This window comes from Abramis brama (genome assembly GCF_963993115.1).
Source record: "Abramis brama genome assembly, chromosome: 11".
Taxonomy (NCBI): Eukaryota; Metazoa; Chordata; class Actinopteri; order Cypriniformes; family Leuciscidae; genus Abramis; species Abramis brama.
The window spans coordinates 8,958,768-9,017,137 of record NC_139973.1 but is presented as its reverse complement, the minus strand read 5'-3'; the positions used below and the strand labels follow the sequence as shown (position 1 = coordinate 9,017,137).

The 58,370-nt window shown below is 38.0% G+C and overlaps 2 protein-coding genes across 4 annotated transcripts; one reads left to right on the top strand and one right to left on the bottom strand.

The window, feature by feature from the left end:
- Positions 1-4,743: 4,743 nt before the first annotated feature.
- gpr27 (G protein-coupled receptor 27) lies at positions 4,744-8,283 on the top strand. The gene has a single exon (XM_084129458.1). The coding sequence runs from the start codon at positions 5,313-5,315 to the stop codon at positions 6,426-6,428; it is 1,116 nt and encodes a 371-aa protein (XP_083985584.1). The 5' UTR covers positions 4,744-5,312; the 3' UTR covers positions 6,429-8,283.
- A 1,534-nt stretch (positions 8,284-9,817) lies between these two features.
- Positions 9,818-57,074, bottom strand: prok2 (prokineticin 2). 3 transcript variants are annotated; one of them, XM_084129460.1, is made up of 5 exons: positions 31,989-31,999; positions 30,982-31,050; positions 13,044-13,170; positions 10,955-11,080; positions 9,818-10,873 (listed from the first exon to the last, which is right to left on the bottom strand). In XM_084129460.1, the coding sequence occupies exons 3-5, from the start codon at positions 13,113-13,115 to the stop codon at positions 10,748-10,750; spliced, it is 324 nt and encodes a 107-aa protein (XP_083985586.1). In that variant the 5' UTR covers positions 13,116-13,170; positions 30,982-31,050; positions 31,989-31,999; the 3' UTR covers positions 9,818-10,747. The 3 variants fall into 3 exon arrangements, with proteins under 3 accessions (XP_083985586.1, XP_083985588.1, XP_083985587.1); XM_084129462.1 differs by lacking the exons at positions 30,982-31,050; positions 31,989-31,999 and adding an exon at positions 56,999-57,074; XM_084129461.1 differs by lacking the exons at positions 30,982-31,050; positions 31,989-31,999 and adding an exon at positions 13,306-13,767.
- Between the last annotated feature and the right edge of the window lie 1,296 nt (positions 57,075-58,370).

Below are 58,370 nucleotides of genomic sequence, written 5' to 3'. Positions count from 1 at the left end.
TTCTATTTGATTACTAAAATTTAATTTAACCATTAAAATGGGAGTCCAAAAAAATTAACATCACGTACCAATCTCAATCCTTGGGCTGACATGTGAGAAATGTACTTAATGGAAAGATGCACACACTCTCAAAACCTGGTTTTGTTATAGTTTTATATAGTTATATGGTTTTATATAGTTATGTTATGTTATGTTATGTTATGTTATGTTATGTTATGTTATGTTATGTTATGTTATGTTATGTTATGTTATGTTATGTTTTTTTTTTTTTTTTTTGCCAAATTGGTTTGGAACAGTTGTTGAATAAACAATTGAACTGACAAATTATGCCTGCCTATCTGTTTGACTGACAGTTTTACTGTCACTGAGATAGCATTGACATGGAATATAAAATCAATATAAAAATGATTTTTTTTTAAATAGATGTAGTAAACTACTTTTGCCATATTGCTGCTTGCTACATTTCCCAGGGTGGTAGCTTCAGTGTAGTGAAGCTACATTTAATGTAGAGTAACTGCTTGCTTAGCTCACTATAGTTTCCCAGGAGCTTGCCCAACACTGTTAACAGGACAGTTGAGTGTCATTGTTTGTCACTGGGCCCTGTACCATGATGGTGAACAAACTCAGGGTTAGGATTAGTTCCAAGTTGACAAAACCAAACCAATCCAATCAAGCTTTATTGGTACCATGATGCTGATCATCAACTTTTTCTGTCAGCTCAGGCTTGAGGCTTGAAGCTGAGTTTAGGAGTTTATAGGTGTGACATCAGTAGAGAACAGCCAATCACATGCTGTGGAACAATGAGATTCACTTCGCTCTTCAGCAGAATATTACGAGATTGAAAAATATAAAGAATTTAAACAGAGCTACGAAAGAGGACAACTACAAGAAAATATCTTGTTATACTAGTGTAAGTCATAGTTAGTTTCTAAAGTTGGTATAGAGAGAATTGAACATTTTTATAGCTTTATCTATTGATTCTAAATCTTATTTAGGCTATATTAACTTTATATATTCATTTAAACTATGTGCTTAATAATAATTGATAAACTAAAATTGTACATATACAATGGATAAGGGTATAATAATTACATAAATAATATCTAAATCATACAAAATTATTTTTATAAATAAAAAGCCAGAAGATTTTGTCTTGTAGTGACCTTTAATTTGGAGCAGAAACAGGGAGAGTGGCTTTACTGCATCAGAGATGTGTGACTTTGCTCACAGCTGATTGGTCCAGTTTCAGTTTGAGATCTCTTGCCTGGAACAAAACCTGCCCCGCAGCAGGATAGCCATGGAGAGCTTTCATGGTGCCTAAAACCCAGGGTTTGGTGTAAACTAAACTGAAACATAACTGGCTAGCCACATAAACCGGCTTCAAGGTACACAGGCCCCAAATGTGCTGCTGGCGACTAACAACAAACTCTTGCTTGTATACACGCTTGTATACTGTATGTTCTTTTTTTGTTCTTCCTTGTCGTCCGTTCATCATCTTCACTTTAAGGATTATTTTGCTTTGTTTCAGCTATGATAAAGAGACATCCACTCTTGCCTTGCGTGTTTGTGTGTTTTGGGGGCGGAGCAATGAAGGGAAGGGTGTGTTTGATTGGGTTGATTTCAGACATCAACAGTGTTTCTCAGAAATCGCTTACTGCACATTTAATTTATTTGTTCCTCTGATCTAGTCTAACTAGGCAGATATTATTGAAACTATCTGTTGATCTCAACTTTTCAGAGATTGTTAACCAGTTAAGAAGCTGTTTCTGTTTGGGATCAGTTTGAACTAAGGAAAAACACAATGCAGAAAAGGGACCCCGTTGTAACATATTACAAGGTAAAAAAAAAAAGGGTGACATCTAGTCGAGAAGACTAGTAATATATTCATGTTAATCAGATATTCGTTGTGTCCGAAATCGCCCCTATAACCTCATATCAATATCAGAGTTATTTCTAGAACACAGTTCCAGTAGTGGGATTGAATGTGAGAATGAATAAGTGCACTCAATAACGTCTACAATGGTTTCGGACACCCAAATGGCTGTTCCCTCAAATATTGTCCTATTTAAAGTCTCTAAACGTTTTTTGGATTTTAGTATGAATATTTTAGCCTTAATGTTATCTATAAGTTAGTGTGCTCCAAAACAATGACAAAATTTGCATTTAGAAGACCAAACCCAACGCTGAAAATGAAAATCAGGTTGATGTCAATCTCCAACGTTGGACAGACGTTGTATTGTGGTTGAAAATCAAAATTGGGTGTTGGTTTCTGACGTCAACCCCCTGACTTTCATTTCCAACCAAAATCATCCCCTGACTGACGTTGCTACTTTCTACTCAAGGACCTTAACAGAAATGTAGTGGAGTAAAAAGTACGATATTTGTCTTTCAAATGTAGTGAAGTTAAAGTAAAAAGTTTCCAGAAAAAATAATACTCAAGTAAAGTACAGATACCCAAAAAGTGTACTTAAGTACAGTACTCAAGTAAATGTACTTTGTTACTGTCCACCACTGCAGAGAAGTACAATGAAACAAATCAAATATTTGAGGAGAACTGTTAAAATGCTGTATTTATTCATGTTTTTTAGGCCTATACCTGCAGTCTCTGAGACTCTGATCATAGGCAATGTACCTTTTACAGTATGATGGAGGACACTTTAATCATTTCATAATGTTAAAGTATTAAGACTAGAAAATGTCATTAAGCATAAACTAAAAATGTACTTGCTTTTGACCTATTAAAATGGACAGAACATAAGTGTTAATACAAAGAGCCTATTAACTGTACTGTGAGTTCATATAATATCAAACTAAAGACACAAATCACAAAGTTGGTACACATGATCAAATCATAAAAAAAAATGTAAAAGATAATTGCGTGTTTTTATCCCACAATTCAGATTTTTTTTCACACAATTTTTTCACACAATTTTAATTCACACAATCTTTATAAACTAGTTCAACATTTGTGTTTAATAACTGCATCCAAAGAAGGCACTTTATGCTTTTACAGTGCCTCAAAATCACACTTAAGCCACAATGAATGTATGAATTTAATTTCATTATGACATTTCAGACCAAGTGGCATCTGCAATTATATTAAGTTTTTCTCATAACTGATTTCCCTTTTTGGAGTCCTTTTGTAGTTGCTTAAAAAAAAAAAAAAAGGGTACAAGTGTACAGTGAAAAAAAACTGGGCCTTCCACCTTTAAGTCACTCAAGCAGGAATCTGGACTGTACCATTTTGGTCAGGAAGAAGGGCCCCTCATTTATCTGCACACACATTTATAATAGTTATGATGTTTAATTACTGAATTGATCACATGATCAATTTGTTCAAGTGAGTATTTGTCTTTTGTTGGTTGTTTTTTCTTTGTCTGTGGTTTTGTTTTGCCTTTTCACTTCAAGGCCAGGATTAATGTTTTGTTTAGAAGCATAGATTATTTCCCCCCTTTCGTCATAAATTGCTAATTACCAGGATGCTTGTTTCTTTCATTTACTTTTTTTATTCATTAGAGTATGAAGTCATGATTTAGCCCCTAAACCCTGCTAGGTTAAACCCAGGTGTGGTTCAACTTCAATGCATGAACTGGACATTTTACATGTCTGACAACAGAAAGTGTCAAAACATTTTCCATATTAATTTAGAAAAATATGTATATTGTTTTATACATGTATTTATTGGGAAATACTTGTTTTTTTGTATTTTTTTTATCTAATGCAATGGCTTTTAAAGTGTGATTTAAGTGTCAAAATATTTTTGGGGTCACTTTCTTTACAATGAATGTCACTTGGTTAAATGTTTTGTTTTAACAGGATTGCTATTAGATATATTTTATGTAGCCTATCTATCGAAATAGTTGAAATAGTGCTTAGTTGCATGACAATATCTAAACACTAGATGACGCTATTCATCACAAAACTGACTGGTGCTGTTTCTCTCCTGGAAATGAAAGTACCATCGATTCAGGCACACACATTGCTCTGGACATTTGTTTGATATATTTCTTCTCTTGTGACTTCAAATGGTTTCTTTCTATTACTGTTCTTAGATTTAGTGACTTTATCAAGTCAACAGCGCGCTGATTGACAGTTATCAGTCATAATAACATTCAGCACCACGGACAGCGCTCCGCCCACCTTAAACGACACTGCATGAACTTCCACCACGAACTATGTGTTAAGACTGATGTAAATAGGCCTACTCTACTAGGCGTACATCCACTAAATTTGACCTTGGGACCCGTTTCTTAAAAGTAATTGCAAAAATGGCTTAAGTAGCTAAACATATAGTTCTTCTGAGAAAAGTTCTAGTTTATTAGCAGAACCACTTGGTTTAAGATTGTGGTTTTAAACCACAGCCCTTCTCAGATGGCGATGCATTTGAAATCACTATATATTTAAAGAACTGGCCGTTTCATGAGATCCAGCTGATGTGGTCTCTGCTGTAGCCTACTGGTTTGAATCAACTATTTTTCCTAACTTTTTTATGCACATGCATCTGTAGCAAACTATTTTTTAGTAAGCATTTTGCAAAAAAAATAATATATATATTAGTTTTAGAAGCCTACTGCTACAGATATGCATATAACAAAGACTTTGATGTTATATAGAAAGTAGCCTAGGCTTTATATAAAGATGTATTCATCTATTTGACTGTTGTCGAAGTCATCGAGCTAACAGCTGATTGGCCCGCGTTAGCGAACGTCCCAAGATGACGTGCAGCTTCAATGTAGACAGCCTCGAGCCGTTGCGGCGCGACGCGTCGCGAGGCGTCATCGGCTGCTTCCAGTGTAGACTGTGTCAGAATCGCACCGCTCTCCAGACGGACCCACCGTTGCTGTCATCGGAGGTTCCCATTATACTCCCCCCTTCATCACCCCCAAAACAAGAACGCACTAGACAAGACGACTACATGCTCCGCCGCGATCTCCACAATAGACTGGATGCGTGCGTACATAGGCTGTTGTTTATTCAAAAATAATATTTCGATGAAGCGTCTTGGGTTGTTTTCGGCCTACACGAGCGCGATTTTCAGATCGTCGGATCAATGGAGAGTGAGACGGATATGTGTTTATTAGGGTGTCTTTTCTTCAACAAATAATGGATTACCCAGCATCTGGTTTGAAGAATGAAGAATCGTGCGTCGCTGACATGAACAAAACGATGTCTCGAATCTCCAAACGGCTAGAGGTATGGGCATATAAAAGACTCAACTGATTGTTAACGGCTGATGTTTTGTATATCAAACTGGGGGACCAGGACTGCTTAATGTCGGATTACAAAGCCCAGGCTGGGTTGTGCTTGCACAGATGGCGAACACAAGTGATCCAGGGGGAAGCATCCCCTCGCTCCAGAATTATGCCATCACTGCGTCTGCGGTCAAACTGGCGTCTTTGGGGCTCATCACCTGCATCAGCCTGCTCGGGAACACCGTGCTCTCCGTGCTGGTGCTGAAAGACAGCTCGCTCCACAAGGCTCCATATTACTTCCTCCTCGACCTGTGCGTCGCAGACATCATCCGCTCGGCTGTGTGCTTCCCGTTCGTGATGATCTCCATCAACAGCGGCTCCCTATGGAGCTACAGCATCCTCAGCTGCAAGATCATTGCGTTCATGGCCGTCTTGTTCTGCTTCCACATCGCGTTTCTTCTGTTCTGCGTCAGCGTTACGCGCTACATGGCCATCGCGCACCACAGGTTCTACTCCAAACGCATGACGCTATGGACATGCGTCGCGGTGATATGTATGGTGTGGACGCTTTCAGTCGCCATGGCATTTCCACCTGTCTTCGACGTCGGGACCTACAAATTTATTCGCGAGGAAGAGCAGTGCGTATTCGAGCACAGATACGTGAAAGCCAACGACACGCTGGGCTTCATGCTCATGCTGGCTGTGATTGTGGCCACGACGCACGTCGTGTATGTCAAAATGCTGTGTTTTGTTTACGACCACCGTAAAATGAAACCCGCGCAGCTGGTTCCGGCTATCAGCCAGAACTGGACCTTTCACGGACCTGGCGCGACGGGCCAGGCCGCTGCCAACTGGATCGCGGGGTTTGGACGCGGTCCGACGCCGCCGACGTTAGTGGGCATCAGACAAGCGTCACACAACGCCAACCGGAGGCTGCTCGTGCTGGACGAGTTCAAGATGGAGAAACGGATAGGAAAGATGTATTACATGATAACGCTGGCGTTTCTGCTGTTCTGGGCGCCCTACATTGTCTCGTGCTACATCCGGGTGTTTGTGAAGGGAAACGCGCTTCCTCAGGTGTTCCTGACCGCGGCCGTGTGGTTGACGTTCGCCCAAGCGGGGGCGAATCCCATCATATGTTTCATATTCAATAAGGAGTTGAGAATGAGATTCAGAGCCTGTTTGCCGTGTTGCCTGACTACACAAACACCCATGGAGCCCTACTGTGTGATTTGAAGTGTTCTACTCGCTTGTTTTCACCGGCTCTGCCTGCTCGTTAACATTCAGTGGCCCCAAAAAGTAGTGAGACCGAGGAGTGTTTAAACGTCATATTTTGATTATAATATTCCCATATTTGTCTTCTTCAAATTAAAGCAGTTTATTATTCTAATACTTCTCCCTAAACAGTGTTCATGTCAAGTACAAACTTTACTTGACTATACAAGTAGGTAACTGCTTTAACAAGCCATCCTTCTACTGGGAATGGGTGTAACATTAATATAAATAATGTAGTATGTTTTAACTTTTATGCATTCATTTATTGTGGTAATCAGATTAAAATCATGATTATGCCACCCCCCATCACTAACTGCCAAATCCATTTCAATACAAAAAGGGAAACAAAGGGGAAATATTTATATTACATTATATCATATATTTTCAAAAACATAATTGTCATACAGAAAAACAATGAAATATAAAATATAATCACATTTCAAATATTAATATATACAAATACATAAAACATAAATTCATATTTTTGAATAGGTCTTATAGCTTCCAGAATCATGTATAATAGTGAGCTCATTTCTGATTGGTTAAACTCACTCTGTGTTAAAACACTCTCCAGTCTCCCCTATTTAAACCCAGTTGAAGTTTGTTGCATTAATGTGCTTTTCTTTTTATTAAATGAATGCCACTTGATATTTTGTTATCTAATGCAATGGCATAATACATATCCTGATACTTTTTTTGGGGGGGGGGGGGGGGGGGGCCACTGTAGCATGTGATCTTTTCTTTCAGTAAGAGGTGAAAAAGACCAACGTTGCATATCAGAAGATCCATATCCACATTTATGCAATCCACATATCAATGTAAATAATGTAAAAAGATTATTTATTTATATTCTGGAACTCTTTATAACTGATATGTAATATATTTGCTATGACTTTTTGTGTGAACAAAACGGCCAGTGGTTTTTTACAATCACGTGGACTAAATGTGAATAAATCAAGTCTCTCTCACAGTCACTTTAAATACCGGAAAATGGTTTTCAGTGGACACGTGCAAATTTGGCTGATGGGTCAGTGTTGAGGAGACCATGGTTTGTATTTTAATTAAAATAAATGATTATAAATGTACTGTGTTGGTGTGCTAAAGCAATACATGATTCAAATTTGAGGACAAATGCAAGCAAAAGGCCAACAAGGCATTAAGAGGGGATTTGGTTGGCATGTCAGACTAAACTGACGTACTGCAAAACATGTGCTTTTTGTACATATTGTGCTAAGCCTCCATCTCATTAGATGTTGTGAGGAAAAAACCCCAAGCCGTAATGTGATGTTTCAGACACACTCATCCAGGGAGAATTTTTTTGGCTGCGTTTCCATCCCCCCCACCCTTCCTACAGACAGTTATATAATACAGAGCCCTTTTTTCCTGAACCTCCCCTCCTTGTGTCATCTAGTGTGTTGCACTGACAGAATGAATGAAATGAATGTGAAATAAGATTATTTGTCTCAATAAATGTAAACAGTGCATCCCAGAGAGCTGCTTTATACATGAAAGTAGGAAATACCTGAAGAGGGAAAAACAAATCTGTTTAAAAAAGGGATCAGAAAGAGACAAGGCCATAAACACCACAGACATGAAGGTGACGTGTTGCCCTTAATATTTAGGTTAGAAGTCAACTATTGTTTTTTCTTAAATTATCACATTACCTCCCGCCCAATCCTGAGTATGTAGTTATTTACATAAGAATTCTAACCACTGTAAAAAAAGAAAAGTTGCTGCCTTAATTTTTTAAGGACAATCAAATTGGATGTTTAAGTCATTTCAACTTAAATTGCATTAAACTGACTTAAAAAATGAATCTTGTATAACATGTTTTGATGAGTTAAAGCAATGTAAAAACATTTGTTGTCATTTCTTATTGATCATATAATTTTATTTATTTTTTGCAGTGAGGGAAAAACATAAATTTAACAGGATAATTTAAAAGAAATCCCTGTTGTTCCAAACCTGTATGACTTTCTTCTTTGATAAACATCTCACCAATTTTAATATTCAATCAGTCAAAATTTCTTATTTTGTGTTCCACAGAAGGATAAAAGTCATACAGGTTTGGAATGACATGAAGGTGAGTAATTTTTTGGTGCACTATCCCTTTAAATTTTCCCTCTTAGAGCCTTTCTTGTCATCCTAACATGAAAATGTCATTGAGAAAGAAACACAAACCGCTCATTTCACGAAGAGAAACTGCATTATTGACTCATGTTGTGATCATTCTACATAGCGATAGAATGAAAAGCTCCATCAGCTAATTGGAGTGTTTTATTTAAACGGCCTTTGCCATCCATGGAAGACCCAGAGGAGAGATAGAAATAGGCCACAATCTGCTGAGCTGTTAACACAAACATATTATATATGAACAAACTGTTTTTAGAGCAGTTTCTGTCTTGCCATGCTGATCAGAATGGTGGCTGCATCCCAAGGGAAAACATAGACCAAGGCATTTGCTTTAATAAAAAAGCATTTCTATTTGCCCTGCATTCCCCTCTTGTGTAAGATGCACCACACATATTGCCTTCTTTTTGGACTCCTTCCATCTAGTGCATTAAAACAGCGGTTATAGTCTGATGGAAAGACATATTTACTTGAAAAGCAGGCCATGAATATTTTATCCATGCAACAGCGCAGTGTAACTTCTCTCCAATTTATGGATGCGACGCACACTTTATTTTGTTCAAGCAAATGGACCTTAGTGGACTTAAAGGGTTCTTCAAAAGAGAAAGCCTATTTAAAACTTCCAGAAGAGTTTTTTTATATATTTGTTCTTTAAGTGTCTGTTATTTAACAAAGACACAATAGCTTTACACAGCGTTCCAGCTCCAGCACTCAGTGTTCTTCAGTGCTGCAATGGAGAGTAAATAAAGTGACAGTGGCCCCATTCCCAGGACAGTTCCTTCACAATGACACACTGAAGTGAGGAATACTACAGTAAGCATTTTAAGAATAGTACTGCCCAAGCTTTGACACATCCTCTATAAGCCCAAACACTAATCTACTCAAAATGCCACGGAGTATTTGGATACTTAAACCAGCTGAATAGTTATTTTAAATAGAGTTATTTGTGATAGCAGGAATTAAATAGATATTCATTGTTATTTGATTTGCATTACATTTACTATGAAATAGCAAGATAAATGCACCAAAATAAAAAGATTACAAAACAGTACCATGATAGTAGCACATTTTCTTTCAAACATATTTTGCATATGTTCCATACTAATACCACTATTATTTGAAGTGTCATGTAAATACTATGGCAAATAAATACAGTAATCATTTAGTACCATGGTATTTATAAAAGTACAATTATAATCTGATACTACACTCTAGTGCCCCTATTATGCTATTTTAAAGGTTTCTAATTTTGTTTTGGAGGTCTCCTACAATAGGTTTACATGCATCCAAAGTCAAAAAAATACTTGATTGTTCTCATAATATACGTTGCACATCATCTAATTTCTCAAAGAGTCTGAAAACGGTTCGTTCGAAGATTCAGTTTCTCTAAACCCCTCCTTTCCAAAAGCCCACACTGCTCTGATTAGTCAGACAGTGCATGCAAAGTGGATTCACAGCGTCTTCTCGACATGCTGACGACACAAACCAAACTCTTCCAGGCCTCAGCTACAACTACAGTGTTTGAGGGCTGGTCAAAGTAGACGTTGTTCGTGGGCAGCCAATGAAGACCATAGGCTGGCATTATTACAGAGGTATGTAACATGAAGCGAGACTGGAATTACTGACGACTCATTTCGGTAGTTCAGAATCAGTTCTTTCTTTTAGGAGACAATAACTTTATTTGTTGTGCAATTTGATCTTTAAAACTTTTCTGACCTTTAACGTTCACAAACAGCTATATTACACACTGCATGAAAGGTGATATTCGAAAAAGCATAGGGGCACTTTAAAAAAAAGGTTCCAAAAGTGGATTTTCGCAGCGATGACATAGTAGAACAATTTTTGGCTCCCCAAAGAACCTTTCTGCAAACAGTTCTTAGAAGAACCATTTCATTTCCTTACTGTGAAGAACATTTTAGTAATCTACAGAACCCTTTTCCACTATAAAGAACCTTTTGTGCAATGGAAATATATTATTTAGGTCATAGTTTAACATTTTGCCAATACTGTTTGCATTTTATGACCATTTTCTTACTTTCTATTCATTTTCCATGAAGATTAAATACATTCAATAAATAGATCTAAAACACTTTTACAACTATACACTTTATACAAACATTAGCATGCTATACAGCGATCAAGCATCTTCATCACAGGTATTGATCCTGGAAAGGAAATGGCGGGAGACATTTGGACTTGCCATCGTCTGTGGTGATGCAGGCTAGGTTGGGCAGACATGGGCATGTATGATGGAGCCTCTTCCCAAAAAATGGCACCTAAATAGAAATTAAAGATTGTAAAAAACAGGAACATAAAAAAATCATAATGAATGTGAGGAGGAAAGTGAAGAAATTAACCTTGTGGCTCATTGGATGACAGTCTTCTCCCTTAAGACCCATTGGGATGCACATTCGCAGGTTCCGGATCCATAGGCTGACTGCACAACACATGGCACCTCCACACTGAGAGTCCTTCTCACATGCCTACACACACACACAGGTCTTAGGGCTCTTTCTCATTATAAATACATCAACATGTCCACTTTTCTAGTAAGCAAGCATATCAGTGATGAAATGTTCAGTGGGATTTTCTCTCATGGATCCAGGCTACTGATTTGCCCTGACAGGCTGTGTAGGATGATGGTCTCATTGTGTTTGAAAATGCCATGCCTCCATCTCCATTAGGCCTGGGGTGTTCTGACAGCACTCTCGCATATTTTGAGAGCGCTGTAGACTTTTACTGTCCTGACAGGTGTGAAGGAAATGCATTTGAGCATCCCAACACATTCATGTCAAACAGCACGGCATCTCTGCTGACCCTAGAAATGCTCTGTGAGTTTAAACTTTACAGTGGCAAGGAACGATCGATTTTATACATGCATGAATATTAGGGATGCACCGATATGAAAATTTTGGATAATTCTTTATATTTGAAAGCTAAAAACCGATAAATTGGCCGATAAATCTAAATCCAAATTTTTATGTAATTTTTATATAATCGCATAAAGTGATTCCAATCATATTTCAAGCAATTCAAAACCATTATGGCGAACAGTGCGCATCTGAAATGTCTCAGCTGAAGGAAAAAAATTCATTATTTATCAGCTTTAAAATATTGGCCAAATTTTCTTATCAAACCGATAACAATGACATTAAAAATGAACCGATATGGTGGCCGATATATCGTGCATCCCTAATTAATATGTGCAGTGCGGTATTAAATGTATTGTTTTATTATTACAGCACATTATTGAATTGTGTGTGCACTAAAAGCTGGAAACATGCCATGTTAAAAGTGAAATGCAAAGCTTTGATTTGTCTAAATGACAGTCTAATATCAGCTATTGGAGTTAATAGCCTTTAGCAAACTGATTTTGGTCAAATTTATGTTAAGAAAGGTTCTCTAGGCAGTCAAGGTGTTAACAAAAATTGTTTTGTACCTTTTATGAAATCAACTGCCATGCATTTTTTGCTTTTCTATTGATACATAATGACCAGCAAATCCTCTTTTTTCAATTAACATGGTAAAACTTTTGTAAGATTGAGGCTTGATGACAACGAATGACTTGACTTCTTTTAATAAGTTAACATAACAAAATAAAAAGAGCATTACGAAAAAAAAAATGAAAAAAAATTCAACAGTCTGTATTGTCCCTGAACCAGATACAAATCAAAAGCAAATAAATAAATAAATAAATATAAAATAATAAATAAATCATATAAATATACATAATGTATACATTTAGATGTTTACTGTTATGTGAAACTGCAGCCTGCTTATTCAGGACAGTGCTAAATAAAATAAAAAACAACATGCAATTTTTATGATCCCTTTTATTTTGTTAAAATTATCAGCATTTTCTTCCATATTCTGGGGTATGCAAACTTATAAACAGAACTTATCTATCTATCTATCTATCTATCTATCTATCTATCTATCTATCTATCTATCTATCTATCTATCTATCTATCTATCTATCTATCTATCTATCTATCTACCACTCTCTCTCTCTCTCTCTCTCTCTCTCTCTCTCCATCCATCCATCCATCCATCCATCCACTTTAATATATATATACACACATACACACACACAAACATGCATGAATAATAAACAGAAATCTCCCCTCAGTTTTACTTCAATGATAGCTCGACACTGCAGAAATTAAATATACTGTAATTTGTTCTAATGAAAAAAAATGGTCTACCTCAAAACTTACACATCAATGGCACCTAAAATGTATAGATGCAGTAAATAATTGTAAAGAAAAACCTCAAATGAAAATGAATAATTCAATCAAATTTGACACTCAAACAGTGATTTCCAAACAATGTTACTATTAGGATTGAATAAACGAAAGAAATAATTTAGTGTTTGTGTTCTATAGTGTTCTACATTGTTCAATCCACTTGACCAGACTGGCCCTGCAAGTTGTAAGGGTCACTCACCCCGGTGATGACTGCAGTCGAACCCAGAGACGCCAGCAACAGGCAGAGAAAGAAAGAAATGTTGGATGTCATGGTCTTCAAACACTGGTGTCACAGGTTTCTCTCCCCTGGGAGGGGGATCCAAGCACTACAAACGCAAAAACAGAAAAAAAAAAGAAGAAAAAAAAGTTAGACTTCAAGGTTTTGTTTTTCTTCAGGTGCCAATGTCCAACAGATACAAATGGTTGTCACGTAAAATGTGAGTATATGTATGTATGTATACTCCAAAATGTAGAGAGGCAGCTTCTCAGCCGTTCTGATGAGGGACGGATGGTTTATAAGCACTGTCCTTCATTCAGAATTATCAGTGAGTCACGTCTTTATACGCAAAAGAGATGGAGTATGAAAGAGAGGAACAAAGAAAAACCAAGGTAATACAGTCAAACCCCCACTGCCCACCTGCCTGACACACAGTACAACCCTCACATCCAAATTATAACATTCCCTTAAATCTGATAGACATCTTTTCCACTGTCGTGACACGGTCTGTTGAATTTAAATGCATGCACATAAAAAAATAAAAATAAAAAAAAATTACAATTCTGAATTAGAAAATCAATAGTCCTTGTGCATGGGATTTCGATGCGTTTCGGAATAATGTTATGTTAAATAAATAATAATAATTTGACCTGCAAAACCTACAATAATTCCCAAGGCTACTAAACCGGTTTAGACCCAAATTTCATTTCCCGCCACACAAAAGGTGTTTTTTTGGACAACATCTTTTTAAGTTTGTTTTTTTTCTTCTTCAATATTTGCTTTAATAAGATTCTGAAATGGCAATGGAAAAAAAATTACAAAGGGAAGCTATGAATGGTGTTGTTTCACCAGGCCAGGGATGGCAACGTCACATGCAAATGTCCTTGAGCATGAAGAACGGTAGTTCAAGGTGGAGAATAGGTTGAAAACATCCTTTACGCACGACAAGGAATGTGAAAGAACTGCCTATCCAAATTGTGATCACAAGAATTTATAAAGCACCCAAAAAGATAAATCAATAGCTTTTCAATCTCAGAATTTGGATATAAAACTAAAAGGGTGCTGCTAATGACAGACACAAATACTAAATTCTTTCTTTTCATACTGTAAGAATGTCCCACCTTGCTTTGCTTTTAGGTATTCAAAGTGATAAAGTATTTGTACACTTCAGACAAACGTGAAAATGTATGAATGTCAATGTATCAGAACACAAAATATCAAAACAAGCTAAAATTGTAACAAACTGGTGTCAAGTTGAGTTTTGTCATGGATATGAAGTCATTTCCACTCAAGATTACACATGTCCTGTCCGAGTAACCACAGGTATAGTTCATAATATGTTCACATTTTAGTTCAACTAAAAATGAAAATTCTGTCATTACTCACCCTCATGTCTACATTTACTCTGAACCTGCTGAATTGGTTCACAAATAACACTAAATCTGCTGTAACAGGGCAAGCTTTTTAAGCTCATTTAAATGCTTAAATATAGACATTTCCGCATTTGTGTGTATAATGCAAATTAATGCCCATCCATCTTCCCCGCTGTTTTAGCAGTTTCAAATTTCATAAAATAGTATTTTTGCATAGCGATCCTCTTAAAATGTTTATATATTTTGCCCCATGTGCTATGATTTGTCGCCACATATTTACACAAATATTGTTTTCCCCCATTTTTAAAGGTGGGGTATGTGATTCTCTTTTTTGTCCATTTTTTCAAAATCACTTGAAATCCTATTCCTAACCCACTTATAGCCACTGAGTTAGAAGCACTGAAATGAAAATTAAGCAATTTAATCATCTGTGGAATGGGCAGGACTCGAAAAACTCCAGCCAATCATTTCCAAGACCACCTAGAATCATTGGACATTAAGTTCGTCAATCAAACGGTCGTACCATATCCTCCTCCCCCCATCCCACTCCCTCCACATGAATGGGTGGAGTCAGGGCCAGCGTTGGAGGAAAGAAGGTAGGACCATTTGAGTTGTGTATTTTCAAAATCTGCCGGCCGTTTTGCAAATCCCATACCCTACCTTTAAAATACTACATGGTATATTATTTCACTTGTTTGGACACTTGAATTGTCAGTAACTTACTGATCCTTATTTCCATTACATTGCGACTTTAAAATCCATTAGTTTCAATATTGTGTTAAATGATGCATACATTTATGGCTGTTTCTTCGACTATGGACACTTCACATAATTATGTGATTGAATTTTTTTTTTAATTAAACAGCCTCTTGTTAGGGCTAATGGTTTAGCTAATATTTTATGTATGTTAAATGTCACATTTTTCATTTCACACTTAAATATTTCACACTTTCTGCATAAAAATTACAGCTTGATTGGAAATTATGCACCAAAATATTGTTCACAAGTGATATTTACCTGGATTTATCAGAAAGTTTTGACTAAACCACTCAGTTCACATGGATTAGTTTTACGATCTCTATGAACTTTTTAAAGCGTCAAAGTGGTAGTTGTGTAGCTGTCAATGGAGAGACAGAAAGCTCTCATATTTCATCAAAAAGATCTTCATTTGTGTTCCAAAGATGAAAGTCTTACGCGTTTGGAACGACATGAGGATGAGTCATTAATAACAGAATTTTTTTGGGGGGGGTGAACTAACCCTTTAATTAATTTATGATGTAATTTTAGCGTTACATATTTTATTGTTATATTACAATGCTATTATATTTTGTGCACTTAGCTTATTTTATTGTCAATAAAAAAGCCTGAAAAGGTCACTGTTAAATACCTATAATATTGTGGCATTCCGCCATGTTTCTCACTGACACGCCCTCAACTCCTAAACTCTGGGCTTAAAGAAAATCCCAAGCTTCCCACTCGTATTTACTTTATGTGAGTTCGACTCATAAATACAAACTTTTCTACCATGACCACTATAAGCACATAATTTAAAGAACATTTTTATAAGCATTTATAAACAAAAGTCAATTTAAACAGCTCAAGCATTGTACTGCTTTCGGAATAGTGGACATTGTTGCCAGCACAGTAATGTAGTTTCAGCCTCATAAAGGGCTTATTAATATCCCATTAGTGCCTCTCTCTCTCTCTTTCTATTTCTCTCAGTGTGCCAGGTGTTTGGCCTTCTTCCCCCACACTGCTTCTCTCCTGCATCATCTCAGAGTTATTAGTGCTGACATTTTTTTACTTCAGACCAAGAGTGATGTGAATGGCTAAAGAGGACCATATGAGCAGAAATCCAGTAGAACTGCAGTCTTGTATCGTAAAATTCAGCGATACGAATTTATCTAAGCCTTCTCTGTAGTATCATGGTTTGTTAACAAGACCCCCATAATCCAGTGCCATAATCCTTTATTATGCTTGAGTAAATGGAGCAGATGGTTTAGAGACGGGATTTAAGCAAACTTGCAGTAGAGATGATTACATAGCAGCTCTTTTGTAGCCTATGAAGGACTTACAAAGAATTAGTGGGGAGCATAAATGTTTAATGCTAAGCAGAAACCTAACTTAAAACAGATTGGCCAAGGTCTCTAATGAGAAATAAGGACATGTTCGTTTGACTCAAGCACTATATTTCAGACTGATCTGCTGCTTGGGAAGGCAATCTTTGAGACGGTTCTGGGAGGTAATTAAACCCAACCATTTTGATGATAGACTTTGGCTCAGACATTTCAGAATGATCGAACCAACATTTGAGATGCAGTGCAATGAAAATAGTCAATGGTTAGTCCAGGTATCCAATCACATCCTCTGTTGAGGCAAAGTGTTTTGTTGCGCATCAAGGGATTTATTCAGAAAATGTGTTTCCATCATCATTTATGCGCATGTCTTCTTATTAAATAAAAAAATGATGCACCTTCATTGATCACATACGTTTTTTTATGCACATTTTTAGAATTTAATATGCACATCTTTAACCCAAAAATTCACATATAAATTGTTGGACGGAAACATAGCTATAGACAGGTGCACTCCGCGCGATTTATAATAGTCCTTTACGATTGTTGCTTGTCAGACTGTATGAACATGATCCTCGCTGTAAGCCATGTCACACTGTAAGATCTCAGTTGTCATTAACGTCAGACTGTGCGACAGTCAAGACGCGTTAAAAACGCACGCATGCACGAGATTTACATCATCAATCAATGACGCGTTCGGTGATGTGAGCTGCATTACACGCGGGATTGAAATGGTGACTACAAAGAAATCTCTAACGTTTATTTTGGTCATGGCTTGTCTTGAAAAACGAAGACAATTTGATGGTCGTCATCGGAGAAGTCAAACTGCAGGACTGTGAGTCAAATCTTCTGACACTGCCAGAATTGGTCAATAGGTCAAATTTGATCTCAATGGTCATTAATCGGCTGTCTGTGAACATGTCAAACTAACGATCAAAGACTTCAGATTTTAGCCTAGGATCAGAGGATTATTTTAGGATTTGCAAAAATTGTCTCATACGGCCAAAATCGCAAAGTGTGCACCCGGCTTAAGACAGCATTGCAATCCCAGAATGCATTGCAAGCCCATATACAAACTCACAGAATAGAAAATAATATTAAAAGAAAATACACAAAAATATACTATTAATTAGTTCAACAATTTATAAAACTAATAAAAATTATCACTGATAACTAATAATAACACACATTGTGTAATGTCATGATTTATGTGACTGTTGTTCCTTTTTTTGGCCATGTGAGGTCCTTAGTGTTTTTGTTTGATGCCTGTCACATGTTCAGATCACATGTTCTCATTATTGATTTGTTAGTTTCACCTGAGCCTTGTTATGTTGCCTATTTAAACCCCCTGTTGTCTTGAGTTCTTTGCTCAGTCTTGAGTTAACACTGGTGCAGTCCTGTAGACTAATCCTTCTGTGAGTGTTCTCCCTGTGATTGTTTGCTTGTTACTGATCTTGCCTGCCTGCTTCTTGGATTACGAGTTTGCCTGCTGCTTTTGGATTGTTCTCTGTTCTGACTGATTTTTGGATTTTTGGACTTTGCCTGGATTGTGACTTTGGATTTTTGCCTGTTCCCTGTTGGATACCTCAGCACCGCTTTTCAAATAAAGACCTTGAACTGAGTTAACGTGTATCTCTGCATTTTGAGTCTCAACACACCACCTCGTGGCACCGAGGTAGAGCTCCCGCCTGCTACGCAGGAGACCCGGGTTCGATTCCCAGTTGAGCCTAACAGCAAGACTGAGCCATGGATAAGGACTCAGCAGAGACCCAGAAGATGCAGCCAAAGCAGCAGACACCTCCTCCCAATCCTTCAACCATGGATCAGATGTATGCAGCGGTGGTCAGTCATGACGCTACAGTGCTTCGTCACGAAGAGCTATTGCGGAATCATGACAGTGCCTTTAGCCGCCATGAACAACTTCTCCGCCAGATCCAACAGACGTTGACCACCTTAGTCAATCTTCCTTCTCCACCTCCAGCTCCTCCTGTGCCTCCAGCTCCACCGGTTCCAGTCCAACCTGCCTTCGAGCCTCGTCTGCCTACTCCCGAGAGATTTAACGGTGACCCAAGAGACTGCAGAGGTTTCCTGACCCAGTGCTCGCTTACCTTCGAGCTCCAGTCCTCCACCTTCCCTACTGATCGTGCCAGGATTGCTTATATCATCACCCTTCTGACAGGTAAGGCCCGAGCTTGGGCTACTGCCATTTGGGAGCAGCAAGGTCCTTCCTGTAACAGCTACCAGGACTTTACTGCTGAGATGCGTCGAGTGTTTGATCATCCAGTTGGAGGGAGAGAAGCTGCCAACAGGTTGTTCCAGCTGCGTCAGGGCAACTCTAGTGTGGCTGAGTATGCTGTGCACTTTCGCACCTTGGCAGCAGAAAGCAGGTGGAATATGGAAGCGCTCATTGCCGCTTTCCATCATGGCTTGTCTAATGGCATTAAAGATGAACTGGCTACAAAGGATCCGGCCACAGATCTCGAGTCCCTGATCGACCAGACTATTCGGCTTGATAACCGAATGCGAGAAAGGCGACGTGAACGACAACCAGAGCTTCAGTCCACTCATAGAGCCAGTACCCCAGCCTCAAGTTCACTGCAGGGGTTACAAGAGTTCCAGAATGTGACCCCTTGTCCAGAGGAACCAATGCAGTTAGGAGGCACCCGACTTTCTCAGGCCGAACGAAACCGCAGGATGAGGGAGAGGTGCTGTCTCTACTGTGGGAAGCCAGATCACTTTCGCTCGTCTTGCCCTGAGCTTTCGGGAAAAGTGCAGTCCCGTCCAGAAGGGGGAGTACTGTGACGGGAGAAATTCTTACTCCCACAACTACTACCACGTGCCTGCAGATTCCAGTCAAGATTTCTTGGGAACAACATCACCACACCCTGCAGGCTCTCGTGGACTCCGGTGCTGCTGGGAACTTCATGGATTCCTCCCTAGCTAGTGACCTTCATCTCCCTGTAACCAACCTGGAGGTTCCTCTCACTGTGACTGCCCTTGATGGAAGACCCTTGGGAAAAGGTACTGTTGACCGTATTACTACTCCGATTCTGTTGTCAGTGGGTGAAAGACATCATGAGAAGGTCCAGTTCAACCTCATTCAATCTCCTGAGTTCCCTGTTGTGCTTGGTTTTCCCTGGTTGTATCACCATAGTCCCCATATCAACTGGTCTTCAGGAACTGTGGTTGAGTGGGGCCCTAATTGCCAAGCTACCTGTCTTCTCTCCAGAGTCTCCCCCTGTGCTCCTAAGTCTCCTGGTCCTCTCGAGTTGTCCCGAGTCCCTTCTGAGTACCATGACCTGAGTGAGGTTTTCAGTAAGAAGAGAGCCACATCACTGCCACCTCACAGACCTTACGATTGTGCGATTGATCTCCTTCCAGGGGCCTTCCCTCCACGTGGCAGAATCTTCTCTCTCTCATCTGCTGAGACCAAATCCATGGAGGAATATATCACAGCCTCCTTAGAAGCTGGAATCATTCGTTCATCATCTTCTCCCGCTGGAGCTGGATTCTTTTTTGTTGGTAAAAAAGATGGCGGTCTCCGACCCTGCATCGATTACCGTGGGCTAAACAAGGTGACTGTGAGAAACCGTTATCCCTTACCATTAATGTCTACAGCCTTTGAGTTGCTTCAGGGGGCAACAATTTTCACCAAGCTAGACCTTCGCAATGCCTACCATTTGGTTCGGATTCGAGAGGGGGATGAGTGGAAGACAGCATTTAACACTCCAACAGGACATTATGAGTACCTGGTCATGCCCTTTGGATTAACCAATGCTCCAGCTGTCTTCCAGGGACTCATCAACGACGTCCTGAGGGATATGTTGAACAGGTCTGTCTTTGTTTATCTGGATGATATCCTCGTGTTCTCCAAGTCCCTACATGAGCATGTTCATCATGTCAGACTCGTTCTCCAGCGTCTGCTGGACAATCACCTTTTTGTGAAACCGGAGAAGTGTGAGTTTCATGTTTCCGAGGTGTCCTTTTTGGGATTCATCCTGTCCAAGGGGAATCTTTGTATGGATCCCAAGAAGACTCTAGCTGTACGTGACTGGTCTCAACCCACCTCTGTCAAGGAGGTCCAGCGCTTTCTTGGATTTCCTAATTTCTACAGGAAATTCATTAGAGGATTCAGTTCAGTGGTTGCACCACTGACCAACCTAACCAAGAAGCGATCGGGTCCTTTTGTCTGGTCTCCAGAAGCTGAGCGGGCCTTTCAAGCTCTGAAGGTGAGGGTTACTTCAGCTCCAATACTTACCTTACCTGACCCTTGTCTCCCTTTTGTTGTTTAAGTAGATGCTTCGGATGTGGCAGTGGGTGTGGTCCTCTCCCAACGTCTTGCAGATGGCAAACTCCACCCTTGTGCCTTCCTCTCCTCTCGTCTCTCTCCCGCTGAAAGGAATTATGATGTGGGTGATAGGGAGCTTCTGGCGATCAAGATGGCCTTGGAAGAGTGGCGGCATTGGCTTGAGGGGGCCCAGCACCCTTTCCTGGTTTGGACGGACCATAAAAATGTGGAATATGTGCAGAAGGCCAGGCGTCTCAACCCTCGACAGGCAAGGTGGGCCCTTTTCTTCAATCGTTTCAATTTTGTGCTATCTTATCGCCCTGGCTCCAAGAATCAGAAGCCAGATGCTCTGTCCAGACTCTTCCAGAACACTGACCATGAAAACACCCCGGCAACAATCCTTCCGGATTCCAAGATTGTGGCTCCTGTGCAATGGGGAATTGAGACGCTGGTACGACAAGCCCAGAGGATGGAGCCAGATCCTGGTAATGGTCCTTCGGGACGACTTTTTGTTCCCACCTCTGTACGCACACAAGTTCTACAATGGGGACATTCCTCCCAGTTGACTAACCATCCAGGCACAGGCAGAACGTTGGAGTTTTTGAAGAGGCAGTTCTGGTGGCCCAGGATGAATACTGACGTCAAGTCCTTTGTTGCTGCTTGTCCTGTTTGTGCCCAAAACAAGAGCCCCCACACCCGCCCCCATGGCCTGCTTCACCCCCTGCCCATACCCAAACGGCCCTGGTCCCACATTTCCATGGACTTCATTACGGGACTTCCCCCCTCCCAGGGTCACACGGTCATTTTAGTTGTTGTGGACCGTTTTTCCAAAGCCTGCCGTTTTATCCCCTTACCCAAACTCCCCTCCGCTCAAGAGACTGCTGAGCTTGTGTGCCAGCAGGTTTTCAGAACATTTGGCCTCCCTCTTGACATTGTCTCGGATCGTGGGCCCCAATTCACTTCTCGGTTCTGGAGAGCCTTTTGTAAACTGATTGGGGCTGATGTCAGTCTCTCTTCTGGCTTTCATCCAGAGTCAAATGGTCAAACGGAGAGGCTCAACCAAGACCTCGAGACCACCCTCCGATGCCTGGCCTCCACCAACCCTTCATCTTGGAGCAGGTATGTCATTTGGGCAGAATACGCTCATAACACCCTGTGTTGCTCTTCTACAGGTCTCTCGCCCTTTGAGTGCCAGTTTGGGTTTCGACCTCCACTGTTCCCAGACCAAGAGGCAGATGTTGGGGTTCCTTCAGCCCAGAACTTCGTCCGGCGGTGCAGATCTGTCTGGCGTAAGGTCCGGTCGGCTCTTCAAAGATCTACAAGACAACACCAGCTTCAGTCCAACCGCCGTCGCAGACTTGCTCCACCACTACGCCCTGGGCAAAGAGTCTGGCTGTCGACACGAGATCTTCCCCTGCGGGTGGAGTCCCGCAAGCTGGCGCCTCGGTTTTTGGGACCCTTCAAGCTCTTGAGGAGAATTAATCCAGTCTCCTACCGTCTTCTACTTCCCCGGGCCATGCGGATTAACCCTAGGTTCCACGTCTCCCGCCTTCGACCTGTTGTCACCAGCCCACTAGCGCCTGCAACAAGACCACCACCGCCCCCTAGAATCCTCGATGGTGAGCCGGTTTTCACGATTAACCGCCTCTTGGATTGCCGTCGAGTTCAACGAGGTCTTCAATATCTGGTGGACTGGGAGGGGTATGGCCCAGAAGAACGATCCTGGGTCCCAGCTCGAGATATTCTGGACCCAGACCTCATCAAAGACTTCCATCAGAGACATCCTGATCGCCCCAGAAGGAACGTCAGGAGACGTTCATAGGGAGGGGGGTCCTGTCATGATTTATGTGACTGTTGTTCCTTTTTTTGGCCATGTGAGGTCCTTAGTGTTTTTGTTTGATGCCTGTCACATGTTCAGATCACATGTTCTCATTATTGATTTGTTAGTTTCACCTGAGCCTTGTTATGTTGCCTATTTAAACCCCCTGTTGTCTTGAGTTCTTTGCTCAGTCTTGAGTTAACACTGGTGCAGTCCTGTAGACTAATCCTTCTGTGAGTGTTCTCCCTGTGATTGTTTGCTTGTTACTGATCTTGCCTGCCTGCTTCTTGGATTACGAGTTTGCCTGCTGCTTTTGGATTGTTCTCTGTTCTGACTGATTTTTGGATTTTTGGACTTTGCCTGGATTGTGACTTTGGATTTTTGCCTGTTCCCTGTTGGATACCTCAGCACCGCTTTTCAAATAAAGACCTTGAACTGAGTTAACGTGTATCTCTGCATTTTGAGTCTCAACACACCACCTCGTGGCACCGAGGTAGAGCTCCCGCCTGCTACGCAGGAGACCCGGGTTCGATTCCCAGTTGAGCCTAACAGTGTAATATTTGTGTTTGATGCATTTTTTTCAAATGTATGAGAGTATTGCATCATTAGCTCTTTGAATTAAAGGGATACTTCACCGATTAGCATTAAGCTTTGTATCAGTAGAAACCCGGTAGTATTTTCGAATGACCGTGCTTCCCTCCCTCATGTCCCCCTGAGACAGATTTCTGTATTGTGTGTCTGGGAAAAAAAAAACTCTGATGACGCAAAAATCGTCATTTAGCGTAATCGGAGGCTTTTTTGGCCAGAGGCTAGAGCAGGGGTGGGCAAACTTTTTGGCTCAAGGGCCACACTGGGTTTTAAAATTTGACAGAGGGCCGGCCCAGTAGCAGATTATGAAACACGATCTCATGAAAGTGTGTATCTATACCACGAATTTTATTTCTCGTGCCATTTATACACCAAAAATGTTTGAGGTTAATTTTTAATTAGTCATATGTTAGATAATTATAGCCTATACTTTTTAAATATTGTTTATCCTTATTATTATTTAATGGTCCTAACAGTAAATTAGAAAGTGCACACTTAGAAGAGTAAAAATGACAGAAGGTTACGTTAATTCAACTTTATTAAAACTGCATATGGCAATCAATTTGCACTTCAAAAAGTCATACATTTGTGGGAAAAAACGGAATAAACGAATATACAAATTTATTTTAAGAATAATAAAATAAAACATAAAAAGCAAAGTCAGATCAGAACATTTAATGAAAAAAAAACGGGTTGACTGTACATGGCACACAGGGGAGCGTAGCCAAAAACCGGGCGATAAAGGTCGGTAAACGGAATCACTCAGTCAGGATACATCCACAAATCCAGAGGAGCAAAGAAACTAAATAGCAGACAAATCAAAGGAAAAACTAAACAGGTGTGCAAGCGGTTACCAAACATTTTTTTTTCTCTGTGAGTTTCCAAAAAAGGAAAAAACATTAACGTGCAACAAGTCTATGCGCTTAAGTCTCTGTCTGTTTGGTTTCCATGGTGACGCGTCATTGCTTGTTACGTGACACACCGCAGCCACAACAGCGCTGAATGAATTATGCTGCTTTTATGTCATATTTTCCTTTTTTACAGCTATGGCATGCAATAGCTGATATTCCGATTGTCAAATATATGCAACGCAATATATATATTACGCAAAGTATTGCAAGAAAAAGGCTAAATGAATGCGATCTTAAGACAATTTTTTAAATACTCGACGGGCCGGATTAAACAGCCTAACGGGCCGTATGTGGCCCGCGGGCCGTAGTTTGCCCACCCCTGGGCTAGAGACTAAAGCCAGTAGTAGGAGCTAGTTCCGCATGTCCTCAACCCGCCCATAGGGGGTGGGATCTCACTCCAACCAGCCTCCCTCCATATCGGTGTCCTCTCCAAACTTTGTGTGGCTGATAGCCCGCAGCCACTGTTTGCACCACTCCAAATAATGGAAACTTACTGCTTGTCCTTTCCTGGTTTTGGCTGTACATCCCGGTACAAAGCAATTTAGCACCATTTCGATGGAAAAAACGCTAGTATTTAAATTAATTTATCAACTAACTCGTCACGGAGACTCACGATAAAATGGCGTCTTTTCAGTTTGGAGTCAACTAGTAGCCTAGTTGTATCATTTCTTCCGATACTGCCCTCTGTAACTGGTAGGCGTGGCTTTGGGAGTGGCCTCGTAGGGCAGCAAAGCAAGTGCATTCTGGGAGTTGCTCTTTCTCAGTCTAGAAGGCACCAACTTCTAAAATAATTTCACATTTCTACTACATAAATGACCCAATTTAAATACACATTCATCTTTCCAGCGGTGAAATATCCCTTTAAACCTTTTTAAAATTGCATCAAAAATGTGTGTTATGTGTGTGTCATGTATCAGATTGCGTTTAAAGTCCCCATGAAATCCAAAAGTTTTGGGCTTTTAGTATTAATATGTCAGACTTACTGTCATCTATAAGCTAGTTTGCTCCAAAACACTGACAAAATCTGCATTTAGAAGATATAAAAACTTGCAGTCTCTCACTTCCGCCAATATGGATCAATGATTTTGATGACATTACTCTGCACTTCAGCTTCTAATCAGATTTCCTGTCCAAACAAATGCTCTCTAGAAAGCATCCCGCCCCCAACATTATAAATAGACGCTGAAGCTGCGGTTGAAATCGGTAACTTGTTCACACAATTACTTATTTCTACATGGTGAGTGGCACAAACTATGAAGACAATGATTAGAATTCTGAATATAGAAACTGGCAGAGCAATTGACAGACTGAACACTGACAGACTGTTAAGGGAGAACTGAAATAGTGACTCAAACAAGACTAAGACAAACTGAGATAATATAGGGGATGGGAACGATTCAGACAAACACACTAGGTATTGAAGCAGAGCTACAGAATAAACATTTCGCTCTCCATTTAAGCTTGCATATATTTTATTTTTTTCAGTTTCCTTAATATATTCAGTTGACTTACTGTAATTCAAAAACAGACTGACAGAAAAACAAGGATTTATTTTTCCGAAATTAAAATAGAAAATTCTAGTAAAATAACCTTTACTCCCTGAAGGAAACATCTTTGTCTGGATGCAGCTGGATAGTGCCATCACGTTCTGGTACTGGCACCCTCGGTAGGTGTCAAACTGAGGGTGAAAAAAACAAGCACACAGAGCACATCAATTATTTCTTGCTGTGTTCCCCGTGCTATCAGGAGGGTTTTGTGTGGGTGTTTGGCAGTTAGGATTATGCAGAGAAAGTGTAGAAGTGTCTTTTGGTGTCATAACTGATTGCTGAGTGTCTCATAGCATGTGAAACCTCATGAATACAGAAATGTCTGATACAATGAAGACCAGCAGGCATGCGTTTACACCCAACACCAATTATTCCACCCACTCCTTAAGTGTTTTCATTTGTATGGCAGCTTTTGCCCTCTCATGTCCTTGTAACAATTTTTTTAGAAAATCTTTTTATGCTTTGCATGTCAAACAAAATGTTCTACATGGCAAATAAACAATGTTATGTCAAAAGCAAATGAATTCAGGTTTAACTGTATGTATAATGTATAACATGCATTATATGTTGGTGAATTATGAATGTATAAAACTATGTAAATGATTTGGCCTACATTTAGCTATGAATTATTGAATAAAGCATTTTACCCAAAATGGTAGCTTTGGGGTAAAGTGTGTCAAATGCATAGGGGTAAGATGTGCCATTGGCATAACCAATAGGCATTGTAAGCTTAGCCTCTAAATGCAGGAAATGAATATTCAAACCATTCATGATGAATATTACAAATATTACAAATGCAAAAAAACTAAATAGCAGACATACTGAAATATAATTATTAGTTTTCTCTCATTTCCAGAGCACAATTTAATTAAAATTGCACAGCTTAACCTATTCGCCCTCTTTTATTTTTTTGACAATAAGAAAAAAAATAATAATTCTGAACATGTAAGCTTACACATTTTGAAGTGTTGATGGATTTTTAAAGTGCTGGTGGTGTGTATGGTGCATGTAAACGAGTTCATGGCTGAAATGCCCAAACTCTGAATTGAATGGTATTTAGGGCATTAGCCAACAACAACAAAAAGTATTTCATTTTCAGCATATTTCAAATAGCACATGCATCAACATGCTCTCCGGCTGCTTGGCAACCAAGGCTAATTATTTCTCCCCATCTCAAGTTCTACGTTTGGATCGTAGGCCGGCATCATATTTTCTGCAGTTTCTTCATTCTAAAAATGGTTCTGAGGTTCAGTAATTTATTATTCTTGTAATTTAGTTAAAGTTCCAATAACCTAATTGAATGTCTGACTTTAATTAAATTTTAGCTTGCCTCTGAGACTCTGCTCATTTTAGAATGTTTCATCGCCCATTTATTTCAGAGTGTCATTGATTGTTTTTGCTTTGTTTGGACTGCAACTTCAATCTATTTGATTAATTTGGGCTGAAGTTTCAATCAAGCCATAACCAATGAACTGGGTTTTGCCACAGCTGTGAGTCTGGGACTGTGCTTTGGCAGAAGACATTAGTGCAATTTGATTAAAATCATTGTAAAATGCTATGGATATTTAAACTAATATTTGATCCACGCACAAAAATGATTTTGTGGTGAAGTAAATACTACAGAAAAAAACAATGTAATTCACATGAAAAAGTTAGTTCAGACAAGAATTTAAAAAACTAAGTAAATTCTATATTAGTACTCAATTCAAGCGTGTAGAAATGAAAGTGTAAATATCAACGTTATAAAATTAAGTAAAATTACTTACTGATTTACTGATAAACTTTTCTGATACTCGTGTTCCCGTCATGCACTGGGCCTTGAATAATTAATGAGGTTGATTTTTCACTGTTTTCCAGCTGTATTTACACTGTTTCATCATTGCTTTTGTTTTTAGGATAAGTAACTCGCCATTTTGTGACATTTAGAGTTTATTTTCCACTCAAAATGACACATTCAAACACAAAAACGATCCATCAAATGTTACCGTCATTGTGTATTGTCTACCAAGTATTGAGGTCTCTGTGTTCACATTACTTGTAATTCTTTAGATCTAGAATAACTATAGTATTAATTACTTAGATGTTTCTAAGTAAAGCATATACTTTAAAAGTGTGATTTAATTCAATGTTATATTGGTTGAGTGAAATGTATTGCAAAGGAAACTTCAACTAAATAGATATTACTCAACCTTTTACTAGCCAAGTTAAAATTACTTATTCCTTTGTTACTTTATCTTAACTTAGTTAAGTAGAGTTTACTTAATTCCGTATGTGAAATTTACATAAAAATATGCATGTGAAATTTACTTAAAAAATATTCGTGCAAAAACTTGCCAAAGAAAAATCAAGTAAATTTTACTTATTGTTTTTTTTTCGGTGTAATTATTTATCTAGTGTTTTGTGATTATATTGCAGGCATTTCATTTAGTTGTTTTCATTTAAAGGGATTGTTCACCCTAAAATGAAAATTAAGTCATCATTTACTCACCCTGGTGTTGTTCTGATGCTGTATGCCCTTTTTTCTTTTATGGACCACAAAAGGAGAATTTTTATTCATATAATGGCAGTGAAGAGCGACCAGCATTTTAAAAAAGCTTTTTAAAAAAAGACGCATAAGTATCACAGAATGATCCCATGCAACACGAATATTCCAAGTGTTTTTGGGGTATACTATATGAAATTTTATGTATTATTAAACACGAAATACAACGCCTAGAAATCACAAAAAAAGTATCCTTGTACTTTCTTCACCAAGTTAAATCTTTCCGGACAGTCAGAACGACAGTTGACAGATGTGAACACGATAACAAACACAACGGATATATTCACCTCAGAGAAGAAGGTACATGGATTTTATTTCATGTCGCATGTTTGTTAATGTTGTTTTCTCACAAATGGGGTGCTTTTTCTGGGCGAGACAGAGTGAACTGCAGCGCTAACAGAGTCACAAGAACGCGCACGTTGTGCTGCCCTGCATTGAATACCAATGGCCAAGGTCTGAATTTTCGTTAAATAATGCATTAACTTTCATATTGTAAACCCCCAGAACAGTTGGAATATACGACACGTGTTGCATGGGATCATTCTGATATACTTTTGCGTCGCTACTTACTGCCATTATATGGACGAGCGTGAGTGGGACATAAAAGAAAGAAGGGCATACGACATTAGAACAACACCAGGGTGAGTAAATGATGACTTAATTTTCATTTTAGGGTGAACAATCCCTTAAATAATTTGCAATCAGGTCAAATATACATACCATTTCAGTGCACAAGCAACCATTAATTGAGGGTCTAGATTAAATATATCCTTTCAAAATGTATATGGATAAAATGTATATGAATTTTGTACATAGATGTTCAGAGCCAGTTTGATTTCTTTTTCCATGTGAACTCATTAAACTCAACTTTACGTTCTCAGAATCACTTGAATGCGTATTAATAAACTTTCTATGATGGTTTACTGATGCCTTAGTTGAAGTGTTTTCATACAATTTTATTCACAAAAATAATTGCAGGTCAGCAGGGTTGAATATTTTTTATTGCAAGTATAAATACTAATATACTAATATTAATAATAATTAATATATTACTATTAATATCAATTACTTACACACGTATCCCCAGTAATATCATCATTAATAACTTAAAGTGTACGCCAACCCGGATGTTGGCATCACCCTGGTTCCCTTGATAAAAACCCAACAAGATCTTTCCATTGGCTTTTGGATTATTGCAGAAAATAAGGTCTGTGACTAACAAATTCTTACGCTTCTTACACGTTTTGTTCATTGGGGATATTTTGGGGATATTTTGGGGATATTTAATTTTATTCTATCAATCAATAAATTCCACTAGAAACAAACTTTGTTGTATTATTTTATTTTAATACTGTGAAGCTGCTTTGATACAATCTGTATTGTGAAAAGCGCTATACAAATATACTTGATTTGATTTGATTTGATCGTGATAATTTTCACAAATGAACACAACTTTTATGATTTAATTTTGAAGTGTAGATACAATCAGCAGAAGTCAAAACCTAAAACATAGGCTATAAACGCACTACACCACATTCACATGACTTCAGTGTCACCATCATAGCCTGGTTCTACCAGACTCTCGTACATTTCATTTGTACAGAGAGTCTGGCCTCTCTCCATTGACAAGCGTTAACTTCCTTGTAGGCGGGTATTCTGTTTAAGTTTAAAACTATTGGATCTGCCCAGAGTCACTCTGGATCTGCCATAACCAATCGCTAACCTTTGGTTGTGACGTAACCCTACAACTCAAACTAACGCACGACATCAACGTCATCGTTCTCAGCCACTCCCTCTGTTCGCTGATTGGGCCGCCAAAAATTTGGCCGGAGAAAACCAAAGAATACACCACAATCCCAGACGTAGTACTGAAGGGAAATAAAATTGAGCGGAAGTACGCAGGAGGGCGGAGCCAGGCTATCACCATCAAGCTTGTGACATCTCTTTCAGTCTTTATTTAAATACATTTTCCCTGAAAGTTCGAGTTATAATAGTTTGCAAGAGTGCCATTATAAACACAATGAGGCTGTGAAAGTGGACTAGTGAATACTTTTCCTGTTCGGCATGATGACGTTTAATGTCACCAACAACTTCTGTAGTCCCATTTAGCCACTTGTCAGTAACTGCCTTTTACAAGACAAGTAAAAATAAAAAATAAATTAAATTCACAAGAGTATTATTGATGTATTTTATATTGTGAAACATGAAACTTTTGTTCACCACAGACCTCATTTCAAGTATTTAACCAAAAACTTGTTAAAAAAAACCCATTGACTTCAGGACAATGATACAAGAAGTGCTAAATTGGCAACTTGTTTACAGGTTTTGGCCTACAAAAATATCTCATCCCTGCACCACTCTATATAGGCATGACTTTACACTTCTGCTAAAAGAAAGAGGAATCTTCCATCTCATCCTTACACCTTGAAAATAGTATGTGTTAGAGTCAATATAAATAAAGTATATTTCAACAAACAAAGTTTTCTGTTAAGACCCAATTGGGAGGTATGGGAGAAATTAGCATCTCATTACTTAATAATGGCATATAATAATGTTTTCTTATGCATTTATGCAACCATGCATTCCAGAGTGTATATTTAACTGTAATTTAATTTACCTCCCAAAACATACGATTTTGTTTTGGTTGTATTATTATATGTCTTTTATGAGACTGAAAATAAAATATTTCCAGGTTGGGAAATTATGCGATTTAGACAATTACTTGCATCGAAGCACGTGCCATGGTCCTGAACAGACTATAAATATGAAGGGCTTACCATGGAAATAATGTTCAGTTCTAGCAGCTCATGTCCTCCTGGCTGAGATTTTGACAGCCTTGGCTCCTGCTGCCATAACAGAGGAACAATATGTACATCATGAAGGTCTCCCAAACAGCTGCAACATCAGATTTTTAGTGGACAGAAAGCTCCTAATCACTAATGCCACACTTTTCTCTTGAACTGAAACACGCGACGAATCATTAATCACTGTCAAAAGATGAAAATGAGAGGCTGAAGTTAGTCAAATGCACTTCCTTGATTTAGATAATTAGATCTTAATAATTAAAATGCATCCTTTATGCTCTGTATTTTACTCTCAAGTCTAAATAAAATGATTGAGACTTTAATCTGGAGGTCAAATGTGCTGCTCTTGATGTTATAAGAACATGATTGTGAACGTAAAGCAATATGCTTTATCATCGTTGAAATAATCTCAGGCTGGCTTGTAGCAGTCTTTCAAAATTGAAAAAGTCCTATAAACAAACATGCAAGACTCTCGAACAGAAAAAAAAGAAGTTTTGCCCTTGAGATATTTCACGTTTATCCTTTTGCTGTCGAGAGCGTCAATACGATGCTAATGTCTTCAACACCCCCACAAGGTCAGGAATCCATCAATTCGGATAAACAGAAAGACCTTGACTGCACTGAAGCATCTGTCCCCAAAAACCAATTGCAATGCAATCTGCAAATCAGAGGCTCGCTGAATTTAAAGAGCAACCAAAAATTCAACTGGTTTCCGAATGTATTCACAATGACCAACATGTCTTAAATAATAAATGAAGTGACAAACTCATGCTGAGTTTTTGTGGCAAGACCACTCAAATATCAATAAAATTTGATCTAACCTTTATCCTTTTGTCAATAGGGAGGTGTGTTAAAGATAGCGGTTAAAGATTAGGGCTGGTAACAAAGTTTGTAGGTAAAAAAAAAACAAAAAACTAAATGACTAGTTAATAATTAAAAGGTTAGTTCCTAAAATGAATATTCGGTCATCATTTACTCACCCTGATATTGGTCTAGACCTCTATGAATTTCTTCTTTTTCTGTGGAAGACAAATAAAAGAATCATAAGTTGTCTTACATGGTTTATGTGCTGTATTCTACGTCTTCTAAAGCTGTATGAAAGCTTTTTGAAACAATAATAATCAAAAATCTTCATAGCTACTGTATAGCTTTCAAATCTTTTTTGATTGCATCATGGCCCAAAAGAGGTCTCCCAAAGTCTCTATGATATTCTGGTCTCTATATGGTTCTATATCAATGGGATTTTATTATAGTCTATTATATCAACATTTCCAAACCTTTTGGAAAATGTATCTGCTCACACTGTAACAGGATCAAAACATATTGCCTTCAGACTCTGACAGTCCGCTATGAAAGTTTTCTCTCTTTTGACCTCCTCCTGTAAACAGCACCTTGGCGCTGAAACATATATTTATACTTACACTTCTGTCATGGGCCAAGAGTGTGCTGGCATGACGGTAAATTGGGCTGACAAGGAAGGCCAGCAGGACCCACGGCGGTCACATGGTGGTGATCATGTGACAGCCTGAGCCAGAGAAGAGACACTAATGATTACATTTGCTGTTGTGCCTACACCTTCACACTGACCATCTCCTGTTCAATTCAGGATGAATGTATAATGTTTAGGTATAATGTAACCTTAAGGTAGATTCTGGAAGAATCCCCTGATGCAGTTCAAATGTGCAGATACTGAGACATAATGGAATATTACAACACACTACACAGTATAGGGCCTATGTTACTGTTTTATAAATAAATAAATGTTCTAAAATGTTCTTCAAATGTGTTTCAAAAATGGTATTTAACAGTATTTTACTGTAAAATTACATGAATGGAAAGTTAGACCGATTACAGTTTTCCCTGTATATAGTAAGGGAACTTACTATTAACCAATTAACAGTTTTTATCATAGCATTTTAACAGTCTTTACAGTTAAAATAACAATAATTTGGAACAGTAATTTGGAGTCAAGAAAAAGATGGTAGATACTTGCCCCGATATTGTCTACTGCACATTTTGCAAATGTATTATGCAATGCTGAATTTTCATACTGTGCACAGAGTACATACTGCTAATAGTAAGTCAACAGTTAGAGTATAAACAGCATTTAATAAATATGTCATTAGTGTGGTTTTATATCATACTGTGATGGTTTTATCACAACATCTAGTCCCCCTAATGTAGGCAGTTTTGTGTTAACACCCTCATGTCGTTCCAAACCTGTAAGAGATAAAGCCAAACCCATAGAGAGATTGTAAAATTAATCCATATGAATTGAGCGGTTTAGTCCAAAATTTTCTGCAGCATACGCAGTAATAAGGAGCATCCCTCATTAAAGAGGTTCGCTGGAGGCATTATGACATTACTGTCCCCCAAACATGAAGATACACGCACTGATTCATTTCCTATTATGAGAAAATGTCTTTGAAGAGAATATGAGCATCTTCAGATATAGTCTCAGAAATCACTTTTTTTGTGATTATACACGTGACATACAGTACCTGATTGCATCGATTCTGAAGCTGCCAAAATTCTTGAAATTCAGTAAAGCTCTTCCAGGAACTCTTCCAGAAATATTTACTTTTTTAATATTTAATCTTTTAAAAACATTTAAACTTTTTCATTGAAAGTGTCAAAACTTTTAAAAAACTTTCTTAAAAAGACATCATGAAACATGGAAATAATCATCATATATAGATCAGAATAGCTAAATGTAAGTCTAACATCTCCAGATCTTTTTGTGTTGAGTAGAAATTTGATCCCTAGAGCATGATAAATGATCATAATCATAATATTACAGCAGAATTGTAATAAAAGCCTCAAGTTGGAGGAAGGCCATCTGTGCTTTCATGCTGTTTACTGGGTTAAACATATATATTACGCTCCAGGGCATCTACATTCATTTGAATCCCGGTGGCATCTGGTCACCTACTTTTTAAAATCATTCTCACAGATAGTGAACCTAAAAATAGACCATGCGAAGCCTAATTTTGAGGTTAAATAAAGAGATTATTTTACATAGGCCTATGCCATATTTCACAATGCCATTACTTATGACAGTAATGACTTAACATGGATGCAGTAATGCGAAAGAATAATGTATTCCATGTTACATTATCAAATTACCTCAGTCTTTGGGGAGGCTACTGCTCTTTTCTCTAATTTAGAAAATGCTGCTAAAGCAGGAATTCTGATAAACTCGCAATGTTTTTCTGGAGTTTTCTGAAGGTAAAACTGCACTTACTTTTCTACTCCTTTTGAGCCAGGCAAGATGGAGCGCTCTCTCTCTCTCTCTCTCTCTCTCTCTCTCTCTCTCTCTCTCTCTCTCTCTCTCTCTCTCTCTCTCTCTCTCTCTCTCTCTCTCTCTCTCTCTCTCTCTCTCTCTCTCTCTCTCTCTCTCTCTCTCTCTCTCTCTCTCTCTCTCTCTCTCTCTCTCTCTCTCTCTCTCTCTCTCTCTCTCTCTCTCTCTCTCTCTCTCTCTCTCTCTCTCTCTCTCTCTCTCTCTCTCTCTCTCTCTCGTGTGGTGCATGCTGGGAAGCAAGAGTGTGGCGTGGGGTGTGAGAGCGGTGCGCTTGAATTCGTTTAAATTTTCCCGTTTTCTTTTTTTTATGGTGGGGTTTTCTTTTTTTCTCATTTGGCCTATCACTTAAATATTTTTGTTTTATTTTTGAAAAAAAAAAATCGTTAAAATCCGTTTGTTGATTTAGAAAACTATGGCGTCTCCCTCGGGTGAGGGAACGCCGGTTTTCTCAATCAAGAATGGATGTAAAGTTGCTTCGGATCAAGCGTTTACGGTAGAAGATGTTCTACTAGCAATGGGAGAAATTGTAGCACATGGAAAAATAGTCTCGGCCTCTAGAATGAACAAGGCCGTCGTGGTTTTTCTAAAAGAGGAAAACCAATGCCAACCAATAAGAATACAGAAGGGTATCAGGCAGGGGTGTCCATTGTCAGGTCAGCTTTATGCTTTAGCAGTGGAACCACTTTTATGTCTATTAAGAAAACTAATTGTGAAAGAACAAAAAGATATTGATATTATTAATTACAGTATTGGATTGTATGAGAGAGCATCATCCGCAAAACTCAACTGGGGTAAAACAGAAGCATTTTGGTGTAATGATAAAACAGAAATGCCTTTACCAGTCATCCCTGAAAATGTTAAGTGGGAAAAAATTGGTTTTAAGTTTTTAGGAATTTTTATGGGTTCTGAAAACTACCAAAGAAAAAACTGGGAAGGTGTGAAGGACAAAGTTTGTGCCAGATTGTCAAAATGGAACTGGATTTTGCCTCAATTGTCCTATAGGGGAAGAGTGCTGGTTATAAACAATCTTGCCGCCTCTATCCTATGGCATCGATTAATTGTGTTGAATCCACCAGAAGATTTTATTGGAGGAATCCAAAAATTGTTTGTAAATTTTTTCTGGTCTGGTCAACATTGGCTACGAGAGTCAGTTTTGTATCTGCAGGTACATGAAGGAGGCCAAGGTCTTATGGATATTAAGTCGAAAGTGGCTGCTTTTAGACTGCAAACTGCTCAGAGAGACTACTTTATCATCAGTCTCAGAACTGGATAAGAGTGGCTTGTGCCTTATTGAATCGAGTGGGACGGTTGAATTTGGACAGACATCTCTTTTTAATGAATTTAAAGGAGATGGATCTTAGTGGGCTCCCATCTTTTTATGCCTCAGTACTCAATGCATGGCAGATTTTTTATTGTTAAAAGGGAGATTTCTGAAACACAGAGTCTTTGGGATCTGGAAGAACTCTTAATTTTTAATTCTCACCTACCCAGTGCGAGTTTGAAATCACAGACTGTACGCACAAGCTTGGTGAGAGCAGGAGTTCATAAGATCTGCCATCTTAGGTCAAATGACCAGTGGATTACTGCAGAAAAACTGGCCATAAAGACTGGTATCCGTTCGGTTCGAGTTGTGCAAAAACTGCTAGCTGAAATTCAAGTCTCTTTTCCTGTTTTGCCATTAAAAGTTGAAAAATCGGAGATTGTATTCCCCATGATCAGTGTGGCTGTAGATGTAGGAGACTGGCAGGAGTTTGAAGGAAGTCTGCTCTCTTTTAGGACGCCTGAACTTGGTCTTTTTAACATTACTTCTAAGAAAGCTCTTTATTGTGGTTGTGTAAAATATCTCAATTTACAAGCGTTAAAAGAACTTCCAGAAACTAAGTGGACTGAATTTGTTGAGTCTGGTACTTCCCCAAAAGGTAGTTGGAAACCAATTGAAAAACGGAATGGAGATTTGCAGTGGCGAATTTCACATTGGATAATAGCAACAAATCGATATAAGGCACGTCTGAATCCTTTGCAAGAGGAAGAGTGTTGTTTTTGTGGAATTTCAGAAACTGTTTTTCATATTTTTATTGGTTGTTCAAGGCTAAAAGACATGTTTGGTGTATTGGGAGAATTGAGTCATAGATTTGGTTTTCACTTTACAAATGGTCTTTTTGTTTTTGGACCAAAATATAGTGCCTCAAACAGGACACAAACAGTTTTGATCAATTTCTTGTTTGGTAAGGCTAAAATGGCAATTTGGCTGACAAGGAAGAATAAAACACTTCTTAGTGGAGGAATTGATCCTTTACATATGTTTAAGGCTTTGGTTAAAAAGTAGGTTAATTTTGGAGTACAAGTTTTATGAATTTGTAAATGATACTGACTCTTTCTTTTCTTTCTGGGGTACTAAAGGTATTTTATGTCAACCAAGTAAAGAGAGAGGTTATGATATAATGTTATAAATTGAAATTATTTTTAATGTGAGCTAATAACCTATTTATGTATATGTAGGTAGGATTTTTTTAATGCTTCTTGTGAAATATAATATTTATTGTTTTTTATAAGTGTCTGTAAATAAAAGAAGCTTAAAAGTCAAAAGTCTCTCTCTCTCTCTCTCTCTCTCTCACCCCTGACAGCTGATGCAGAATAACGCCATACTGAGGGAGAGAAAGCATGAGGAAGAGAGAAAGAGAGAGAAGTTAACTCAGTGCAACGGGAGCTGAGATTTGTGGGAATAAATCATTGTCTTTTCATGACACATCACAGGCTGCCAAACCAGAATCGGAGACTGTTTAGAAGAACTCATAGAACTGTCACAGCATGCATCTGTTTTAAGAGTATTCGCTTTTGAAACCTTTACATCTGACATCTTTGCTGTTAAAGAGATAGTTCACCCCAAAAATAGTAAAAAAAAAAAAAAATTCTTCTGTGGAACATAAAAAGATAAGTCAATAGCCATAAAAACGGTTTGGTTACCAACATTCTTCAAAATATCTTCAGTCATACAGATTTGAAATGACATGAGGGTAAGTGAATTTTATATAGGCAAAACAAGTGAAAATTTTGTTCATTAAGCCCTTGTCTAGTGATCCCTAAGCTCCAAATAGCAATTAAACATCAAAAAGTTTCTTTATTTGTACGTTTTCTGTGATGAGTACCTTTCCTTTGTCCATGAAAAACGATCTTACTCGTGCTGACTGACAGATCTGATGCGTGCGCACAAAGACGCCTCAAACAGCGCGCAACCCCAACACACGTATACAGAATTACAGTATTTCAAAATATCTGTCTAGGCGAGTATTCACGCAAACATTTTCTGTTATGTCTTATGTGAATGTTTGGTTAACTGTTGAGGACATTACACTGTTGGGGTTACACTGTTGGGGTTAACACCTGATGTGTAACATTATTTTAGATCCGTGCGGTAGAGATGCGCGGTTGGCGGTTACAGCCGCGGACTCCGCGGATAAACCGCGGATCGGGCGGATGACGTGACGAAAATGTATATTTTAATTCAATTCGGGCGGGTGGCGGGCGGTTGAACCAATCAAATGAAAAATATTATGTATACAGCAATCAGCGGATGGTGGGCGGGTGCGGTTTTGAAAATTGGTCAAAAACGTTGGTGCGGATGGATGGCGGACAGATGATGAGTTTTGTGATGCGATTGCGGATGAAATAATAGCCCATCCACGCATCTCTACCGTGCGGTACAGTAGCTCTTAATATAGGCTGTCCGTTTCATTAATGTTAATCAAACATTTGTGGTTAAATATATATTTTTCTTATAGATAATATTAGGAAATATTTGGTTTTGACTTGGTGTGTGCCAAATTTGGTGTTATTACCAGGGATTGTAAGGTATGGTTGCTAGGTGATTTTGTTTTGAAACCTTCAGAAAAGTTTAATTGGATTTTTCTCAAAATTGACAAAACAGGTGCAGCTCATTCATTTTTTGTCTGATTCCAACACAAATAACACACTTGGTACCAAATAACACACTTTTTTTGCCAAAGTTTAATTATTAAGCGTAGTGTCAGTTCGGGCAGGTCACGTTAGTCAAGCTCACATCAGCTGACATTCAGCTGATCCACGTCTAACTATAGGAATACAACGTCTATCACTGTATACATATATAAACTCCTTCTGTATTTTCAGCAGCTATTGCGTTTCTCAGGCGCTAATTTCCCTCCTCCATCCCCAGCTCCTCCTCTCGTCAGTCAGGATTTGGCATTCTGATTCCCCTTGAATCAGAGTAAATTCTCGAATTAAGTTGTACTTTAAAATCTTGAATTAATGATATCTGCAATACATTCATGTTGGTGCTGTTCTGTTTACCCTAAGGGGGGTTATTGCTGCTCTCCCTGCTCTTATCCATGCTAGGCTGCATGGATGCGCAGGGAGTTCTTGCCCAGAACAGAACCATACCACCAATCCTAACTGTATGCAATTGCCAATCGTATTTGACAATAGTGGTCCTGACAGAACTAAGGGTTAGTATAGAGTAATAGTACTGGCTGGTATTTGTGCCATAGTATGGAAAAGTATTAACTGAAGAGTTGATTTCAGTTCCATTTCAATTTAATCAAAAATTAAGGTTGTTTCAATGCCAGACATTGATTGACTGAATTCTGAATCAATGTCTATTGCTATATGGGTGATCATTTATGAACATATGACAGATGTGGGAAATATTTGGCCTGAATTGTCACAGCCCATAGTGTGTGACCTATATATTAACAGGGAAACCCGTGGGTGCATGTGCGGGGCAGAAATGATGGATGTTTGCTTGAGCCAAGCAATGAAGCATAACACAGTCTATTCTCCTGGATGGCTAAACACCTCAGGTAAAGGAAAGAACGGAGCCCCACGCTCGATCTCAAACACCTATACACATACTCGCAGAGACGCACATGCACACACACATCAACCTCCTGGAAAGAATAGTTTTTCATCCTTGTCCCTTAGTGATATTTCACCTGCCAGAGGCCTGGCTTCTTTATTACCTCTGATAGCTTTCCTGTTCTGTAGCTGATAACCTCACTTCCTGGTTCTTAGTCAATGTCACCCTACTGGGTTTCATCTCATTTGTCAATGTAGACTTTTCCCCTTGAGTCTATTGGCCTTTGTGGGCATCTGGAGAAATATCTCCAATCCGTCTTTTACAGTAAAAATGTCTGCATAAACGGCTCTTTAACATTTCCCTGCCTTGTCTTATGCTATAACATGGCATTATACATTTTTGTTATTGAATTGATAGTCTTTCTGACCTAATTAGGTAAACAAACCCCTTAAAATATGACCAAAACAACAGTTGATCTTAAACAATGCCATGTTGAATGAAGTAAACACATTTATCTTATCCACTTCTTATATGTGACACTTAATTAAGACATTACACAAACCAAACCAAAGAAGTCTTTAAACACAAGGTGAAGGCTGATGATTTGTAATGGGGTACTAATTAAAAAGATAATTACACATGCATCTGTTGAAATATGGATGCCAGCAGAAGTTCCCTCTAATTAACCTCCCAAGGACGCTCAGTTATTAATGCTGTTAAATAAAGTGGAAGCGAGACGGACAGAGAGAGAGACACCTCAACTCGCCTTTCAGTGACTTAGCAAGAGAGAGAAAAAACGGGAGAGAAAATGGAAGGAAAAACGTGTAGCTATTATTAAATGCCTTTGTATTCTTTCTGGAGGATTTATGAAGTGCAGCAGGATTTCCTGTTGTGTAAAGTCAGGACAGCAGAGAATAGAAGATATGAAAGAGGTAGTTAGAGTGGTCCTAATGGACATGTTCTTTAAATATAGCGCAAAAAACACACTCGTGAACACATGCGAGGCCTGAAGTCAAACTCGTGGACCACGCTCCCAAAGCCCATAGAAACACGGAGTACATTTGTGCACACTGTTCAACTAAATTGCAAAGGCGTTGTGCTAAAAATAGAGGCCCAGCTGACAGCCTGAGGCGACAGAATGCACATCTACCAAAACGACTTATTTTATAGTGCTTTCTTCTTTTTGGCTAGGTAAATCCAGTAGAAAAATGTCACATGGAAAATATATTGCAAAGACGTAAAGAAACAACCAGCAGTCAAATAAATTGAGTTTGTGTATATATATATATATATATATATATATATATAGTGAGGAAAATAAGTATTTGAACACCCTGCTATTTTGCAGGTTCTCCCACTTGGAAATCATGGAGGGGTCTGAAATTGTCATCGTAGGTGCATGTCCACTGTGAGAGACATAATCTAAAAAAAAAATCCAGAAATCACAATATGATTTTTTAACTATTTATTTGTATGATACAGCTGCAAATAAGTATTTGAACACCTGTCTATCAGCTAGAATTCTGACCCTCTATTGGCGCTTTTCCACTGCATGGTACGCACGGTTCGGCTCGGTACAGTTCGACTCGGCGCGGAACGGTTCGGCTCGCTTCGCTTTTCCACTGCGTGGTACGACTCGACTCGGTACGGCACGGTTCGGTTCGCTTTAGCTCGGTTGCTTTTCCATTGCAGTTAGTACCGCTTCAAACTGGGTGGGACTGATCGTTATAGTTGCCGCCTCTACTGCCATGACATCATCGTAAACGCGCCACATTTCAAACGCACAACACAGGGGATGGTGCTCTTGATTCTCGGCATGTGGATGTTTTTAAATTAAAATAAACGTTCTTATAATGGTTTACTATATGGAAGGAAAATTCTTAACGTGTAATTAAACGTTGCGTTCATATTCTGGGCTCATCTGATTTTTTGTACATAGCATAGCCTACTTTGTTATGATTTTAGTATCATAATGATTAATAATTGCACGCACAATTATCCGTGAACTTGATTTGAACAAATGCCTTTCAACTTTTGTGTGCAAAATTCAGAATTAAATGAATGTGCAGCAATCTTTACAAATAGAGAGTCTAGGCCTAATGTACTGTTTTAAACTAGCCTACTGCCATTAAAAAGGTGCATTTAGTTAATGTTATGTTATTTTTTTCCATCTGCCTATGTTGATTATGAAAAGTGAACAGCACGAGTAGAGAGACATGGAGCGAGTCGGACATAATTTTGACCACTTCATTAAGTTTTGTTTTGTAGAAAGCCTTTCTTTAAAGTGAATTTCGTTTTGTATAAATTGTATCTTAATTTTAATATTTTTTTCATCAAACAATTACCTGGATTGAATAAATAAAAGCAAAATAGACAATTTAATCATTGAGGCGCCCGAGCGGTCAGTTGCATTGTACGTTAACTGGAGCGCATCTCATCCTCAAAAACACAAAGCTTGAAATGTCTTTAAACGAAATAATTCAAAACAAAAAGAAATAGGCTACTCTCTTATGTAATCCATTATGTGCATTTCTCTCTATAGGCGCGTTTACTACGAATATGGCGATCGTCAACTTCATCTTTGCCATGCACAGACACTGACAGAAAACACTATTTTATAAATAAGAATCAGTGCACGCGTTTTAATAAAATTAAAACTTTAATTGTGATCATTAAAATAATTGAATATTAAATATTTTGTGGCCAAGTTTTGCTCATTTATTAATAGTATATATATAGGCTATATATAGGCGTAATTTTATTAAATTGAACAAGCGCAAAATTCAGCATTCAATCAAATATTCAAAAAGACTTAATAATAATAATGTTATTTCAACATAATATCTCGTTATTTCGACATAATGTGCGTGCAACAAGCAAGATGTGCATTTGTAAATCCGGGGATGAGTGCATTGATTTTTATTTATAAAATAGTGTTTTCTGTCAGTGTCTAGTTGACGATCGCCATATTCGTAGTAAACGCGCCTATAGAGAGAAATAACATTATTATTAAGTCTTGATTTAATAATTTTGACTTTCAAAATTTTGATTTTCAAAATTACTAAATTTTGCGCTTGTTCAATTTAATAAAATTAAAACTTTAATTGTGATCATTAAAATAATTGAATATTAAATATTTTGTGGCCAAGTTTTGCTCATTTATTAATAATATATATATATATACATATGTGTGTGTGTGCCCTCAGCACATGCGTTAAAAATTATCCGGCGCCGCCCCTGACTGCAAGAAACAGTTTGCAAGAAACTTTTTAACTGCAAGAAACTACAGCGTTGGCTGTTGTCTACTGGCTATTTAAATCTAGCGGGTTTGTCTCGTGCATGGTCTCGTGTCGCAAATACAATGACACTGGTAGTGACGATTCTGTCTGACCAATCAGTGATCTTCAGTGTTTTCACGTCACATTTTAGTATCGGTACGGTACGCTTGGAACCTCAACAGAGGTGGTACCATTTAAAGCGAGCCGAAGCGAGCCGTACCGTACCGTACCATGCAGTGGAAATGCGCCATAAGTGAGCCGTACCGAACCGAGCCGTACCGTACCATGCAGTGGAAAAGCGCCAAAGCGTGCCGTACCGAACCGAGCCGTACCGTACCATGCAGTGGAAAAGCGTATAAAGACCTGTTAGTCTGCCTTTAAAATGTCCACCTCCACTCCATTTATTATCCTAAATTAGATGCACCTGTTTGAGGTCGTTAGCTGCATAAAGACACCTGTCCACCCCATACAATCAGTAAGAATCCAACTACTAACATGGCCAAGACCAAAGAGCTGTCCAAAGACACTAGAGACAAAATTGTACACCTCCACAAGGCTGGAAAGGGCTACGGGGAAATTGCCAAGCAGCTTGGTGAAAAAAGGTCCACTGTTGGAGCAATCATTAGAAAATGGAAGAAGCTAAACATGACTGTCAATCTCCCTCGGACTGGGGCTCCATGCAAGATCTCACCTCGTGGGGTCTCAATGATCCTAAGAAAGGTGAGAAATCAGCCCAGAACTACACGGGAGGAGCTGGTCAATGACCTGAAAAGAGCTGGGACCACCGTTTCCAAGGTTACTATTGGTAATACACTAAGACGTCATGGTTTGAAATCATGCATGGCACGGAAGGTTCCCCTGCTTAAGTTAAAACCAGCACATGTCAAGGCCCGTCTTAAGTTTGCCAATGACCATTTGGATGATCCAGAGGAGTCATGGGAGAAAGTCATGTGGTCAGATGAGACCAAAATAGAACTTTTTGGTCATAATTCCACTAAACGTGTTTGGAGGAAGAAGAATGATGAGTACCATCCCAAGAACACCATCCCTACTGTGAAGCATGGGGGTGGTAGCATCATGCTTTGGGGGTGTTTTTCTGCACATGGGACAGGGCGACTGCACTGTATTAAGGAGAGGATGACCGGGGCCATGTATTGCGAGATTTTGGGGAACAACCTCCTTCCCTCAGTTAGAGCATTGAAGATGGGTCGAGGCTAGGTCTTCCAACATGACAATGACCCGAGGCACACAGCCAGGATAACCAAGGAGTGGCTCTGTAAGAAGCATATCAAGGTTCTGGCGTGGCCTAGCCAGTCTCCAGACCTAAACCCAATAGAGAATCTTTGGAGGGAGCTCAAACTCCGTGTTTCTCAGCGACAGCCCAGAAACCTGACTGATCTAGAGAAGATCTGTGTGGAGGAGTGGGCCAAAATCCCTCCTGCAGTGTGTGCAAACCTGGTGAAAAACTACAGGAAACGTTTGACCTCTGTAATTGCAAACAAAGGCTACTGTACCAAATATTAACATTGATTTTCTCAGGTGTTCAAATACTTATTTGCAGCTGTATCATACAAATAAATAGTTAAAAAAATCATACATTGTGATTTCTGGATTTTTTTTTTTTTTAGATCATGTCTCACACAGTGGACATGCACCTACGATGACAATTTCAGACCCCTCCATGATTTCTAAGTGGGAGAACTTGCAAAATAGCAGGGTGTTCAAATACTTATTTTCCTCACTGTATATATATATGTGTGTGTGTATGTGTGTATGTATGCATGTACACATACATGCATGCATTGCAAAACTGTACCATACATTTTAACAGTTTCCACAAAAATACCTTTGATACAATGATAATAATGAAACATGTTTTTTGAGCACCAAATCAGCATATTAGCATGATTTCTGATCATGTGACACTGAAGAGAATACTGCTGGAAAGTCAGCTTTGCCATTACAGAAATAAATTATATTTTTAAATAAATTAAAAAAGAAAACAGTCGTTTTAAATTGTGATCATATTTAACAATATTACTGCTTTGCTTAATTTTTTTTTATCAAATATGGATCCTTGATGAACATAAGAGACTTTCAAAAACATAAAACAAAAACAGTTTGAACAATCGTTGATATAAGGAATTATATACTATTTTAAGTATTTTTATTACAATGTGAAAGGCTACAAACTTTGGCATTTGAAACATGTCTTCAGATGACTACAAATCAATTACCGTTAGAGGCCATTCTCACAAATGCATTATTTGTTGCATTAGATGGCCTTTTTATGGCAGTTTATTGAAACATGAATGCAGAGTTCTAAAGTTGTCAAAAAGTTTAACTTAAAATGTGCCTTGGGATCCCTGATTCCCTGCTTCATTCCTCTGCTCTGTGTCAGGATTTTTTTAAACGCAAGAATGTGTCCTGTGTGAATGGCTCCTCACACAAGAGCACTTCGGTTACATTTGCTCTCTGCATTTTAATGTTTAAATAGCCAACATCACTTGGGAGAGAGGAGACAGTATGCAGTGTTTAATGTAAGGGCCTATCAGTTAAACACATGCAGGGTGTTCTTTGACCGAATGAGGAGGACAAGCTCAGCTGTGCAGTAGCACAATTTTGCCATTGTAAGGTTTCTGAGTAATCATCATATCAATCAATTGAGTACACAGGCAATGTTCCAGAAAACCAGAAAAAAAGCAATTTCCCCCTTTTCCTTTGATTTTATACAATACTTCACTGTCATCATTTACTCCCCTTCATGTGGTTCCAAACCTGTATGACTTTCTTTCTTCTGTGGAACTCATAAGGGAATGTTCTGCTCTTTTCCAAATACGTTGACCAGGTGCTGCGAGCTGCAAAATGGGTGAAAAAGTACCATAAAAATAGTCAATACATCTTGTGCACTATATTTGAAGTCTGAAGCCATAAAACAGGATGATGAAGCAGCCATTCCTCCAGTCTTCAGTGTCACATGATCCTTCAGAAATCATTCTGATATGCTGATTTGGTGCTCAAGAAACATTTATTATTATTTTTATCACAATTGAAAACCGTTGCACTTTAATATTTGAATTTAAATTTTTTCCAGGATTCTTTAATGAACAGAAAGTTAAAAAGAACAGCATTTATTTGATTTTGTGTGTGTGTGTGTGTGTGTGTGTGTGTGTGTGTGTGTGTGTGTGTGTGTGTGTTATCATGTAAACGTCTTTACTTGCACTTTTGATTTAATTCATCCTTGCTAAAAATAGTATTCATTATTTTTCAAAAATAAAAATCTTATTGACCCCAAACTTTTGAATGGTAATGTACATTAAAATTATTTGACTGTAAAATGTTTCCATTCACTTTAGCTTTCAAATCTCAGTCTTTCACTTGCACATATTCAAACTTGCTGAGTTACAAGAGATGCAAGAACCAATGTTTTTTGAGTCAATTATCATTTTCTTTTCTTTTTTCAGACAGTTAAGCTTTCACAGTTACATTTCCCATTGCCTTCGGAACCAAAAGCACACATATAAATATTTTATCAGTGCTCTTTGCTCAAGTGAATAGTCAGCACTATTCTCAGTTCTACAAACCTTAAATTTTCAAGAAACAACCACATGGATTTACACTCAACCTAAATTTACGACGACCGTATGCTTTCTCGGCATGCTAATATTTTGTGAGTGGCACCAAATACTTCTGTTTACCGTGCATCTCTCAAACAGATGTCCAATGTCTCACGTCATTAAAATTCAAATGATCACATCTTGATCTGAATCATAGTGTTTGTGGGTTAGAGGTGTGTTAACAGTACAGACAGCGCAGTCGTGTTGTTGTTGTGTGATGTAACACGGTTTGATGACAATCGGAAGCCCTCAGATGCACTTGAATAGCTGTGCAGTTGGGGATATGAATATTATATGTTGTTATGTTTTGTGATGTGCTGCTCAAGCTGCCTTGTTGAAGATATATGATACAACTTGAAACCATGCAAGTCCTCTGTGTTGAAAAATCGATGCTATTAGCCTATGTTTTATTTAACAGCAAATGCTAATGATGTTTACCGGCCTAGTAGTTCACAGTTCACTCTACTTTTTTGTCATTTAAAATATTATAAAACTCACATTAGCACAGTATAGTTACAAACACTGGCTCTATATCTACAGTATAAGCAAGTGGCATTTTAACTGATTTTAATTAATTGTTATTTAAAATGTCCATGGCACAAGGGCTTTATCTCATAGGCTTCAGAGTAAAATGTTGTTTTCAGTGGTTCATTGGATTTATATTGGTTTTAATCACCTACTTTATAGTTGTAAAAGCTCTTGGGTAAATGCATGAACACAATTTAACTACACTGGGTTGCAATAAGACGCGTTTTGCCTTCCCCCTGAGAAGCTTAGCATCTATTTGTAAAAATTTCACAAGTAAGCGCCAAAACTGGTGATTGAAGTAATATAGGAAAACTATATTTCAATGCTTTTGCAAGCAAACAAAGTTTCTTGGAGGAACGCAAAAAGAAATTTAAATGTCAAAAAACAAATTGGTAACAATTAAAGCCTTTATGTAAAATGCATTATAAAGATATCATAATATACATTATAAATTATTATTAATTATATTTTTTCATAAATAATTGTAACCAAAGTTAAATACATTATAATATTTGCAGATTCCTTGTTACATCTGAAATTAGTGGTTTTTCTATGCGTTTTAATGCTTTATACTTTCTAAAGGTGTAATAATGAATAGATAAGTATTCAAATGTATTATAAATGTGGTTACAATTATTCATGAGAACATACAATGCATTAGAAGTATTACAAGGTATAATTAATGCATTAAAAATACATTTATAATGCATTATATATAAAGGTTTTAAAGTGATCATGACATGGATATTTTTTATTATTTGAATGTTCCTTGAGGTTTATAAAGTGTTGTTAATAACTTTGTTAATAGGGTTTTTTGCACAAAAAAAAAACAAAAAAAAATTTACATGTGGAAAAACAATTATTTTCAACCCTCATTCAACTGACCCTCTGTCTGAAATGGTCAGTTTTTAAGGGGTGGCTCCTTTAAGGATTGTCAATAAACGGCCACTGTTAAGCCCAATTTATACTTCTGCGTCGAACCCACGGCGGAGCCTCTACGCTGTAGGCAACGCGTTGGTTTTAATTTATATTTCTGCGTCGTTGTCCGCGTTGACTCATGCAGAGGGAGCATATGAAACCCGAGGGAGGGTTTCAAGCAGACCAATCACAGCGCTTGCGTCTGGGTAGAATTGACACGTTGTTACATTTTTGGAGAGGTGCGCGTCAGGGCATACCTGCCAACCTTGCAAAAAATTTTTGCGTACTGATGACGGGGGGGGGGAGGGGGGGGGGGTATTGTACGACGACACACATGCATTATATAATTGCACTGCATATAATATCAACTAGTCTAAAATTAAGAAACCCCTAGAACACAGTAAAAAAAAAAAAAAAAAGATAAAAACATAGGAACATTCTGTACAATTAAGATCCAAATATGATACTAAATACCACAGGGAAAAGGGCTTATATTTGTGACGTGCTGTCTTTGCATTTGAACATTGCACATTTTAAACAGGACACGCATTAGCTGAATAAATGTTAGCCAATACAAACATATTTATAGAAAACAGTTGACAAGAATAGACAGGACAGACAGGAATATCACTTATTCTAAAAAGAATATCAAGTAGCCTAACCTTTAGATAAGTTCCGAATCCGACATATAATGAGGGCTGTGTTAACAGTAAAACGTCCGTCATTTAACGAATTTTAAAAGCAGGAATGGATAATACAAAATGATTTTTGACAGAAAAAACAACAAACAAGAACAAAATTTAAACTTAGCCCTCAATTTTCATTTTACAGTGATCGTCTCTCTCTGTGCACGCGCGTGTTTGTGAGAGAGCTCGCGCAGCACTGATACAACGGTACTTTTTAATCTAACGCGCTAGTTTTTATACAAAATAAATATGTAACATAATTAGGTACTTTAGTTATAATTAACACAACAATGAACGCATGAAGGCTACGTTTCTCAACACTGAGAATGAATGAATAAATAAACGCCTGTTTCTCCAGACTGGCTAATCCACAAATTACAGCACTTTCATAATCACTAAACCATAGCGATTTCAAGATTTATTGTACAGCATTACTTGAGCATTTTATTATTTGCATGACAGAATGATGTCTTCCTCTTTTCTGAGTGGCCATGAATAACTTAACGGAGTATTTTAAGATAATCCATGCGATCTGTGTGATCATCGAATCCATAAGCTTAAGTTAATCCAACAATCAATTTTCCACATCGACCCCAGGCTGTTTACCTTCAGAATCAGGAGTCAGACTCAGAAGTACCGTGACTACTGTAGGCTACTGTCCTCGCTTATGAAATCAGTCAGACGGCGGCCGCGGGAGTGGAAGGGGGATCGAGCGGGAATCTTTATTGGTGTCGATTTTCAGTCTCTTTTTAATGATAGGCCTTACGCATCTGTCAATCATCCCAGATTGCTATTTGGGGAATGAACCCAGCGCTATGATTGGTCGAACTTTTCTTCTTTTGCTGTAGCTTGATTTGAGGACAGCGCGTGCACAGAGGCCACCAGGTTTTTGCATAGTGTAAGGCCTATTTATACTTCTGCGTCGAACTGCCGCCGTAGCTACGTCGTAGGCTGTGTGTAATGCGCGTACCCTACGGCGTACCCTGACGTGCACCTCTCCAAAAATGTAACAACGCGTCAATTCTACGCGGACACAAGCGCTGTGATTGGTCTGCCAGAACCCCTCCCTCGGGGTTTCACATGCTCCCTAGGTGCGCGTCAACACGGACAACGACACAGAAGTATAAATTAAAACCAACACGTTGCCTACGGCGTATAGGCTCCGGCGTAGGTCCGACGCAGAAGCATGACGCGCACCTAGGGAGCATGTGAAACCCTGAGGGAGGGGTTCTGGCAGACCAATCACAGCGCTTGCGTCCGCGTAGAATTGACGCGTTGTTACATTTTTGGAGAGGTGCACGTCAGGGTACGCCGTAGGGTACGCGTGCTACACACAGCCTATGACGTAGCTACGGCGGCAGTTCGACGCAGAAGTATAAATAGGCCTTTAGAGTGACAAATCATACCAGCGTACTTTGAAGTCGAAATGCGTATCCGCTACGCAAAATGCGTACAGGTTGGCAGGTCTGTCAGGGTACGCGAAGGGTATGCGCGCTAAACACAGCCTACGACGTAGCTACGGCGTAAGTTCGACGCTGAAGTATAAATTGGGCTTAATGATTGACTAATGTTATTGCATAGGAAACCGTATCAATGCTCACTCGCTATTGCATGTGAGTAAGTGTTATGAAAACAGTTTTTTTTACAGACAAAAAAAGCTTTATGAAATCCTTTATTTGCGCTTTGCAATATAGCTGCTTTCAGATCCTATGCAGTTTACTGCTTTATCTTTCAACAAAAGTTTCTTTGCGAACATTAAACTGTGCCTTGTTTACAATCTGCAGTCAAATTCTCTGAACAAACATAAAATCCACCAGCATGATCCAGAACGCCATTAAAAAAAAACTTGTTCCAAACACTGGCATCCTTTTGAAGTCTCTACAGAAATGAGCAAATGAGCTGTTTAAACAGGACGCGTCAAAGCGAACGTTCTTTACGCTTCCATTTACCCATACATTTGTCCCCTTGTCAGCAGACTCGGGTGTGTGGACTAAAGTGAACGCACATCTGTATACTGTATCCAGTGTAGACAGCTTCAGTGATTATTATGGGTTATATTTCAAGATTAAATACATTCTTTGTTTATAATGAGGAGGATGTTTTCAGCTCTAAAACTTGCAGGATGTTTTAATGGTTCAAAGACCTCTTATATGTCAAACGATCAAAGAAAATTTTATTTCTATTTTCATGACCCCTTTAAGTAAAGCGTTACCAAGTATTCTTCTCAAATAACTGTCAATAAACAGGTTCACTTCGTTACATCTCACCCCATTCAGTTTCTTAAGTGAACTGAATCTTTTTTCATATTCAATAACAACATATCCAGAAATTGACTCCCAAAAATTAACTGAGAAATGTGCTGGTGCACAAGCCCTGGTTTCCTCTACAACTTAGAGAAATAAATAGCTTCAAATTTGCTCTTTTTGAGGACACAAGCTCCACAGGAACCCTTTTGCACATTTCAAAGGCATCCTATCCTTCTCCACCATGGAGGAATCTTTGATCCTTACCCTGCTCTATCGCTGTTGCCCACACCTGCACGTGGGCAGCGGGACACAGTCATTAACCGCGCACGTCTGCATGACGTCTAGCTGAAGCTACTGGTGCTCACACTAATTGAGTGGAGAATTCCTCCTCACGAGGCGTTAATGAAAGCTTTTCACTTGAATGAGCGTGCACATCACAGCAGCTCAAGCACCAGCTACTAATGAGAGGGGTGAGAATATATTCTGTTACAAATGTTGTAGATCAAGGCATGATCATACAGCATGTTGTCTTTTTCACAGATTTTATCAGCTGGCCAACTTGCATTAGCAGCTCAGATTTACACTTGCCCTTTTCACAGATCAACATTTTATTTCTAACAAAATATATATATATATATATATGTATGTATGTATGTATGAAGAGTTCAGATGCAAAAGCCTCTAAGTGCCATCTGAAATTTTCTTCTTGAATGATCATTTTGATCAAGCTTGTATATTTAAGTTCAGTAATTTCACTTAAATAGCAATGGAAATGACCTATTAATTGTCATTTAAGTGAAACTACTGAACTTAAATATACAAGCTTGATAAAAATTATCATTCTAGAAGAAAATGTCAGATGGCACTTAGAGGCTTTTGCATCTGAACTCTTCATACATACATACATATATATATATATATATATATATATATATATATATATATATATATATATATATATATATATAGGCTACTGTATATATAGGCTATTATATATATATAATATTTTGTTAGAAATAAAATGTTGATCTGTGAAAAGGGCAAGTGTAAATCTGAAATCGGTTTATATGAATATGATATGAGCAGTCCCTTCATGACAACTATACACTCATAAACATGTGAAACATTTTTTTAAATATAATTTATGATACATTTATGATATTCTAACCCACTCTAACTGATAATACAAGAATATCACAAATCACAATTTTCACAATTACAACAAATTCTTGATGTACAAGAGAACAATGTAACCTAGCTAGACAGCAGGTTTGAAAAACTGTAATTATTATTAAATAAATAGCACTAAGACACATTTCTTGAAACCTTCACCCTTTTTCTCACAACATTAAACACAAATCTAAATCTTCAAATTGCATAAAAAAAAACCTGACCGTACTGACAAAATCAAAGAACCGGCTCAAAACCATTTCACCTGTACTCATAATCAAACAATGCTTTCAGATCATACACACAACAGTCATTATATAAACACTACAGATCATTATTTAGACACTACATAGACAAATAGAGAACACAGCATCCAGAACATATAGTTACAGAAAAAAAAACTGTACACTAAACTAAAAAAAAATTGCATAAAGTATAGTAATCGCAACTTACTGTAGTAAGGTGAATATATTGTACACTGTATGTATACTGCTAGTATTGAATATTGTATAGTATTGAATGTCTGTATATTCAGCACTTGCATACTGGGAAAATGCAGAAGCCAAAATGCAAAAGCACAAAAGGCCAAAGAAAACTCTTAATGAATAGCATTTTACAGTACACACAAAAGAGTTATGCAACAGCAAAATCAAAGTCAATGAGAGATTCATTCTGCCTTCGTGTTGGGTCCAGTCTACTTTGTCCACATCACAGACAATGTTGTCTCTTGCCAGGCAAAGAAAAAAAAAAAACTCACAACACAACACTCACACCTTGCTCTTACTCTACCTCATCCTCTTCCTCTCAGATTTTTTCCATCCATTGTTCATGTCAAAATTCAGTGCACCAGTGCTAACCTGTGTTTGTAGGTTTATACGTAGTTTGTACAGTTGGCTTGATCACATCATTAGAAACAAGTGTGAACAATTTTGTGCCGGTGTGTGTAAACGATGACAACTGTGTTGCAGTTGTGTTTAACACTTGTGTTTTCGGTTTTGCAACACAAATGCATCCCAATGCAAAATGTGTTTTAGTGAGGGAGAGTGTGTTTTTGGACTTTCGCAAAAAGAGTGCATGAGATTTGCAAATTAACTTGATTAAGGTTTTGCAGAAAGAGTGATTTATTCGACAAATGGTTTTAGGACTTTGAGAATCAGAGAATGGGCTTTAGTGTCTAAGCAATTGTGGAAAACTGTAATTTGAATAATATAATATAATATAATATAATATAATATAATATACACACGTTCACCATTTTTCTTTTTTGAATCAGTAACATGTTACACGAGTCACCAAAATTAGAATCAATGGAAAGAACATGAATGATTATTTCAACTATAGAAGATGCAGTGTGGCTTTAACTGACTTCATTTTCACTACTAGACCAGCAGAGAGGGAGATCAGACAGACAGTTTGCCTGGAGGCTGATGGCTCTCCCATAACAGAGAGATGAGAAGCTTTACAAAGAGAGAGATGGGACTCTGACTAGCTTAAAAGGGATTTAAAGATTTATCACAAAGTGCCACAGGAGGATATTCCCCTCGAAAGCTCACCTGATATCAACCTTCCTGCCTCCCCTTACAACACAAACACTACAGTAAGAAATTATCCCAGCTTTAAAAGCAGCACTATAATAGTTCTATAATAGTTCTCATCCCCAAAAAAACCTTACACTTCACCTCTAAATGAACCAAATCACGAACCAGATGATTCACAATCACTTCAAGCTATACATCTTCATTTATGAATCATGATCATTTATGAAACGTCTCTGTGTTCTTTCATCTAAGAGCCATATGTTGAGTTTAACGGGCAGATCGCAGACCCAAGAGAGATACCACAGAGATAGAGAAAGGAAATGTGAGAAGCTGTCAGAGCAAGAGATGACTCCAGGCAACAGATGCCCAATTTACATATTTACATAATTATGGTGATGTGGTTGGATCCGAATGAAGTTGTAAGAGCACATCTGTTGTTGTCCAGCTCTGGCGTAGCCCAGCAGAGGAGCAGGCTGAATATTTATGTGACATTTCATGATATTTCAATTGCGTGGTGCTTATCACAGTCAAATGCAATGGAGACCTATTTCACAAGCTTGATTACCATCTGTTTTGATGGGAATATAATATGTTTAACAAAATATCATGGCAAAACCATGACCGCGTTTCACAGCTTTTAGAGAATGTTTGCTGACAATTAAATAACACAATTTAGCTGCGTGACTTCTATTTTGTAATAAGGGATCTACAGTAGGTAACACTTTAATTTCGATGGTCCACTTTAGAGAATCTACTAACTATAAGTAAATTTGCAACTGCATGTCAACTCTCATTAGAGTATTCGCAGACTGTGGTAGACTGTTAGGTTAGGGTTCAGGTTAGTTGACATGTAGTTACTTAAATTACTATAGTCAAAATAATGTCTGTTGGGGGACCATCAATATAAAGTGTCTACTAATACTCTAATGAGAGTTAGTTGACATGTAGTTGCAAAGTTACTTATAGTTAGAATGTCTAAAGTGGACCATCAAAATAAAGTGTTACTGGGATCTATATCTTATAGTCTTGAGATGGGACCATAAGAAACCACCAAGAAACACCCTGTTTTTTTGAACTGGAAAACACCACTTACATTATAAAATCTACAAATGCATGGTGAAATCAGATCAAGCGCACAAAACTGAACAACCGCCTTTAACAAAAATAACCAATATCATCTTAGAAATCTGCATGGGACAAACTTAAAGCACTAAAAAATCTTAAATAAGCATTCACTAAAAGTAATCAAGAGGATGAAATGAACGAGACAAGCCTCTCTGGAATTTTCCTACTATAAAATACGTTGGTTTCTGCTTCCCCTTTGAAGACAGCTTCTGCTCTAATAACTTCGTCTGCAGGCCTGCTGTTCACAGGCTTTGCGCGGTCCTAGCTAGCTCTCGGCCTGAGCCTTTTTAACTTTCAGATAAATTATTCAGACAGATAGCCTATAAATACCATTCTCTTTTAATGAAATATCCTGGTGAAGCACCGCAGTTTGATGTAGCAAACATAGTCCTGCTGACTTCCATGCACATCAATCTAAATGTCAACAAGAAACATATAAGTTACACAAAAACTTATGATTATCACATCTTTTTGTCTTATCAGGATCACAAAAACTCAAAGAATCCTGAAAAACATGCATCACGGTTTCACATATATTAAGACGATATTAAGAACCACGACTGTATTCAACATTGGTAATAATAAGAAAAAAATTCTTGATATTAGAATGATTTCTAAATATTGGCTGCAGAAAATTCAGCTTTGCCATCACAAGAATAAATTACATTTTAAAACATTAAAATAGAAAACAGTACATCTTAAAATTGTAATAATATTTCAGTATTACTGTAAATACTGTATTTTTGATCAAATAAATGCAGCTGTGGTGAGCATAAAAAATTCTTACCGACCCCACATTTTTTAATGGTATTTTATGTGGAAATTATTCAAAGTGTGAGTTAAAGGAACAGTTCGCCTTCCAAAAATATGTAAAATCATGATTTACTCACCCACAAAAGGAGATCTTTGGAAATCTGTGAAATCAAATGATGTTTAGAATTAATGACAATTTAACACAAACTTAGCGCATTTTAATGTGTGTGGCGGGCCTTGAGGTCGAAAGTTTTAATATGTGCAAATAAGATTTGAGAGCTACTGTGGAAGGGAATTACTGTGCAAGATTATAAGCGAATAAAAAAGAAATTTTATATATAGCTCATGGGTCTTTAATGACTACTTTTACAGTATATTACCTTTTTTTGGAGATACTTTCATTGTATGTAAAAAAAAAAAGAAAAAAAAGAGAGAAGCCCGGACATTCCATAAAACGTCTCCTTTTGTGCTCAACGGAAGAAAGAAAATTCTGAGTTTGAAACACCATAAGGATGAGTAAATACTAATAAATCTTCATTTTTTTAATTATACGGATAGATTTAAAGGCTTCAAAGTAAAAAAATAAATACAAATAATTAGTAGGTGTATTGTAAATATGAGTCTGGAATTAGAAGTAAAATTCTCTTTGCATTCTAGAGAAAAAAGAAAGCATTTGTTTGTGCCGCCACCTACAGACTTGCCACAATTAGAGCTATTTTCAGAACACTGTCAAAATCACTGACCTGCATTCATGTGCATATGACTGACACTGACATACATACTGTAAAGTCAAAGGCAGCGCTGCTATATTCTACAGTAGCAAAAACTAATCACTAATCAATGACAGTTTCTGGCCGCTTTAATAAGGGGAATTAATTAACATGTGGTAAGACATCTGCCATGCTCCTAATGATCTCCTGAGTGCAACATCTTTCCAGCTAAGCCTCAAAGTATATATAATCTCCTTAGCATGATGGAGTCTGTTTAGAAAATAAATATGTAAATGTGAGCTCCAGTGAGGATAGATACTTTGGCTTTCATGGCTGAGAGCGGGCGAAGAGTGACAGAGAAAAGCAGTCTGCGCATCTCAAATGTAGTAGCTAGACAGAGGAATGTCAACTATGATGATAAGGATGAAAATGAATGAAACTGAGCTATACGTGTCACAAATTGGCACACCAACACTAAGTGTCACAAGCAATCACATCACCTCACGCTATTCTTCAATGAATGACAATCAATGAGTTACTGAAGTGTGATTGTGGCTATATTGTCTCACTTTTCACAAGATAACGCACACACATTTTGTTCTTCAATCATGGTTGGGACTTTCGGGAGTTTTTATACTCTTATCACACAATCCTTTTTGAATTTCTATTATTTTCATTACAACATTATAGGCTACATAATAGATTTCCCTGTGGGAACCGTTAGCCACAAAGAGGTTAATTAAGGTCTTCTTTTTCATGTTGGGACATTTGGTCCCTAATGTAGGGCAAAACCTGACCCACAAAACCACACAGAGAAAAAACTCAAATCAGATATAAGAATTGTGACCACTAGATGGCAGAGAAATACCATTGAAAAACCACCCACGTGGCTTGTAAATGTCTTCTGAAACTCTTTCTGGGATAAAAGTTAAAAGAATTATATAATACGAAAAAACATACAATTTAGAAATGTCAAAATATAAAATTTTGTAATTACAGTAAATATATTACCAAAATACAGTAAAAACAAGCAACTGATAAAAAGGATACAATCCGTTTTATCCAAAAACTGCAATAATGCCAGGTATTACCTTGTTTGTTTTAACGTGTTTTACCGACGAAAGCAACGGGAGAGTCCTTAACGGTTAAAATGTAGAGTCAAACCTTTAAAGATACAATAAAATCCTAATATTTAATGTCATTGTCAGTCACTAATAGTCGAAAGTTGATGAATTGCATTGACTTTGTATTGAGTCAGCCTACTCATTCAAAAGACGGTTAATACGTACTGGTCTCAGTCCCAAACTGGCAGCTTGCCATCAGGACTTGTTGGTCTGCATTTACAGCAGCTGTACACGATTTCTGTGCCATCAAACCGTTTTCAAACAGATTTCCCAACTGACATTAACTCCTCTCGTCTACAGTGATTCTAGGCTACTGTTTACATCTAGCTCTTTCAAAGGACTCACGCCGTTGGCTTAGATCCGCTTTCGAGTTTTCTGATTGGCTAACACTCGCGGGCAGAAACTTGGCGGCTTAGAGCTTTGACCTGTCACAGAAACATGTGTTAGGCCCATTTCTTAGACAGTTATTACAAAAAATGTCTTTACCACATATAGTTCAGCTTGATTCCTTGACATTAATTCTGACAGTGAACATATTTGCATGCACATTATTTTCCAAATAAAGCCCATATTGTAACAAAGTCAGCATTTTGCATATTTGTTTCTCTTGTAGCCTACTGATACTGATACTGATGCTCGCCATTTATTTCAGTTTGTATTTGTAATAATCCGGCACAATAATTTAATCAAGTCACCAATTCTCCTTGACAACAGCACACACAAGCACAACACATTGCAAAATCAAGACTGTGCTTTCACCCATATATTTATTTATGTTAATTTATTTTTTATAGTATAGTTATATTAAAAACAATCTGAAAATGATAGCCTTACATTTCTTACTTCTTCCATTTGAAAATGTGCAGCTATAAATAATTAATAATCTAAAATGTTTAAGTGACAAAAAATCAGATGACAAATGCTAGCTGTTTTATTGGATTGCTAGATGATAGTTATGTCGGAATATGACCAGATTTAGTTTATAATGGGGATACCTCACCACACCATTGCCTTCACTTTCTCTCATCTTTAAGCACAAATACACACTTATAAAGAATTACACACCCAGCAAAGCAGTAGCATATACATACTCAGAAAGTGTGCTCACGCATCTTCAGTGATTGTGCGGGGTTGCCAAGCTTGGCTGCTTTCACATTCATGAAAATCCTTGCCATTAATTCCCTGGGATGGAGGCGAGGCTGGACCACTGATGAAATATATGCCAGAAGCCCTGCCAATTTCTATCTGAAAGCCAACAGACATCTCATTCACTTAATGCTGTTTTGGGGAGGGGAATGCGGATGATTTTTTTCCACCCCTACACTGAGGACTTATGCATCATGATCAGCAGAGAGTGAGAAAGAAAAGACTCTGCCTGAGGTGGGTCATTTCTCTGCCTTCCATCGGCTCTTTTATGGAATAATGACATTCTCCAAGATATTGAAATAGATGGTGGAAGAAAAAAAACAGTAAGTGAAGTGGATTTTTTTTATTTTTTTTTATTCAAGCAACCCCACAGTGCAAACACTATTCTAAC

Excerpts from the sequence above, each read along its gene's own strand:
- gpr27 (XM_084129458.1), top strand. The coding sequence starts at position 5,313 with ATGGCGAACACAAGTGATCCAGGGGGAAGCATCCCCTCGCTCCAGAAT.
- prok2 (XM_084129462.1), bottom strand. The coding sequence starts at position 13,115 with ATGACATCCAACATTTCTTTCTTTCTCTGCCTGTTGCTGGCGTCTCTG. Across the intron at positions 11,081-13,043 it reads CGACTGCAGTCATCACCGGG|GCATGTGAGAAGGACTCTCA; the intron begins GTGAGTGACCCT and ends GTGTGTGTGTAG. Across the intron at positions 10,874-10,954 it reads GTCATCCAATGAGCCACAAG|GTGCCATTTTTTGGGAAGAG; the intron begins GTTAATTTCTTC and ends ATTTCTATTTAG.